Genomic DNA, 72,089 nt, shown 5'->3' with positions numbered 1-72,089 from the left:
GGACACAAAACACCAACTACAGAAAGTGAGACATTAGGACATGAACACAAAACAGCAACACCACAGAGAGAGACATCAGGACATGAACACAAAATACCAATCGCACAGAGAGAGAGACATCAGGACATGAACTCCAAAAACCAACCCCACAGAGAGAGAGATCAGAACATAAACATAAAACACTAACCCCAGAGAGAGAGAGACATCAGGACATGAACACGAAACACCAACCCCACAGAGAGAGAGATATCAGGGCATGTGCTCAAAGTACCAAACCAACACAGAGAGACATCAGGACATGAACACAAAACTCCCACCCCACAGAGAGAGAGAGAGACATCAGGACATGAACACAAAACACCAACCCCACAGAGAGAGACATTAGGGCATGAAAACAAAATATCAACCCCACAGAGAGAGACATCAGGACATCAACTCAAAACACCAACCCCACAGAGAGAGACATCAGGACATGAGCAAAAATCACCAAGCCCACAGAGAGAGAGATCAGAACATGAACACAAAACACCAACCCCACAGAGATAGACATCAGGACATGAACACAAAACACCAACCACACAGAGACATTAGGACATGAACACGAAACAGCAGCCCCGGAGAGAGAGACATCAGGACATGAACACAAAACACCAACTCCACAGAGACATCAGGACATGAACACCAAAACACCAACCCCACAGAGCGAGACATCAGGACACGAACTCAAAACACCAACCCCACAGAGACATCAGGACATGAACCCCAAAACACCAACCCCACAGAGCGAGACATCAGGACATAAACACAAAACACCAAACAAACAAAGAGAGACATCAGGACATGAACACGAAACACCAACCCCACAGAGAGAGAGATATCAGGGCATGTGCTCAAAATACCAACCCCACACAGAGAGATATCAGGACATGAACACAAAACACCAACCCCACAGAGAGATTCATCAGGCCATGAACACAAACACCAAACCCACAGAGCGAGACATCAGGACATGAACACAAAACACCAAACCCACAGGGAGAGACATCAGGACATGAACACAAAAAATCAACCTCACAGAGAGAGACATCAGGACATCAACTCAAAACACCAACCTTACAGAGAGAGACATCAGGACATGAGCAAAAAACACCAAACCCACAGAGAGAGAGATCAGAACATGAACACAAAGCACCAACCCCCCAGAGAGAGACATCAGGACATGAACCACAAATCAACAACCCCACAGAGATAGACAACAGGACATGAACACAAAACACCAACCCCACAGAGATATCAGGACATGAACACAAAACAACAACCCCACAGTGAGAGACATCAGGACATGAACTCAAAACACCAACCCCACAGAGACATCAGGACACGAACACAAAGCACCAACCCCACAGAGATATCAGAACATGAACACAAAACAACAACCCCACAGAGAGAGACATCAGGACATGAACTCAAAACACCAACCCCACAGAGACATCAGGACATGAACCCAAATGACCAACCCCACAGAGAGAGACATGAGGACTTGAACTCAAAACACCAACCCCACAGAGAGAGACATCAGTGCGTTACCCCAAAACACCAACCCTACAGAGAGAGTCATCAAGACATGAACACAGAACTCCAAGCCCACAGAGACACCAGGACATGAACCCCAAAACACCAACCCCACTGGGACAGACATCAGGACATGAACACAAAACACCAACCCCACAGAGAAATCAGGATATGAACACAAAACACCAAGCCCACAGATAGACACCAGGACATGACCCCAAAACACCAACCCCACAGAGAGAGACATCAGGACATGAACACAAAACACCAACCCCACAGTGAGAGAGACATCAGGGCATGAGCTCAAAACACCAACCAAACAGATTGAAAGAGAATAACATGAACATTAAACACCAAACCAAGAGAGAGAGACATCAGGACATGAACACAAAACTCCAACCCCACAGAGAGACAGACATCAGGGCATGTGCTCAAAACGCCAACCCCACAGAGAGAGACATCAGGACATGAACACAAAACAAAAACACCACAGAGAGATGCATCAGGCCATGAACACAAACACCAACCCCACTTTGAGAGACATAAGGACATCAATACAAAACGCCAACCCCACAGAGAGAGACATCAGGACATGAACACAAAACACCAGCAAACAGAGAGAGACATCAGGACATGAACTCAAAAAACCAACCCCACAGAGAGAGAGATCAGAACATGAACATAAAACACTAACCCCAGAGAGAGAGACATCAGGACATGAACTCAAAATACCAACCCCACACAGAGAGACATCAGGACATGAACACAAAACACCAACCCCACAGAGAGTTTCATCAGGCCATGAACACAAACACCAACCCCACAGAGCGAGACATCTGGACATGAACACAAAACAAAAACCCCACAGGAAGAGAGAGAGACATCAAGACATGAACACAAAATGCCAACCCCACAGAGAGAGACATCAGGACCTGAAAACAAAAAATCAACCCCACAGAGAGAGAGACATCAGGGCATGAGCAAAAATCACCAAGCCCACAGAGAGAGAGATCAGAACATGAACACAAAACACCAACCCCCCAGAGAGAGAGACATCAGGGCCTGTGCAAAAAACACCAACCCCTGAAAGTGAGACATCAGGACATGAACACAAAAACCAACCCCACAGGGAGAGACATCAGGACATGAACACAAAACACCAACCCCACAGAGAGAGACATCAGGACATGAACACACAACACCAACCCCACAGAGAGAGACATTAGGACATGAACCACAAAACAACAACCCCACAGAGATAGACATCAGGACATGAATACAAAACACCAACCCCAAAGAGAGAGACATCAGGACATGAACAGAAAACACCAACCCCACAGAGCGAGACATCAGGACATGAACACAAAACACCAACCCCACAGAGAGAGACATCAGGATATGAACACAAAACTCCCACCCCACAGAGAGAGAGAGAGACATCAGGACTTGAATACAAAACACCAACCCCACAGAGAGAGACATCAGGACATGAACACAAAAAATCAACCCCACAGAGAGAGACATTAGGACATCAACTCTAAGCACCAACCCCACAGAGAGAGAGACATCAGGGCATGTAAACAAAACACCAACCCCACTGAGAGAGACATCAGGACATGAGCAAAAAACACCAAGCCCACAGAGAGAGAGATCAGAACGTGAACACAAAACACCAACCCCCCACAGAGAGAGAGACATCAGGGCCTGTGCACAAAACACCAACCCCTGAAAGTGAGACATCAGGACATGAACACAAACACCAACCCCACAGGGAGAGACATCAGGACATGAACACAAAACACCAACACGACAGAGAGCGACATCAGGACATGAACACAAAACACCAACCCCAAAGAGAGAGGCATCAGGACATGAACCACAAAACAACAACCCCACAGAGATAGACATCAGAACCTGGACACAAAACACCAACCCCACAGAGAGAGAGATCAGGACATGAACACAAAACAGCAACCCCACAGAGAGAGACCTCAGGACATGAACACAAAACACCAGCAAACAGAGAGAGACATCAGGACATGAACTCAAAAAACCAACCCCACAGAGAGAGAGATCAGAACATGAACATAAAACACTAACCCCAGAGAGAGAGAGACATCAGGACATGAACGCGAAACACCAACCCCACAGAGAGAGAGATATCAGGGCATGTGCTCAAAGTACCAAACCAACACAGAGAGACATCAGGACATGAACACAAAACTCCCACCCCACAGAGAGAGAGAGAGACATCAGGACATGAACACAAAACACCCACCCCACAGAGAGAGACATTAGGACATGAAAACAAAATATCAACCCCACAGAGAGAGACATCAGGACATCAACTCAAAACACCAACCCCACAGAGAGAGACATCAGGACATGAGCAAAAATCACCAAGCCCACAGAGAGAGAGATCAGAACATGAACACAAAACACCAACCCCCCACAGAGAGAGAGACATCAGGGCATGTGCACAAAACACCAAGCCCTGAATGGGAGACAACAGGACATGAACAGAAACACCAACCCCACAGGGAGCCAAATCAGGACATGAACACAAAACACCAACCCCACAGAGAGAGACATCAGGACATGAACACAAAACACCAACCCCACAGAGAGCGACATCAGGATATGAACACAAAACACCAACCCCAAAGAGAGAGACATCAGGACATGAACACAAAACACCAACCCCACAGAGAGAGACATCAGGACATGAACCACAAAACAACAACCCCACAGAGATAGACATCAGGACCTGGACACAAAACACCAAGCCCACAGAGAGAGAGATCAGGACATGAAAACAAAACACCAACCCCACAGAGAGAGACATTAGGACATGAACCACAAAACAACAACCCCACAGAGATAGACATCAGGACATGAACACAAAACACCAACCCCAAAGAGAGAGACATCAGGACATGAACAGAAAACACCAACCCCACAGAGCGAGACATCAGGACATGAACAGAAAACACCAACCCCACAGAGCGAGACATCAGGACATGAACACAAAACACCAACCCCACAGAGAGAGACATCAGGATATGAACACAAAACTCCCACGCCACAGAGAGAGAGAGAGACATCAGGACTTGAATACAAAACACCAACCCCACAGAGAGAGACATCAGGATATGAACACAAAAAATCAACCCCACAGAGAGAGACATTAGGACATCAACTCAAAGCACCAACCCCACAGAGAGAGAGACATCAGGGCATGTAAACAAAACACCAACCCCACTGAGAGAGACATCAGGACATGAGCAAAAAACACCAAGCCCACAGAGAGAGAGATCAGAACATGAACACAAAACACCAAACCCCCACAGAGAGAGAGACATCAGGGCCTGTGCACAAAACACCAACCCCTGAAAGTGAGACATCAGGACATGAACACAAACACCAACCCCACAGGGAGAGACATCAGGACATGAAAACAAAACACCAACACGACAGAGAGCGACATCAGGACATGAACACAAAACACCAACCCCAAAGAGAGAGACATCAGGACATGAACACAAAACACCAACCCCACAGAGAGAGGCATCAGGACATGAACCACAAAACAACAACCCCACAGAGATAGACATCAGAACCTGGACACAAAACACCAACCCCACAGAGAGAGAGATCAGGACATGAACACAAAACACCTACCCCACAGAGAGAGACATCAGGACATGAACACAAAACAGCAACCCCACAGAGAGAGACATCAGGACATGAACACAAAACACCAGCAAACAGAGAGAGACATCAGGACATGAACTCAAAAAACCAACCCCACAGAGAGAGAGATCAGAACATGAACATAAAACACCAACCCCACAGAGAGAGAGACATCAGGACATGAACGCAAAACACCAACCCCACAGAGAGAGATATCAGGGCATGTGCTCAAAGTACCAAACCAACACAGAGAGACATCAGGACATGAACACAAAACTCCCACCCCACAGAGAGAGAGAGAGACATCAGGACATGAACACAAAACACCAACCCCACAGAGAGAGACATTAGGACATGAAAACAAAATATCAACCCCACAGAGAGAGACATCAGGACATCAACTCAAAACACCAACCCCACAGAGAGAGACATCAGGACATGAGCAAAAATCACCAAGCCCACAGAGAGAGAGATCAGAACATGAACACAAAACACCAACCCCCCACAGAGAGAGAGACATCAGGGCATGTGCACAAAACACCAAGCCCTGAATGGGAGACAACAGGACATGAACACAAACACCAACCCCACAGGGAGCCAAATCAGGACATGAACACAAAACACCAACCCCACAGAGAGAGACATCAGGACACGAACACAAAACACCAACCCCACAGAGAGCGACATCAGGATATGAACACAAAACACCAACCCCAAAGAGAGAGACATCAGGACATGAACACAAAACACCAACCCCACAGAGAGAGACATCAGGACATGAACCACAAAACAACAACCCCACAGAGATAGACATCAGGACCTGGACACAAAACACCAAGCCCACAGAGAGAGACATCAGGACATGAACACACAACACCAACCCCACAGAGAGAGACATTAGGACATGAACCACAAAACAACAACCCCACAGAGATAGACATCAGGACATGAATACAAAACACCAACCCCAAAGAGAGAGACATCAGGACATGAACACAAAACACCAACCCCACAGAGAGAGACATCAGGACATGAACACAAAACACCAACCCCACAGAGAGAGACATCAGGATATGAACACAAAACTCCAACCCCACAGAGAGAGAGAGAGACATCAGGACTTGAATACAAAACACCAACCCCACAGAGAGAGACATCAGGACATGAACACAAAAAATCAACCCCACAGAGAGAGACATTAGGACATCAACTCAAAGCACCAACCCCACAGAGAGAGAGACATCAGGGCATGTAAACAAAACACCAACCCCACTGAGAGAGACATCAGGACATGAGCAAAAAACACCAAGCCCACAGAGAGAGAGATCAGAACGTGAACACAAAACACCAACCCCCCACAGAGAGAGAGACATCAGGGCCTGTGCACAAAACACCAACCCCTGAAAGTGAGACATCAGGACATGAACACAAACACCAACCCCACAGGGAGAGACATCAGGACATGAACACAAAACACCAACACGACAGAGAGCGACATCAGGACATGAACACAAAACACCAACCCCAAAGAGAGAGACATCAGGACATGAACACAAGACACCAACCCCACAGAGAGAGGCATCAGGACATGAACCACAAAACAACAACCCCACAGAGATAGACATCAGAACCTGGACACAAAACACCAACCCCACAGAGAGAGAGATCAGGACATGAACACAAAACAGCAACCCCACAGAGAGAGACCTCAGGACATGAACACAAAACACCAGCAAACAGAGAGAGACATCAGGACATGAACTCAAAAAACCAACCCCACAGAGAGAGAGATCAGAACATGAACATAAAACACTAACCCCAGAGAGAGAGAGACATCAGGACATGAACGCGAAACACCAACCCCACAGAGAGAGAGATATCAGGGCATGTGCTCAAAGTACCAAACCAACACAGAGAGACATCAGGACATGAACACAAAACTCCCACCCCACAGAGAGAGAGAGAGACATCAGGACATGAACACAAAACACCCACCCCACAGAGAGAGACATTAGGACATGAAAACAAAATATCAACCCCACAGAGAGAGACATCAGGACATCAACTCAAAACACCAACCCCACAGAGAGAGACATCAGGACATGAGCAAAAATCACCAAGCCCACAGAGAGAGAGATCAGAACATGAACACAAAACACCAACCCCCCACAGAGAGAGAGACATCAGGGCATGTGCACAAAACACCAAGCCCTGAATGGGAGACAACAGGACATGAACACAAACACCAACCCCACAGGGAGCCAAATCAGGACATGAACACAAAACACCAACCCCACAGAGAGAGACATCAGGACATGAACACAAAACACCAACCCCACAGAGAGCGACATCAGGATATGAACACAAAACACCAACCCCAAAGAGAGAGACATCAGGACATGAACACAAAACACCAACCCCACAGAGAGAGACATCAGGACATGAACCACAAAACAACAACCCCACAGAGATAGACATCAGGACCTGGACACAAAACACCAAGCCCACAGAGAGAGAGATCAGGACATGAAAACAAAACACCAACCCCACAGAGAGAGACATTAGGACATGAACCACAAAACAACAACCCCACAGAGATAGACATCAGGACATGAACACAAAACACCAACCCCAAAGAGAGAGACATCAGGACATGAACAGAAAACACCAACCCCACAGAGCGAGACATCAGGACATGAACAGAAAACACCAACCCCACAGAGCGAGACATCAGGACATGAACACAAAACACCAACCCCACAGAGAGAGACATCAGGATATGAACACAAAACTCCCACGCCACAGAGAGAGAGAGAGACATCAGGACTTGAATACAAAACACCAACCCCACAGAGAGAGACATCAGGATATGAACACAAAAAATCAACCCCACAGAGAGAGACATTAGGACATCAACTCAAAGCACCAACCCCACAGAGAGAGAGACATCAGGGCATGTAAACAAAACACCAACCCCACTGAGAGAGACATCAGGACATGAGCAAAAAACACCAAGCCCACAGAGAGAGAGATCAGAACATGAACACAAAACACCAAACCCCCACAGAGAGAGAGACATCAGGGCCTGTGCACAAAACACCAACCCCTGAAAGTGAGACATCAGGACATGAACACAAACACCAACCCCACAGGGAGAGACATCAGGACATGAAAACAAAACACCAACACGACAGAGAGCGACATCAGGACATGAACACAAAACACCAACCCCAAAGAGAGAGACATCAGGACATGAACACAAAACACCAACCCCACAGAGAGAGGCATCAGGACATGAACCACAAAACAACAACCCCACAGAGATAGACATCAGAACCTGGACACAAAACACCAACCCCACAGAGAGAGAGATCAGGACATGAACACAAAACACCTACCCCACAGAGAGAGACATCAGGACATGAACACAAAACAGCAACCCCACAGAGAGAGACATCAGGACATGAACACAAAACACCAGCAAACAGAGAGAGACATCAGGACATGAACTCAAAAAACCAACCCCACAGAGAGAGAGATCAGAACATGAACATAAAACACTAACCCCAGAGAGAGAGAGACATCAGGACATGAACGCGAAACACCAACCCCACAGAGAGAGAGATATCAGGGCATGTGCTCAAAGTACCAAACCAACACAGAGAGACATCAGGACATGAACACAAAACTCCCACCCCACAGAGAGAGAGAGAGACATCAGGACATGAACACAAAACACCAACCCCACAGAGAGAGACATTAGGACATGAAAACAAAATATCAACCCCACAGAGAGAGACATCAGGACATCAACTCAAAACACCAACCCCACAGAGAGAGACATCAGGACATGAGCAAAAATCACCAAGCCCACAGAGAGAGAGATCAGAACATGAACACAAAACACCAACCCCCCACAGAGAGAGAGACATCAGGGCATGTGCACAAAACACCAAGCCCTGAATGGGAGACAACAGGACATGAACACAAACACCAACCCCACAGGGAGCCAAATCAGGACATGAACACAAAACACCAACCCCACAGAGAGAGACATCAGGACACGAACACAAAACACCAACCCCACAGAGAGCGACATCAGGATATGAACACAAAACACCAACCCCAAAGAGAGAGACATCAGGACATGAACACAAAACACCAACCCCACAGAGAGAGACATCAGGACATGAACCACAAAACAACAACCCCACATAGATAGACATCAGGACCTGGACACAAAACACCAAGCCCACAGAGAGAGAGATCAGGACATGAACACAAAACACCAACCCCACAGGGAGAGACATTAGGACATGAACCACAAAACAACAACCCCACAGAGATAGACATCAGGACATGAATACAAAACACCAACCCCAAAGAGAGAGACATCAGGACATGAACAGAAAACACCAACCCCACAGAGCGAGACATCAGGACATGAACACAAAACACCAACCCCACAGAGAGAGACATCAGGATATGAACACAAAACTCCCACCCCACAGAGAGAGAGAGAGACATCAGGACTTGAATACAAAACACCAACCCCACAGAGAGAGACATCAGGACATGAACACAAAAAATCAACCCCACAGAGAGAGACATTAGGACATCAACTCAAAGCACCAACCCCACAGAGAGAGAGACATCAGGGCATGTAAATAAAACACCAACCCCACTGAGAGAGACATCAGGACATGAGCAAAAAACACCAAGCCCACAGAGAGAGAGATCAGAACGTGAACACAAAACACCAACCCCCCACAGAGAGAGAGACATCAGGGCCTGTGCACAAAACACCAACCCCTGAAAGTGAGACATCAGGACATGAACACAAACACCAACCCCACAGGGAGAGACATCAGGACATGAACACAAAACACCAACACGACAGAGAGCGACATCAGGACATGAACACAAAACACCAACCCCAAAGAGAGAGACATCAGGACATGAACACAAGACACCAACCCCACAGAGAGAGGCATCAGGACATGAACCACAAAACAACAACCCCACAGAGATAGACATCAGAACCTGGACACAAAACACCAACCCCACAGAGAGAGAGATCAGGACATGAACACAAAACAGCAACCCCACAGAGAGAGACATCAGGACATGAACACAAAACACCAGCAAACAGAGAGAGACATCAGGACATGAACTCAAAAAACCAACCCCACAGAGAGAGAGATCAGAACATGAACATAAAACACTAACCCCAGAGAGAGAGAGACATCAGGACATGAACGCGAAACACCAACCCCACAGAGAGAGAGATATCAGGGCATGTGCTCAAAGTACCAAACCAACACAGAGAGACATCAGGACATGAACACAAAACTCCCACCCCACAGAGAGAGAGAGAGACATCAGGACATGAACACAAAACACCCACCCCACAGAGAGAGACATCAGGACATGAGCAAAAATCACCAAGCCCACAGAGAGAGAGATCAGAACATGAACACAAAACACCAACCCCCCACAGAGAGAGAGACATCAGGGCATGTGCACAAAACACCAAGCCCTGAATGGGAGACAACAGGACATGAACACAAACACCAACCCCACAGGGAGCCAAATCAGGACATGAACACAAAACACCAACCCCACAGAGAGAGACATCAGGACATGAACACAAAACACCAACCCCACAGAGAGCGACATCAAGACATGTACACAAAACACCAACCCCAAAGAGAGAGACATCAGGACATGAACACAAAACACCAACCCCACAGAGAGAGACATCAGGACATGAACCACAAAACACCAACCCCACAGAGAGAGACATCAGGACATGAACACAAAACACCAAGCCCACAGAGAGAGACATCAGGACATGAAAACAAAACACCAACCCCACAGAGAGAGACATTAGGACATCATCCCCAAAACAACAACCCCACAGAGATAGACATCAGGACATGAACACAAAACACCAACCCCAAAGAGAGAGACATCAGGACATGAACAGAAAACACCAACCCCACAGAGCGAGACATCAGGACATGAACAGAAAACACCAACCCCACAGAGCGAGACATCAGGACATGAACACAAAACACCAACCCCACAGAGAGAGACATCAGGATATGAACACAAAACTCCCACGCCACAGAGAGAGAGAGACATCAGGACTTGAATACAAAACAGCAACCCCACAGAGAGAGACATCAGGATATGAACACAAAAAATCAACCCCACAGAGAGAGACATTAGGACATCAACCCAAAGCACCAACCCCACAGAGAGAGAGACATCAGGGCATGTAAACAAAACACCAACCCCACTGAGAGAGACATCAGGACATGAGCAAAAAACACCAAGCCCACAGAGAGAGAGATCAGAACATGAACACAAAACACCAAACCCCCACAGAGAGAGAGACATCAGGGCCTGTGCACAAAACACCAACCCCTGAAAGTGAGACATCAGGACATGAACACAAACACCAACCCCACAGGGAGAGACATCAGGACATGAAAACAAAACACCAACACGACAGAGAGCGACATCAGGACATGAACACAAAACACCAACCCCAAAGAGAGAGACATCAGGACATGAACACAAAACACCAACCCCACAGAGAGAGGCATCAGGACATGAACCACAAAACAACAACCCCACAGAGATAGACATCAGAACCTGGACACAAAACACCAACCCCACAGAGAGAGAGATCAGGACATGAACACAAAACACCTACCCCACAGAGAGAGACATCAGGACATGAACACAAAACAGAAACCCCACAGAGAGAGACATCAGGACATGAACACAAAACACCAGCAAACAGAGAGAGACATCAGGACATGAACTCAAAAAACCAACCCCACAGAGAGAGAGATCAGAACATGAACATAAAACACTAACCCCAGAGAGAGAGAGACATCAGGACATGAACGCGAAACACCAACCCCACAGAGAGAGAGATATCAGGGCATGTGCTCAAAGTACCAAACCAACACAGAGAGACATCAGGACATGAACACAAAACTCCCACCCCACAGAGAGAGAGAGAGACATCAGGACATGAACACAAAACACCAACCCCACAGAGAGAGACATTAGGACATGAAAACAAAATATCAACCCCACAGAGAGAGACATCAGGACATCAACTCAAAACACCAACCCCACAGAGAGAGACATCAGGACATGAGCAAAAATCACCAAGCCCACAGAGAGAGAGATCAGAACATGAACACAAAACACCAACCCCCCACAGAGAGAGAGACATCAGGGCATGTGCACAAAACACCAAGCCCTGAATGGGAGACAACAGGACATGAACACAAACACCAACCCCACAGGGAGCCAAATCAGGACATGAACACAAAACACCAACCCCACAGAGAGAGACATCAGGACACGAACACAAAACACCAACCCCACAGAGAGCGACATCAGGATATGAACACAAAACACCAACCCCAAAGAGAGAGACATCAGGACATGAACACAAAACACCAACCCCACAGAGAGAGACATCAGGACATGAACCACAAAACAACAACCCCACAGAGATAGACATCAGGACCTGGACACAAAACACCAAGCCCACAGAGAGAGAGATCAGGACATGAACACAAAACACCAACCCCACAGGGAGAGACATTAGGACATGAACCACAAAACAACAACCCCACAGAGATAGACATCAGGACATGAATACAAAACACCAACCCCAAAGAGAGAGACATCAGGACATGAACAGAAAACACCAACCCCACAGAGCGAGACATCAGGACATGAACACAAAACACCAACCCCACAGAGAGAGACATCAGGATATGAACACAAAACTCCCACCCCACAGAGAGAGAGAGAGACATCAGGACTTGAATACAAAACACCAACCCCACAGAGAGAGACATCAGGACATGAACACAAAAAATCAACCCCACAGAGAGAGACATTAGGACATCAACTCAAAGCACCAACCCCACAGAGAGAGAGACATCAGGGCATGTAAATAAAACACCAACCCCACTGAGAGAGACATCAGGACATGAGCAAAAAACACCAAGCCCACAGAGAGAGAGATCAGAACGTGAACACAAAACACCAACCCCCCACAGAGAGAGAGACATCAGGGCCTGTGCACAAAACACCAACCCCTGAAAGTGAGACATCAGGACATGAACACAAACACCAACCCCACAGGGAGAGACATCAGGACATGAACACAAAACACCAACACGACAGAGAGCGACATCAGGACATGAACACAAAACACCAACCCCAAAGAGAGAGACATCAGGACATGAACACAAGACACCAACCCCACAGAGAGAGGCATCAGGACATGAACCACAAAACAACAACCCCACAGAGATAGACATCAGAACCTGGACACAAAACACCAACCCCACAGAGAGAGAGATCAGGACATGAACACAAAACAGCAACCCCACAGAGAGAGACCTCAGGACATGAACACAAAACACCAGCAAACAGAGAGAGACATCAGGACATGAACTCAAAAAACCAACCCCACAGAGAGAGAGATCAGAACATGAACATAAAACACTAACCCCAGAGAGAGAGAGACATCAGGACATGAACGCGAAACACCAACCCCACAGAGAGAGAGATATCAGGGCATGTGCTCAAAGTACCAAACCAACACAGAGAGACATCAGGACATGAACACAAAACTCCCACCCCACAGAGAGAGAGAGAGACATCAGGACATGAACACAAAACACCCACCCCACAGAGAGAGACATTAGGACATGAAAACAAAATATCAACCCCACAGAGAGAGACATCAGGACATCAACTCAAAACACCAACCCCACAGAGAGAGACATCAGGACATGAGCAAAAATCACCAAGCCCACAGAGAGAGAGATCAGAACATGAACACAAAACACCAACCCCCCACAGAGAGAGAGACATCAGGGCATGTGCACAAAACACCAAGCCCTGAATGGGAGACAACAGGACATGAACACAAACACCAACCCCACAGGGAGCCAAATCAGGACATGAACACAAAACACCAACCCCACAGAGAGAGACATCAGGACACGAACACAAAACACCAACCCCACAGAGAGCGACATCAGGATATGAACACAAAACACCAACCCCAAAGAGAGAGACATCAGGACATGAACACAAAACACCAACCCCACAGAGAGAGACATCAGGACATGAACCACAAAACAACAACCCCACAGAGATAGACATCAGGACCTGGACACAAAACACCAAGCCCACAGAGAGAGAGATCAGGACATGAACACAAAAAACCAACCCCACAGAGAGAGACATTAGGACATGAACCACAAAACAACAACCCCACAGAGATAGACATCAGGACATGAACACAAAACACCAACCCCAAAGAGAGAGACATCAGGACATGAACAGAAAACACCAACCCCACAGAGCGAGACATCAGGACATGAACAGAAAACACCAACCCCACAGAGCGAGACATCAGGACATGAACACAAAACACCAACCCCACAGAGAGAGACATCAGGATATGAACACAAAACTCCCACCCCACAGAGAGAGAGAGAGACATCAGGACTTGAATACAAAACACCAACCCCACAGAGAGAGACATCAGGACATGAACACAAAAAATCAACCCCACAGAGAGAGACATTAGGACATCAACTCAAAGCACCAACCCCACAGAGAGAGAGACATCAGGGCATGTAAACAAAACACCAACCCCACTTAGAGAGACATCAGGACATGAACCACAAAACAACAACCCCACAGAGATAGACATCAGGACCTGGACACAAAACACCAAGCCCACAGAGAGAGAGATCAGGACATGATCACAAAACACCAACCCCACAGAGAGAGACATTAGGACTTGAACCACAAAACAACAACCCCACAGAGATAGACATCAGGACATGAACACAAAACACCAACCCCAAAGAGAGAGACATCAGGACATGAACAGAAAACACCAACCCCACAGAGCGAGACATCAGGACATGAACAGAAAACACCAACCCCACAGAGCGAGACATCAGTACATGAACACAAAACACCAACCCCACAGAGAGAGACATCAGGATATGAACACAAAACTCCCACCCCACAGAGAGAGAGAGACATCAGGACTTGAATACAAATCTCCAACCCCACAGAGAGAGACATCAGGACATGAACACAAAAAATCAACCCCACCGAGAGAGACATTAGGACATCAACTCAAAGCACCAACCCCACAGAGAGAGAGACATCAGGGCATGTAAACAAAACACCAACCCCACTGAGAGAGACATCAGGACATGAGCAAAAAACACCAAGCCCACAGAGAGAGAGATCAGAACATGAACACAAAACACCAACCCCCCACAGAGAGAGAGACATCAGGGCCTGTGCACAAAACACCAACCCCTGAAAGTGAGACATCAGGACATGAACACAAACACCAACCCCACAGGGAGAGACATCAGGACATGAAAACAAAACACCAACACGACAGAGAGCGACATCAGGACATGAACACAAAACACCAACCCCAAAGAGAGAGACATCAGGACATGAACACAAAACACCAACCCCACAGAGAGAGGCATCAGGACATGAACCACAAAACAACAACCCCACAGAGATAGACATCAGAACCTGGACACAAAACACCAACCCCACAGAGAGAGAGATCAGGACATGAACACAAAACACCTACCCCACAGAGAGAGACATCAGGACATGAACACAAAACAGCAACCCCACAGAGAGAGACATCAGGACATGAACACAAAACACCAGCAAACAGAGAGAGACATCAGGACATGAACTCAAAAAACCAACCCCACAGAGAGAGAGATCAGAACATGAACATAAAACACTAACCCCAGAGAGAGAGAGACATCAGGACATGAACGCGAAACACCAACCCCACAGAGAGAGAGATATCAGGGCATGTGCTCAAAGTACCAAACCAACACAGAGAGACATCAGGACATGAACACAAAACTCCCACCCCACAGAGAGAGAGAGACATCAGGACATGAACACAAAACACCAACCCCACAGAGAGAGACATTAGGACATGAAAACAAAATATCAACCCCACAGAGAGAGACATCAGGACATCAACTCAAAACACCAACCCCACAGAGAGAGACATCAGGACATGAGCAAAAATCACCAAGCCCACAGAGAGAGAGATCAGAACATGAACACAAAACACCAACCCCCCACAGAGAGAGAGACATCAGGGCATGTGCACAAAACACCAAGCCCTGAATGGGAGACAACAGGACATGAACACAAACACCAACCCCACAGGGAGCCAAATCAGGACATGAACACAAAACACCAACCCCACAGAGAGAGACATCAGGACACGAACACAAAACACCAACCCCACAGAGAGCGACATCAGGATATGAACACAAAACACCAACCCCAAAGAGAGAGACATCAGGACATGAACACAAAACACCAACCCCACAGAGAGAGACATCAGGACATGAACCACAAAACAACAACCCCACAGAGATAGACATCAGGACCTGGACACAAAACACCAAGCCCACAGAGAGAGAGATCAGGACATGAACACAAAACACCAACCCCACAGGGAGAGACATTAGGACATGAACCACAAAACAACAACCCCACAGAGATAGACATCAGGACATGAATACAAAACACCAACCCCAAAGAGAGAGACATCAGGACATGAACAGAAAACACCAACCCCACAGAGCGAGACATCAGGACATGAACACAAAACACCAACCCCACAGAGAGAGACATCAGGATATGAACACAAAACTCCCACCCCACAGAGAGAGAGAGAGACATCAGGACTTGAATACAAAACACCAACCCCACAGAGAGAGACATCAGGACATGAACACAAAAAATCAACCCCACAGAGAGAGACATTAGGACATCAACTCAAAGCACCAACCCCACAGAGAGAGAGACATCAGGGCATGTAAATAAAACACCAACCCCACTGAGAGAGACATCAGGACATGAGCAAAAAACACCAAGCCCACAGAGAGAGAGATCAGAACGTGAACACAAAACACCAACCCCCCACAGAGAGAGAGACATCAGGGCCTGTGCACAAAACACCAACCCCTGAAAGTGAGACATCAGGACATGAACACAAACACCAACCCCACAGGGAGAGACATCAGGACATGAACACAAAACACCAACACGACAGAGAGCGACATCAGGACATGAACACAAAACACCAACCCCAAAGAGAGAGACATCAGGACATGAACACAAGACACCAACCCCACAGAGAGAGGCATCAGGACATGAACCACAAAACAACAACCCCACAGAGATAGACATCAGAACCTGGACACAAAACACCAACCCCACAGAGAGAGAGATCAGGACATGAACACAAAACAGCAACCCCACAGAGAGAGACCTCAGGACATGAACACAAAACACCAGCAAACAGAGAGAGACATCAGGACATGAACTCAAAAAACCAACCCCACAGAGAGAGAGATCAGAACATGAACATAAAACACTAACCCCAGAGAGAGAGAGACATCAGGACATGAACGCGAAACACCAACCCCACAGAGAGAGAGATATCAGGGCATGTGCTCAAAGTACCAAACCAACACAGAGAGACATCAGGACATGAACACAAAACTCCCACCCCACAGAGAGAGAGAGAGACATCAGGACATGAACACAAAACACCCACCCCACAGAGAGAGACATTAGGACATGAAAACAAAATATCAACCCCACAGAGAGAGACATCAGGACATCAACTCAAAACACCAACCCCACAGAGAGAGACATCAGGACATGAGCAAAAATCACCAAGCCCACAGAGAGAGAGATCAGAACATGAACACAAAACACCAACCCCCCACAGAGAGAGAGACATCAGGGCATGTGCACAAAACACCAAGCCCTGAATGGGAGACAACAGGACATGAACACAAACACCAACCCCACAGGGAGCCAAATCAGGACATGAACACAAAACACCAACCCCACAGAGAGAGACATCAGGACACGAACACAAAACACCAACCCCACAGAGAGCGACATCAGGATATGAACACAAAACACCAACCCCAAAGAGAGAGACATCAGGACATGAACACAAAACACCAACCCCACAGAGAGAGACATCAGGACATGAACCACAAAACAACAACCCCACAGAGATAGACATCAGGACCTGGACACAAAACACCAAGCCCACAGAGAGAGAGATCAGGACATGAAAACAAAACACCAACCCCACAGAGAGAGACATTAGGACATGAACCACAAAACAACAACCCCACAGAGATAGACATCAGGACATGAACACAAAACACCAACCCCAAAGAGAGAGACATCAGGACATGAACAGAAAACACCAACCCCACAGAGCGAGACATCAGGACATGAACAGAAAACACCAACCCCACAGAGCGAGACATCAGGACATGAACACAAAACACCAACCCCACAGAGAGAGACATCAGGATATGAACACAAAACTCCCACGCCACAGAGAGAGAGAGAGACATCAGGACTTGAATACAAAACACCAACCCCACAGAGAGAGACATCAGGATATGAACACAAAAAATCAACCCCACAGAGAGAGACATTAGGACATCAACTCAAAGCACCAACCCCACAGAGAGAGAGACATCAGGGCATGTAAACAAAACACCAACCCCACTGAGAGAGACATCAGGACATGAGCAAAAAACACCAAGCCCACAGAGAGAGAGATCAGAACATGAACACAAAACACCAAACCCCCACAGAGAGAGAGACATCAGGGCCTGTGCACAAAACACCAACCCCTGAAAGTGAGACATCAGGACATGAACACAAACACCAACCCCACAGGGAGAGACATCAGGACATGAAAACAAAACACCAACACGACAGAGAGCGACATCAGGACATGAACACAAAACACCAACCCCAAAGAGAGAGACATCAGGACATGAACACAAAACACCAACCCCACAGAGAGAGGCATCAGGACATGAACCACAAAACAACAACCCCACAGAGATAGACATCAGAACCTGGACACAAAACACCAACCCCACAGAGAGAGAGATCAGGACATGAACACAAAACACCTACCCCACAGAGAGAGACATCAGGACATGAACACAAAACAGCAACCCCACAGAGAGAGACATCAGGACATGAACACAAAACACCAGCAAACAGAGAGAGACATCAGGACATGAACTCAAAAAACCAACCCCACAGAGAGAGAGATCAGAACATGAACATAAAACACTAACCCCAGAGAGAGAGAGACATCAGGACATGAACGCGAAACACCAACCCCACAGAGAGAGAGATATCAGGGCATGTGCTCAAAGTACCAAACCAACACAGAGAGACATCAGGACATGAACACAAAACTCCCACCCCACAGAGAGAGAGAGAGACATCAGGACATGAACACAAAACACCAACCCCACAGAGAGAGACATTAGGACATGAAAACAAAATATCAACCCCACAGAGAGAGACATCAGGACATCAACTCAAAACACCAACCCCACAGAGAGAGACATCAGGACATGAGCAAAAATCACCAAGCCCACAGAGAGAGAGATCAGAACATGAACACAAAACACCAACCCCCCACAGAGAGAGAGACATCAGGGCATGTGCACAAAACACCAAGCCCTGAATGGGAGACAACAGGACATGAACACAAACACCAACCCCACAGGGAGCCAAATCAGGACATGAACACAAAACACCAACCCCACAGAGAGAGACATCAGGACACGAACACAAAACACCAACCCCACAGAGAGCGACATCAGGATATGAACACAAAACACCAACCCCAAAGAGAGAGACATCAGGACATGAACACAAAACACCAACCCCACAGAGAGAGACATCAGGACATGAACCACAAAACAACAACCCCACAGAGATAGACATCAGGACCTGGACACAAAACACCAAGCCCACAGAGAGAGAGATCAGGACATGAACACAAAACACCAACCCCACAGGGAGAGACATTAGGACATGAACCACAAAACAACAACCCCACAGAGATAGACATCAGGACATGAATACAAAACACCAACCCCAAAGAGAGAGACATCAGGACATGAACAGAAAACACCAACCCCACAGAGCGAGACATCAGGACATGAACACAAAACACCAACCCCACAGAGAGAGACATCAGGATATGAACACAAAACTCCCACCCCACAGAGAGAGAGAGAGACATCAGGACTTGAATACAAAACACCAACCCCACAGAGAGAGACATCAGGACATGAACACAAAAAATCAACCCCACAGAGAGAGACATTAGGACATCAACTCAAAGCACCAACCCCACAGAGAGAGAGACATCAGGGCATGTAAATAAAACACCAACCCCACTGAGAGAGACATCAGGACATGAGCAAAAAACACCAAGCCCACAGAGAGAGAGATCAGAACGTGAACACAAAACACCAACCCCCCACAGAGAGAGAGACATCAGGGCCTGTGCACAAAACACCAACCCCTGAAAGTGAGACATCAGGACATGAACACAAACACCAACCCCACAGGGAGAGACATCAGGACATGAACACAAAACACCAACACGACAGAGAGCGACATCAGGACATGAACACAAAACACCAACCCCAAAGAGAGAGACATCAGGACATGAACACAAGACACCAACCCCACAGAGAGAGGCATCAGGACATGAACCACAAAACAACAACCCCACAGAGATAGACATCAGAACCTGGACACAAAACACCAACCCCACAGAGAGAGAGATCAGGACATGAACACAAAACAGCAACCCCACAGAGAGAGACATCAGGACATGAACACAAAACACCAGCAAACAGAGAGAGACATCAGGACATGAACTCAAAAAACCAACCCCACAGAGAGAGAGATCAGAACATGAACATAAAACACTAACCCCAGAGAGAGAGAGACATCAGGACATGAACGCGAAACACCAACCCCACAGAGAGAGAGATATCAGGGCATGTGCTCAAAGTACCAAACCAACACAGAGAGACATCAGGACATGAACACAAAACTCCCACCCCACAGAGAGAGAGAGACATCAGGACATGAACACAAAACACCCACCCCACAGAGAGAGACATTAGGACATGAAAACAAAATATCAACCCCACAGAGAGAGACATCAGGACATCAACTCAAAACACCAACCCCACAGAGAGAGACATCAGGACATGAGCAAAAATCACCAAGCCCACAGAGAGAGAGATCAGAACATGAACACAAAACACCAACCCCCCACAGAGAGAGAGACATCAGGGCATGTGCACAAAACACCAAGCCCTGAATGGGAGACAACAGGACATGAACACAAACACCAACCCCACAGGGAGCCAAATCAGGACATGAACACAAAACACCAACCCCACAGAGAGAGACATCAGGACATGAACACAAAACACCAACCCCACAGAGAGCGACATCAGGATATGAACACAAAACACCAACCCCAAAGAGAGAGACATCAGGACATGAACACAAAACACCAACCCCACAGAGAGAGACATCAGGACATGAACCACAAAACAACAACCCCACAGAGATAGACATCAGGACCTGGACACAAAACACCAAGCCCACAGAGAGAGAGATCAGGACATGAAAACAAAACACCAACCCCACAGAGAGAGACATTAGGACATGAACCACAAAACAACAACCCCACAGAGATAGACATCAGGACATGAACACAAAACACCAACCCCAAAGAGAGAGACATCAGGACATGAACAGAAAACACCAACCCCACAGAGCGAGACATCAGGACATGAACAGAAAACACCAACCCCACAGAGCGAGACATCAGGACATGAACACAAAACACCAACCCCACAGAGAGAGACATCAGGATATGAACACAAAACTCCCACGCCACAGAGAGAGAGAGAGACATCAGGACTTGAATACAAAACAGCAACCCCACAGAGAGAGACATCAGGATATGAACACAAAAAATCAACCCCACAGAGAGAGACATTAGGACATCAACTCAAAGCACCAACCCCACAGAGAGAGAGACATCAGGGCATGTAAACAAAACACCAACCCCACTGAGAGAGACATCAGGACATGAGCAAAAAACACCAAGCCCACAGAGAGAGAGATCAGAACATGAACACAAAACACCAAACCCCCACAGAGAGAGAGACATCAGGGCCTGTGCACAAAACACCAACCCCTGAAAGTGAGACATCAGGACATGAACACAAACACCAACCCCACAGGGAGAGACATCAGGACATGAAAACAAAACACCAACACGACAGAGAGCGACATCAGGACATGAACACAAAACACCAACCCCAAAGAGAGAGACATCAGGACATGAACACAAAACACCAACCCCACAGAGAGAGGCATCAGGACATGAACCACAAAACAACAACCCCACAGAGATAGACATCAGAACCTGGACACAAAACACCAACCCCACAGAGAGAGAGATCAGGACATGAACACAAAACACCTACCCCACAGAGAGAGACATCAGGACATGAACACAAAACAGCAACCCCACAGAGAGAGACATCAGGACATGAACACAAAACACCAGCAAACAGAGAGAGACATCAGGACATGAACTCAAAAAACCAACCCCACAGAGAGAGAGATCAGAACATGAACATAAAACACTAACCCCAGAGAGAGAGAGACATCAGGACATGAACGCGAAACACCAACCCCACAGAGAGAGAGATATCAGGGCATGTGCTCAAAGTACCAAACCAACACAGAGAGACATCAGGACATGAACACAAAACTCCCACCCCACAGAGAGAGAGAGAGACATCAGGACATGAACACAAAACACCAACCCCACAGAGAGAGACATTAGGACATGAAAACAAAATATCAACCCCACAGAGAGAGACATCAGGACATCAACTCAAAACACCAACCCCACAGAGAGAGACATCAGGACATGAGCAAAAATCACCAAGCCCACAGAGAGAGAGATCAGAACATGAACACAAAACACCAACCCCCCACAGAGAGAGAGACATCAGGGCATGTGCACAAAACACCAAGCCCTGAATGGGAGACAACAGGACATGAACACAAACACCAACCCCACAGGGAGCCAAATCAGGACATGAACACAAAACACCAACCCCACAGAGAGAGACATCAGGACACGAACACAAAACACCAACCCCACAGAGAGCGACATCAGGATATGAACACAAAACACCAACCCCAAAGAGAGAGACATCAGGACATGAACACAAAACACCAACCCCACAGAGAGAGACATCAGGACATGAACCACAAAACAACAACCCCACAGAGATAGACATCAGGACCTGGACACAAAACACCAAGCCCACAGAGAGAGAGATCAGGACATGAACACAAAACACCAACCCCACAGGGAGAGACATTAGGACATGAACCACAAAACAACAACCCCACAGAGATAGACATCAGGACATGAATACAAAACACCAACCCCAAAGAGAGAGACATCAGGACATGAACAGAAAACACCAACCCCACAGAGCGAGACATCAGGACATGAACACAAAACACCAACCCCACAGAGAGAGACATCAGGATATGAACACAAAACTCCCACCCCACAGAGAGAGAGAGAGACATCAGGACTTGAATACAAAACACCAACCCCACAGAGAGAGACATCAGGACATGAACACAAAAAATCAACCCCACAGAGAGAGACATTAGGACATCAACTCAAAGCACCAACCCCACAGAGAGAGAGACATCAGGGCATGTAAATAAAACACCAACCCCACTGAGAGAGACATCAGGACATGAGCAAAAAACACCAAGCCCACAGAGAGAGAGATCAGAACGTGAACACAAAACACCAACCCCCCACAGAGAGAGAGACATCAGGGCCTGTGCACAAAACACCAACCCCTGAAAGTGAGACATCAGGACATGAACACAAACACCAACCCCACAGGGAGAGACATCAGGACATGAACACAAAACACCAACACGACAGAGAGCGACATCAGGACATGAACACAAAACACCAACCCCAAAGAGAGAGACATCAGGACATGAACACAAGACACCAACCCCACAGAGAGAGGCATCAGGACATGAACCACAAAACAACAACCCCACAGAGATAGACATCAGAACCTGGACACAAAACACCAACCCCACAGAGAGAGAGATCAGGACATGAACACAAAACAGCAACCCCACAGAGAGAGACATCAGGACATGAACACAAAACACCAGCAAACAGAGAGAGACATCAGGACATGAACTCAAAAAACCAACCCCACAGAGAGAGAGATCAGAACATGAACATAAAACACTAACCCCAGAGAGAGAGAGACATCAGGACATGAACGCGAAACACCAACCCCACAGAGAGAGAGATATCAGGGCATGTGCTCAAAGTACCAAACCAACACAGAGAGACATCAGGACATGAACACAAAACTCCCACCCCACAGAGAGAGAGAGAGACATCAGGACATGAACACAAAACACCCACCCCACAGAGAGAGACATTAGGACATGAAAACAAAATATCAACCCCACAGAGAGAGACATCAGGACATCAACTCAAAACACCAACCCCACAGAGAGAGACATCAGGACATGAGCAAAAATCACCAAGCCCACAGAGAGAGAGATCAGAACATGAACACAAAACACCAACCCCCCACAGAGAGAGAGACATCAGGGCATGTGCACAAAACACCAAGCCCTGAATGGGAGACAACAGGACATGAACACAAACACCAACCCCACAGGGAGCCAAATCAGGACATGAACACAAAACACCAACCCCACAGAGAGAGACATCAGGACACGAACACAAAACACCAACCCCACAGAGAGCGACATCAGGATATGAACACAAAACACCAACCCCAAAGAGAGAGACATCAGGACATGAACACAAAACACCAACCCCACAGAGAGAGACATCAGGACATGAACCACAAAACAACAACCCCACAGAGATAGACATCAGGACCTGGACACAAAACACCAAGCCCACAGAGAGAGAGATCAGGACATGAACACAAAAAACCAACCCCACAGAGAGAGACATTAGGACATGAACCACAAAACAACAACCCCACAGAGATAGACATCAGGACATGAATACAAAACACCAACCCCAAAGAGAGAGACATCAGGACATGAACAGAAAACACCAACCCCACAGAGCGAGACATCAGGACATGAACAGAAAACACCAACCCCACAGAGCGAGACATCAGGACATGAACACAAAACACCAACCCCACAGAGAGAGACATCAGGATATGAACACAAAACTCCCACCCCACAGAGAGAGAGAGAGACATCAGGACTTGAATACAAAACACCAACCCCACAGAGAGAGACATCAGGACATGAACACAAAAAATCAACCCCACAGAGAGAGACATTAGGACATCAACTCAAAGCACCAACCCCACAGAGAGAGAGACATCAGGGCATGTAAACAAAACACCAACCCCACTTAGAGAGACATCAGGACATGAACCACAAAACAACAACCCCACAGAGATAGACATCAGGACCTGGACACAAAACACCAAGCCCACAGAGAGAGAGATCAGGACATGAACACAAAACACCAACCCCACAGAGAGAGACATTAGGACATGAACCACAAAACAACAACCCCACAGAGATAGACATCAGGACATGAACACAAAACACCAACCCCAAAGAGAGAGACATCAGGACATGAACAGAAAACACCAACCCCACAGAGCGAGACATCAGGACATGAACAGAAAACACCAACCCCACAGAGCGAGACATCAGTACATGAACACAAAACACCAACCCCACAGAGAGAGACATCAGGATATGAACACAAAACTCCCACCCCACAGAGAGAGAGAGAGACATCAGGACTTGAATACAAAACACCAACCCCACAGAGAGAGACATCAGGACATGAACACAAAAAATCAACCCCACCGAGAGAGACATTAGGACATCAACTCAAAGCACCAACCCCACAGAGAGAGAGACATCAGGGCATGTAAACAAAACACCAACCCCACTGAGAGAGACATCAGGACATGAGCAAAAAACACCAAGCCCACAGAGAGAGAGATCAGAACATGAACACAAAACACCAACCCCCCACAGAGAGAGAGACATCAGGGCCTGTGCACAAAACACCAACCCCTGAAAGTGAGACATCAGGACATGAACACAAACACCAACCCCACAGGGAGAGACATCAGGACATGAAAACAAAACACCAACACGACAGAGAGCGACATCAGGACATGAACACAAAACACCAACCCCAAAGAGAGAGACATCAGGACATGAACACAAAACACCAACCCCACAGAGAGAGGCATCAGGACATGAACCACAAAACAACAACCCCACAGAGATAGACATCAGAACCTGGACACAAAACACCAACCCCACAGAGAGAGAGATCAGGACATGAACACAAAACACCTACCCCACAGAGAGAGACATCAGGACATGAACACAAAACAGCAACCCCACAGAGAGAGACATCAGGACATGAACACAAAACAGCAACCCCACAGAGAGAGACATCAGGACATGAACACAAAACACCAGCAAACAGAGAGAGACATCAGGACATGAACTCAAAAAACCAACCCCACAGAGAGAGAGATCAGAACATGAACATAAAACACTAACCCCAGAGAGAGAGAGACATCAGGACATGAACGCGAAACACCAACCCCACAGAGAGAGAGATATCAGGGCATGTGATCAAAGTACCAAACCAACACAGAGAGACATCAGGACATGAACACAAAACTCCCACCCCACAGAGAGAGAGAGAGACATCAGGACATGAACACAAAACACCAACCCCACAGAGAGAGACATTAGGACATGAAAACAAAATATCAACCCCACAGAGAGAGACATCAGGACATCAACTCAAAACACCAACCCCACAGAGAGAGACATCAGGACATGAGCAAAAATCACCAAGCCCACAGAGAGAGAGATCAGAACATGAACACAAAACACCAACCCCCCACAGAGAGAGAGACATCAGGGCATGTGCACAAAACACCAAGCCCTGAATGGGAGACAACAGGACATGAACACAAACACCAACCCCACAGGGAGCCAAATCAGGACATGAACACAAAACACCAACCCCACAGAGAGAGACATCAGGACACGAACACAAAACACCAACCCCACAGAGAGCGACATCAGGATATGAACACAAAACACCAACCCCAATGAGAGAGACATCAGGACATGAACACAAAACACCAACCCCACAGAGAGAGACATCAGGACATGAACCACAAAACAACAACCCCACAGAGATAGACATCAGGACCTGGACACAAAACACCAAGCCCACAGAGAGAGAGATCAGGACATGAACACAAAACACCAACCTCACAGGGAGAGACATTAGGACATGAACCACAAAACAACAACCCCACAGAGATAGACATCAGGACATGAATATAAAACACCAACCCCAAAGAGAGAGACATCAGGACATGAACAGAAAACACCAACCCCACAGAGCGAGACATCAGGACATGAACACAAAACACCAACCCCACAGAGAGAGACATCAGGATATGAACACAAAACTCCCACCCCACAGAGAGAGAGAGAGACATCAGGACTTGAATACAAAACACCAACCCCACAGAGAGAGACATCAGGACATGAACACAAAAAATCAACCCCACAGAGAGAGACATTAGGACATCAACTCAAAGCACCAACCCCACAGAGAGAGAGACATCAGGGCATGTAAACAAAACACCAACCCCACTGAGAGAGACATCAGGACATGAGCAAAAAACACCAAGCCCACAGAGAGAGAGATCAGAACGTGAACACAAAACACCAACCCCCCACAGAGAGAGAGACATCAGGGCCTGTGCACAAAACACCAACCCCTGAAAGTGAGACATCAGGACATGAACACAAACACCAACCCCAAAGAGAGAGACATCAGGACATGAACACAAGACACCAACCCCACAGAGAGAGGCATCAGGACATGAACCACAAAACAACAACCCCACAGAGATAGACATCAGAACCTGGACACAAAACACCAACCCCACAGAGAGAGAGATCAGGACATGAACACAAAACAGCAACCCCACAGAGAGAGACATCAGGACATGAACACAAAACACCAGCAAACAGAGAGAGACATCAGGACATGAACTCAAAAAACCAACCCCACAGAGAGAGAGATCAGAACATGAACATAAAACAGTAACCCCAGAGAGAGAGAGACATCAGGACATGAACGCGAAACACCAACCCCACAGAGAGAGAGATATCAGGGCATGTGCTCAAAGTACCAAACCAACACAGAGAGACATCAGGACATGAACACAAAACTCCCACCCCACAGAGAGAGAGAGAGACATCAGGACATGAACACAAAACACCCACCCCACAGAGAGAGACATTAGGACATGAAAACAAAATATCAACCCCACAGAGAGAGACATCAGGACATCAACTCAAAACACCAACCCCACAGAGAGAGACATCAGGACATGAGCAAAAATCACCAAGCCCACAGAGAGAGAGATCAGAACATGAACACAAAACACCAACCCCCCACAGAGAGAGAGACATCAGGGCATGTGCACAAAACACCAAGCCCTGAATGGGAGACAACAGGACATGAACACAAACACCAACCCCACAGGGAGCCAAATCAGGAAATGAACACAAAACACCAACCCCACAGAGAGAGACATCAGGACACGAACACAAAACACCAACCCCACAGAGAGCGACATCAGGATATGAACACAAAACACCAACCCCAAAGAGAGAGACATCAGGACATGAACACAAAACACCAACCCCACAGAGAGAGACATCAGGACATGAACCACAAAACAACAACCCCACAGAGTTAGACATCAGGACCTGGACACAAAACACCAAGCCCACAGAGAGAGAGATCAGGACATGAACACAAAACACCAACCCCACAGAGAGAGACATTAGGACATGAACCACAAAACAACAACCCCACAGAGATAGACATCAGGACATGAACACAAAACACCAACCCCAAAGAGAGAGACATCAGGACATGAACAGAAAACACCAACCCCACAGAGCGAGACATCAGGACATGAACAGAAAACACCAACCCCACAGAGCGAGACATCAGGACATGAACACAAAACACCAACCCCACAGAGAGAGACATCAGGATATGAACACAAAACTCCCACCCCACAGAGAGAGAGAGAGACATCAGGACTTGAATACAAAACACCAACCCCACAGAGAGAGACATCAGGACATGAACATAAAAAATCAACCCCACAGAGAGAGACATTAGGACATCAACTCAAAGCACCAACCCCACAGAGAGAGAGACATCAGGGCATGTAAACAAAACACCAACCCCACTGAGAGAGACATCAGGACATGAGCAAAAAACACCAAGCCCACAGAGAGAGAGATCAGAACATGAACACAAAACACCAACCCCCCACAGAGAGAGAGACATCAGGGCCTGTGCACAAAACACCAACCCCTGAAAGTGAGACATCAGGACATGAACACAAACACCAACCCCACAGGGAGAGACATCAGGACATGAAAACAAAACACCAACACGACAGAGAGCGACATCAGGACATGAACACAAAACACCAACCCCAAAGAGAGAGACATCAGGACATGAACACAAAACACCAACCCCACAGAGAGAGGCATCAGGACATGAACCACAAAACAACAACCCCACAGAGATAGACATCAGAACCTGGACACAAAACACCAACCCCACAGAGAGAGAGATCAGGACATGAACACAAAACACCTACCCCACAGAGAGAGACATCAGGACATGAACACAAAAAATCAACCCCACAGAGAGAGACATTAGGACATCAACTCAAAGCACCAACCCCACAGAGAGAGAGACATCAGGGCATGTAAACAAAACACCAACCCCACTGAGAGAGACGTCAGGACATGAGCAAAAAACACCAAGCCCACAGAGAGAGAGATCAGAACGTGAACACAAAACACCAACAACCCACAGAGAGAGAGACATCAGGGCCTGTGCACAAAACACCAACCCCTGAAAGTGAGACATCAGGACATGAACACAAACACCAACCCCACAGGGAGAGACATCAGGACATGAAAACAAAACACCAACACGACAGAGAGCGACATCAGGACATGAACACAAAACACCAACCCCAAAGAGAGAGACATCAGGACATGAACACAAAACACCAACCCCACAGAGAGAGGCATCAGGACATGAACCACAAAACAACAACCCCACAGAGATAGACATCAGAACCTGGACACAATACACCAACCCCACAGAGAGAGAGATCAGGACATGAACACAAAACACCTACCCCACAGAGAGAGACATCAGGACATGAACACAAAAAATCAACCCCACAGAGAGAGACATTAGGACATCAACTCAAAGCACCAACCCCACAGAGAGAGAGACATCAGGGCATGTAAACAAAACACCAACCCCACTGAGAGAGACGTCAGGACATGAGCAAAAAACACCAAGCCCACAGAGAGAGAGATCAGAACGTGAACACAAAACACCAACCCCCCACAGAGAGAGAGACATCAGGGCCTGTGCACAAAACACCAACCCCTGAAAGTGAGACATCAGGACATGAACACAAACACCAACCCCACAGGGAGAGACATCAGGACATGAACACAAAACACCAACACGACAGAGAGCGACATCAGGACATGAACACAAAACACCAACCCCAAAGAGAGAGACATCAGGACATGAACACAAGACACCAACCCCACAGAGAGAGGCATCAGGACATGAACCACAAAACAACAACCCCACAGAGATAGACATCAGAACCTGTACACAAAACACCAACCCCACAGAGAGAGAGATCAGGACATGAACACAAAACAGCAACCCCACAGAGAGAGACATCAGGACATGAACACAAAACACCAGCAAACAGAGAGAGACATCAGGACATGAACTCAAAAAACCAACCCCACAGAGAGAGAGATCAGAACATGAACATAAAACAGTAACCCCAGAGAGAGAGAGACATCAGGACATGAACGCGAAACACCAACCCCACAGAGAGAGAGATATCAGGGCATGTGCTCAAAGTACCAAACCAACACAGAGAGACATCAGGACATGAACACAAAACTCCCACCCCACAGAGAGAGAGAGACATCAGGACATGAACACAAAACACCCACCCCACAGAGAGAGACATTAGGACATGAAAACAAAATATCAACCCCACAGAGAGAGACATCAGGACATCAACTCAAAACACCAACCCCACAGAGAGAGACATCAGGACATGAGCAAAAATCACCAAGCCCACAGAGAGAGAGATCAGAACATGAACACAAAACACCAATCCCCCACAGAGAGAGAGACATCAGGGCATGTGCACAAAACACCAAGCCCTGAATGGGAGACAACAGGACATGAACACAAACACCAACCCCACAGGGAGCCAAATCAGGACATGAACACAAAACACCAACCCCACAGAGAGAGACATCAGGACACGAACACAAAACACCAACCCCACAGAGAGCGACATCAGGATATGAACACAAAACACCAACCCCAAAGAGAGAGACATCAGGACATGAACACAAAACACCAACCCCACAGAGAGAGACATCAGGACATGAACCACAAAACAACAACCCCACAGAGATAGACATCAGGACCTGGACACAAAACACCAAGCCCACAGAGAGAGAGATCAGGACATGAACACAAAACACCAACCCCACAGAGAGAGACATTAGGACATGAACCACAAAACAACAACCCCACAGAGATAGACATCAGGACATGAACACAAAACAACAACCCCAAAGAGAGAGACATCAGGACATGAACAGAAAACACCAACCCCACAGAGCGAGACATCAGGACATGAACAGAAAACACCAACCCCACAGAGCGAGACATCAGGACATGAACACAAAACACCAACCCCACAGAGAGAGACATCAGGATATGAACACAAAACTCCCACCCCACAGAGAGAGAGAGAGACATCAGGACTTGAATACAAAACACCAACCCCACAGAGATAGACATCAGGACATGAACACAAAAAATCAACCCCACAGAGAGAGACATTAGGACATCAACTCAAAGCACCAACCCCACAGAGAGAGAGACATCAGGGCATGTAAACAAAACACCAACCCCACTGAGAGAGACATCAGGACATGAGCAAAAAACACCAAGCCCACAGAGAGAGAGATCAGAACATGAACACAAAACACCAACCCCCCACAGAGAGAGAGACATCAGGGCCTGTGCACAAAACACCAACCCCTGAAAGTGAGACATCAGGACATGAACACAAACACCAACCCCACAGGGAGAGACATCAGGACATGAAAACAAAACACCAACCCCAAAGAGAGAGACATCAGGACATGAACACAAAACACCAACCCCACAGAGAGAGGCATCAGGACATGAACACAAAACACCTACCCCACAGAGAGAGACATCAGGACATGAACACAAAACACCAGCAAACAGAGAGAGACATCAGGACATGAACTCAAAAAACCAACCCCACAGAGAGAGAGATCAGAACATGAACATAAAACACTAACCCCAGAGAGAGAGAGACATCAGGACATGAACGCGAAACACCAACCCCACAGAGAGAGAGATATCAGGGCATGTGCTCAAAGTACCAAACCAACACAGAGAGACATCAGGACATGAACACAAAACTCCCACCCCACAGAGAGAGAGAGAGACATCAGGACATGAACACAAAACACCAACCCCACAGAGAGAGACATTAGGACATGAAATCAAAATATCAACCCCACAGAGAGAGACATCAGGACATCAACTCAAAACACCAACCCCACAGAGAGAGACATCAGGACATGAGCAAAAATCACCAAGCCCACAGAGAGAGAGATCAGAACATGAACACAAAACACCAACCCCCCACAGAGAGAGAGACATCAGGGCATGTGCACAAAACACCAAGCCCTGAATGGGAGACAACAGGACATGAACACAAACACCAACCCCACAGGGAGCCAAATCAGGACATGAACACAAAACACCAACCCCACAGAGAGAGACATCAGGACACGAACACAAAACACCAACCCCACAGAGAGCGACATCAGGATATGAACACAAAACACCAACCCCAAAGAGAGAGACATCAGGACATGAACATAAAACACCAACCCCACAGAGAGAGACATCAGGACATGAACCACAAAACAACAACCCCACAGAGATAGACATCAGGACCTGGACACAAAACACCAAGCCCACAGAGAGAGAGATCAGGACATGAACACAAAACACCAACCCCACAGGGAGATACATCAGGACATGAACACAAAACACCAACCCCACAGAGAGAGACATGAAGACATGAGCACAAAACACCAAACCCGCAGAGAGAGACATCGGGACATGAACACATAACACCAACCACTCAGAAAGAGATGTCAGAACATGAGCACAAAACACCAACCCCACAGAGAGGGACATCAGGACATGAACACAAAACACCAACCCCACAGAGAAGACATCAGGAAATGAACACAAAACACCAACCCCACAGAGAGAGACATCAGGACATGAACACAAAACACCAAACATACAGAGAGAGACATCAGGACATGAGCACATAACACCAACCACACAGAGAGACATCAGGACATGAACGCAAACATCAACCACACAGAGAGAGATATCAGGACATGAACACAAATCACCAACCCCACAGAGAGCGACATCAGGACATGAACACAAAATAGCAACCCCGGAGAGAGAGAGACATCAGGGCAGCTGCACAAAACACCAACCCCACAGAGAGAGACATCAGGACATGAGCAAAAAACACCAAGCCCACAGCGAGAGAGACCAGAGCATGAACACAAAACACCAACCGCCCACAGAGAGAGAGACATCAGGGCCTGTGCACAAAACACCAACCCCTGAAAGTGAGACATCAGGACATGAACACAAACAACAACCCCACAGGGAGAGGCATCAGGACATGAACACAAAACACCAACCCCACAGGGAGAGACATCAGGACATGAAAACAAAACAACAACCCCACAGAGAGCGACATCAGGATATGAACACAAAACACCAACCCCAAAGAGAGAGACATCAGGATATGAACACAAAACACCAACCCCACAGAGAGAGACATCAGGACATGAACCACAAAACAACAACCCCTCAGAGATAGACATCAGGACCTGGACACAAAACACCAACCCCACAGAGAGAGACATCAGGACATGAACACAAAACACCAACCCCACAGAGAGAGACATCGGGACATGAACACAAAACACCAACCACACAGAGAGAGACATGAGGACATGAGCACAAAACACCAACCCCTCAGAGAGAGACATCGGGACATGAACACAAAACACCAACCACACAGAGAGAGATATCAGGACATGAGCACAAAACACCAACCCCACAGAGAGAGACATCAGGACATGAACACAAAACACCAACCCCACAGAGAGAGACATCAGGACATGAACACAAATCACAAACCCCACAGAGAGAGACATGAGGAAATGAGCACAAAACACCAACCCCACAGAGCGAGACATCAGGACATGAACGCAAAACACCAACCCCACAGAGACATCAGGACATGAACACAAAACACCAACCACACAGTATATTAGGACATGAACACGAAACAGCAGCCCCGGAGAGAGAGACATCAGGACATGAACACAAAACACCAACTCCACAGAGACATCAGGACATGAACACAAAATACCAATCGCACAGAGAGAGAGACATCAGGACATGAACCCCAAAACACCAACCCCACAGAGCGAGACATCAGGACACGAACACAAAACACCAATCCCACAGTGAGAGACATCAGGACATGAACTCAAAACACCAACCCCACAGAGACATCAGGACATGAACCCCAAAAACCAACCCCACCGAGAAAGACATCAGGACATGAACACAAAACACCAAACACACAGAGAGAGACATCAGGACATGAACACGAAACACCAACCCCACATTGAGAGAGATATCAGGGCATGTGCTCAAAATACCAATCCCACACAGAGAGATATCAGGACATGAACACAAAACACCAACCCCACTGAGAGATTCATCAGGCCATGAACACAAACACCAAACCCACCTAGCGAGACATCAGGACATGAACACAAAACACCAAACCCACAGGGAGAGACATCAGGATATGAACACAAAACACCAACCCCACCGAGAGAGACATCAGGACATGAACACAAACACCAACGCCACAGAGATAGACATCAGGACATGAACACAAAACACCAACCCCACAGAGAGAGACATCAGGATATGAACTCAAAACACCAAGCCCAAAGAGAGAGACATCAGGACATGAACACAAAACACCAACCCCAAAGAGAGAGACATCAGGACATGAATACAAAACACCAACCCCACAGACAGAAATCAGGACATGTACAGAATCCACCAACCCCACAATGAGAGACATGAGGGCATGAACCCAAACACCAACCCCACAGAGACAACAGGACATGAACCCAAATGACTAACCCCACAGAGAGAGACATGAGGTCTTGAACTCAAAACACCAACCCGACAGAGAGAGACATCAGTGCATTACCCCAAAACACCAACCCCACAGAGAGAGACATCAGTGCATTACCCCAAAACACCAACCCTACAGAGAGAGTCATCAAGACATGAACACAGAACACCAAGCCCACAGAGAGACACCAGGACATGAACCCCAAAACACCAACCCCACTGGGACAGACATCAGGACATGAATAAAAAACACCAACCCCACAGAAAGAGACATCTGGCCATAAACACAAAACACCAACCCCACAGAGAAATCAGGACATGAACACAAAACACCAAGCCCACAGAGAGACACCAGGACATGAACCCCAAAACACCAACCCCATAGAGAGAGACATCCGGACATGAGAACAAAACACCAACCCCAGAAAATGAGACATTAGGACATGAACACAAAACACCAACACCACAGAGAGAGACATCAGGACATGAACACAAAACACCAACCCCACAGTGAGAGAGACATCAGGGCATGTGCTCAAAACACCAACCAAACAGATTGAGAGAGCAGAACATGAACATTAAACACCAAACACAGAGAGAGAGACATCAGGACATGAACACAAAACTCCAACCCCACAGAGAGAGACATCAGGACATGAACACAAAACAAAAACACCACAGAGAGATGCATCAGGCCATGAACACAAACACCAAGCCCACTTTGAGAGACATAAGGACATCAACACAAAACACCAACACCACAGAGAGAGACATCAGTACATGAACAGAAAACACCAACCCCACAGAGAGAGACATCAGGACATGAACACAAAACACCAGCAAACAGAGAGAGACATCAGGACATGAACTCAAAAATCCAACCCCACAGAGAGAGAGATCAGAACATGAACATAAAACACTAACCCCAGAGAGAGAGACATCAGGACATGAACACGAAACACCAACCCCACAGAGAGAGAGATATCACGGCATGTGCTCAAAATACCAACCCCACAGAAAGAGACATCAGGACATGAACACAAAACACCAACCCCACAGAGAGAGACATCAGGACATGAAAACAAAAAATCAACCCCACAGAGAGAGACATCCGGACATCAACTCAAAACACCAACCCCACAGAGAGAGAGACATCAGGACATGAGCAAAAAACACCAAGCCCACAGAGAGAGAGATCAGAACATGAACGCAAAACACCAACCCCACAGAGATATCAGGACATGAACACAAAACAAGAACCCCACAGTGAGAGACATCAAGACATGAGCACAAAACACCAACCCCACAGAGAGAGACATCAGGATATGAACACAAAACACCAACCCCAAAGAGAGAGACATCAGGACCTGGACACAAAACACCAACCCCACAGAGAGAGAGATCAGGACATGAACACAAAACAACAACCCCACAGAGCGAGAGAGAGACATCAGGACATGAACACGAAACACCAACCCCACAGAGAGAGACACCAGGACATGAACACAAAACACCAACCCCACAGAGAGAGACATCGGGACATGAACACAAAACACCAACCCCACAGAGAGAGACATGAGGACATGAGCACAAAACACCAACCCCTCAGAGAGAGACATCGGGACATGAACACAAAACACCAACCACACAGAGAGAGATATCAGGACATGAGCACAAAACACCAACCCCACAGAGAGAGACATCAGGACATGAACACAAAACACCAACCCCACAGAGAGAGACATCAGGACATGAACACAAATCACAAACCCCACAGAGAGAGACATGAGGAAATGAGCACAAAACACCAACCCCACAGAGCGAGACATCAGGACATGAACGCAAAACACCAACCCCACAGAGACATCAGGACATGAACACAAAACACCAACCACACAGTATATTAGGACATGAACACGAAACAGCAGCCCCGGAGAGAGAGACATCAGGACATGAACACAAAACACCAACTCCACAGAGACATCAGGACATGAACACAAAATACCAATCGCACAGAGAGAGAGACATCAGGACATGAACCCCAAAACACCAACCCCACAGAGCGAGACATCAGGACACGAACACAAAACACCAATCCCACAGTGAGAGACATCAGGACATGAACTCAAAACACCAACCCCACAGAGACATCAGGACATGAACCCCAAAAACCAACCCCACCGAGAAAGACATCAGGACATGAACACAAAACACCAAACACACAGAGAGAGACATCAGGACATGAACACGAAACACCAACCCCACATTGAGAGAGATATCAGGGCATGTGCTCAAAATACCAATCCCACACAGAGAGATATCAGGACATGAACACAAAACACCAACCCCACTGAGAGATTCATCAGGCCATGAACACAAACACCAAACCCACCTAGCGAGACATCAGGACATGAACACAAAACACCAAACCCACAGGGAGAGACATCAGGATATGAACACAAAACACCAACCCCACAGATAGAGAGAGAGACATCAGGACATGAACACAAACACCAACGCCACAGGGAGAGACATCAGGACATGAACACAAAACACCAACCCCACAGAGAGAGACATCAGGATATGAACTCAAAACACCAAGCCCAAAGAGAGAGACATCAGGACATGAACACAAAACACCAACCCCAAAGAGAGAGACATCAGGACATGAATACAAAACACCAACTCCACAGACAGAAATCAGGACATGTACAGAATCCACCAACCCCACAATGAGAGACATGAGGGCATGAACCCAAACACCAACCCCACAGAGACAACAGGACATGAACCCAAATGACTAACCCCACAGAGAGAGACATGAGGTCTTGAACTCAAAACACCAACCCGACAGAGAGAGACATCAGTGCATTACCCCAAAACACCAACCCCACAGAGAGAGACATCAGTGCATTACCCCAAAACACCAACCCTACAGAGAGAGTCATCAAGACATGAACACAGAACACCAAGCCCACAGAGAGACACCAGGACATGAACCCCAAAACACCAACCCCACTGGGACAGACATCAGGACATGAATAAAAAACACCAACCCCACAGAAAGAGACATCTGGCCATAAACACAAAACACCAACCCCACAGAGAAATCAGGACATGAACACAAAACACCAAGCCCACAGAGAGACACCAGGACATGAACCCCAAAACATCAACCCCATAGAGAGAGACATCCGGACATGAGAACAAAACACCAACCCCAGAAAATGAGACATTAGGACATGAACACAAAACACCAACACCACAGAGAGAGACATCAGGACATGAACACAAAACACCAACCCCACAGTGAGAGAGACATCAGGGCATGTGCTCAAAACACCAACCAAACAGATTGAGAGAGCAGAACATGAACATTAAACACCAAACACAGAGAGAGAGACATCAGGACATGAACACAAAACTCCAACCCCACAGAGAGAGACATCAGGACATGAACACAAAACAAAAACACCACAGAGAGATGCATCAGGCCATGAACACAAACACCAAGCCCACTTTGAGAGACATAAGGACATCAACACAAAACACCAACACCACAGAGAGAGACATCAGTACATGAACAGAAAACACCAACCCCACAGAGAGAGACATCAGGACATGAACACAAAACACCAGCAAACAGAGAGAGACATCAGGACATGAACTCAAAAATCCAACCCCACAGAGCGAGAGATCAGAACATGAACATAAAACACTAACCCCAGAGAGAGAGACATCAGGACATGAACACGAAACACCAACCCCACAGAGAGAGAGATATCACGGCATGTGCTCAAAATACCAACCCCACAGAAAGAGACATCAGGACATGAACACAAAACACCAACCCCACAGAGAGAGACATCAGGACATGAAAACAAAAAATCAACCCCACAGAGAGAGACATCCGGACATCAACTCAAAACACCAACCCCACAGAGAGAGAGACATCAGGACATGAGCAAAAAACACCAAGCCCACAGAGAGAGAGATCAGAACATGAACGCAAAACACCAACCCCACAGAGATATCAGGACATGAACACAAAACAAGAACCCCACAGTGAGAGACATCAAGACATGAGCACAAAACACCAACCCCACAGAGAGAGACATCAGGATATGAACACAAAACACCAACCCCAAAGAGAGAGACATCAGGACCTGGACACAAAACACCAACCCCACAGAGAGAGAGATCAGGACATGAACACAAAACAACAACCCCACAGAGCGAGAGAGAGACATCAGGACATGAACACGAAACACCAACCCCACAGAGAGAGACACCAGGACATGAACACAAAACACCAACCCCACAGAGAGAGACATCGGGACATGAACACAAAACACCAACCCCACAGAGAGAGACATGAGGACATGAGCACAAAACACCAACCCCTCAGAGAGAGACATCGGGACATGAACACAAAACACCAACCACACAGAGAGAGATATCAGGACATGAGCACAAAACACCAACCCCACAGAGAGAGACATCAGGACATGAACACAAAACACCAACCCCACAGAGAGAGACATCAGGACATGAACACAAATCACAAACCCCACAGAGAGAGACATGAGGAAATGAGCACAAAACACCAACCCCACAGAGCGAGACATCAGGACATGAACGCAAAACACCAACCCCACAGAGACATCAGGACATGAACACAAAACACCAACCACACAGTATATTAGGACATGAACACGAAACAGCAGCCCCGGAGAGAGAGACATCAGGACATGAACACAAAATACCAATCGCACAGAGAGAGAGACATCAGGACATGAACCCCAAAACACCAACCCCACAGAGCGAGACATCAGGACACGAACACAAAACACCAATCCCACAGTGAGAGACATCAGGACATGAACTCAAAACACCAACCCCACAGAGACATCAGGACATGAACCCCAAAAACCAACCCCACCGAGAAAGAAATCAGGACATGAACACAAAACACCAAACACACAGAGAGAGACATCAGGACATGAACACGAAACACCAACCCCACATTGAGAGAGATATCAGGGCATGTGCTCAAAATACCAATCCCACACAGAGAGATATCAGGACATGAACGCAAAACACCAACCCCACAGAGATATCAGGACATGAACACAAAACAAGAACCCCACAGTGAGAGACATCAAGACATGAGCACAAAACACCAACCCCACAGAGAGAGACATCAGGATATGAACACAAAACACCAACCCCAAAGAGAGAGACATCAGGACCTGGACACAAAACACCAACCCCACAGAGAGAGAGATCAGGACATGAACACAAAACAACAACCCCACAGAGCGAGAGAGAGACATCAGGACATGAACACGAAACACCAACCCCACAGAGAGAGACACCAGGACATGAACACAAAACACCAACCCCACAGAGAGAGACATCGGGACATGAACACAAAACACCAACCCCACAGAGAGAGGCATGAGGACATGAGCACAAAACACCAACCCCTCAGAGAGAGACATCGGGACATGAACACAAAACACCAACCACACAGAGAGAGATATCAGGACATGAACCCAAAACACCAACCCCACAGAGAGAGACATCAGGACATGAACACAAAACACCAACCCCACAGAGAGAGACATCAGGACATGAACACAAAACACCAACCCCACAGAGAGAGACATCAGGAAATGAGCACAAAACACCAACCCCACAGAGAGAGACATCAGGAAATGAACGCAAAACACCAACCCCACAGAGACATCAGGACATGAACACAAAACACCAACCACACAGTATATTAGGACATGAACACGAAACAGCAGCCCCGGAGAGAGAGACATCAGGACATGAACACAAAACACCAACTCCACAGAGACATCAGGACATGAACACAAAACACCAACCCCACAGAGAGAGAGACATCAGGACATGAACCCCAAAACACCAACCCCACAGAGGGAGACATCAGGACAAGAACACAAAACACCAACCCCACAGAGAGAGACATCAGGACATGAACTCAAAAACACCAACCCCACAGAGACACCAGGACATGAACCCCAAAAACCAACCCCACCGAGAAAGACATCAGGACATGAACACAAAACACCAAACACACAGAGAGAGACATCAGGACATGAACACGAAACACCAACCCCACATTGAGAGAGATATCAGGGCATGTGCTCAAAATACCAATCCCACACAGAGAGATATCAGGACATGAACACAAAACACCAACCCCACTGAGAGATTCATCAGGCCATGAACACAAACACCAAACCCACCTAGCGAGACATCAGGACATGAACACAAAACACCAAACCCACAGGGAGAGACATCAGGATATGAACACAAAACACCAACCCCACAGATAGAGAGAGAGACATCAGGACATGAACACAAACACCAACGCCACAGGGAGAGACATCAGGACATGAACACAAAACACCAACCCCACAGAGAGAGACATCAGGATATGAACTCAAAACACCAAGCCCAAAGAGAGAGACATCAGGACATGAACACAAAACACCAACCCCAAAGAGAGAGACATCAGGACATGAATACAAAACACCAACTCCACAGACAGAAATCAGGACATGTACAGAATCCACCAACCCCACAATGAGAGACATGAGGGCATGAACCCAAACACCAACCCCACAGAGACAACAGGACATGAACCCAAATGACTAACCCCACAGAGAGAGACATGAGGTCTTGAACTCAAAACACCAACCCGACAGAGAGAGACATCAGTGCATTACCCCAAAACACCAACCCCACAGAGAGAGACATCAGTGCATTACCCCAAAACACCAACCCTACAGAGAGAGTCATCAAGACATGAACACAGAACACCAAGCCCACAGAGAGACACCAGGACATGAACCCCAAAACACCAACCCCACTGGGACAGACATCAGGACATGAATAAAAAACACCAACCCCACAGAAAGAGACATCTGGCCATAAACACAAAACACCAACCCCACAGAGAAATCAGGACATGAACACAAAACACCAAGCCCACAGAGAGACACCAGGACATGAACCCCAAAACATCAACCCCATAGAGAGAGACATCCGGACATGAGAACAAAACACCAACCCCAGAAAATGAGACATTAGGACATGAACACAAAACACCAACACCACAGAGAGAGACATCAGGACATGAACACAAAACACCAACCCCACAGTGAGAGAGACATCAGGGCATGTGCTCAAAACACCAACCAAACAGATTGAGAGAGCAGAACATGAACATTAAACACCAAACACAGAGAGAGAGACATCAGGACATGAACACAAAACTCCAACCCCACAGAGAGAGACATCAGGACATGAACACAAAACAAAAACACCACAGAGAGATGCATCAGGCCATGAACACAAACACCAAGCCCACTTTGAGAGACATAAGGACATCAACACAAAACACCAACACCACAGAGAGAGACATCAGTACATGAACAGAAAACACCAACCCCACAGAGAGAGACATCAGGACATGAACACAAAACACCAGCAAACAGAGAGAGACATCAGGACATGAACTCAAAAATCCAACCCCACAGAGCGAGAGATCAGAACATGAACATAAAACACTAACCCCAGAGAGAGAGACATCAGGACATGAACACGAAACACCAACCCCACAGAGAGAGAGATATCACGGCATGTGCTCAAAATACCAACCCCACAGAAAGAGACATCAGGACATGAACACAAAACACCAACCCCACAGAGAGAGACATCAGGACATGAAAACAAAAAATCAACCCCACAGAGAGAGACATCCGGACATCAACTCAAAACACCAACCCCACAGAGAGAGAGACATCAGGACATGAGCAAAAAACACCAAGCCCACAGAGAGAGAGATCAGAACATGAACGCAAAACACCAACCCCACAGAGATATCAGGACATGAACACAAAACAAGAACCCCACAGTGAGAGACATCAAGACATGAGCACAAAACACCAACCCCACAGAGAGAGACATCAGGATATGAACACAAAACACCAACCCCAAAGAGAGAGACATCAGGACCTGGACACAAAACACCAACCCCACAGAGAGAGAGATCAGGACATGAACACAAAACAACAACCCCACAGAGCGAGAGAGAGACATCAGGACATGAACACGAAACACCAACCCCACAGAGAGAGACACCAGGACATGAACACAAAACACCAACCCCACAGAGAGAGACATCGGGACATGAACACAAAACACCAACCCCACAGAGAGAGACATGAGGACATGAGCACAAAACACCAACCCCTCAGAGAGAGACATCGGGACATGAACACAAAACACCAACCACACAGAGAGAGATATCAGGACATGAGCACAAAACACCAACCCCACAGAGAGAGACATCAGGACATGAACACAAAACACCAACCCCACAGTGAGAGAGACATCAGGGCATGTGCTCAAAACACCAACCAAACAGATTGAGAGAGCAGAACATGAACATTAAACACCAAACACAGAGAGAGAGACATCAGGACATGAACACAAAACTCCAACCCCACAGAGAGAGACATCAGGACATGAACACAAAACAAAAACACCACAGAGAGATGCATCAGGCCATGAACACAAACACCAAGCCCACTTTGAGAGACATAAGGACATCAACACAAAACACCAACACCACAGAGAGAGACATCAGTACATGAACAGAAAACACCAACCCCACAGAGAGAGACATCAGGACATGAACACAAAACACCAGCAAACAGAGAGAGACATCAGGACATGAACTCAAAAATCCAACCCCACAGAGAGAGAGATCAGAACATGAACATAAAACACTAACCCCAGAGAGAGAGACATCAGGACATGAACACGAAACACCAACCCCACAGAGAGAGAGATATCACGGCATGTGCTCAAAATACCAACCCCACAGAAAGAGACATCAGGACATGAACACAAAACACCAACCCCACAGAGAGAGACATCAGGACATGAAAACAAAAAATCAACCCCACAGAGAGAGACATCCGGACATCAACTCAAAACACCAACCCCACAGAGAGAGAGACATCAGGACATGAGCAAAAAACACCAAGCCCACAGAGAGAGAGATCAGAACATGAACGCAAAACACCAACCCCACAGAGATATCAGGACATGAACACAAAACAAGAACCCCACAGTGAGAGACATCAGGACATGAGCACAAAACACCAACCCCACAGAGAGAGACATCAGGATATGAACACAAAACACCAACCCCAAAGAGAGAGACATCAGGACCTGGACACAAAACACCAACCCCACAGAGAGAGAGATCAGGACATGAACACAAAACAACAACCCCACAGAGCGAGAGAGAGACATCAGGAAATGAACACGAAACACCAACCCCACAGAGAGAGACACCAGGACATGAACACAAAAAATCAACCCCACAGAGAGAGACATCAGGACATCAACTCAAAACACCAACCCCACAGAGAGAGACATCAGGACATGAGCAAAAAACACCAAGCCCACAGAGAGAGAGATCAGAACATGAACACAAAACACCAACCCCCCACAGAGAGAGAGACATCAGGGCCTGTGCACAAAACACCAACGCCTGATAGTGAGACATCAGGACATGAACACAAACACCAACCCCACAGAGAGAGACATCAGGACATGAACACAAACACCAACCCCACAGAGAGTGACATCAGGACATGAACACAAAAAATCAACCCCACAGAGAGAGACATCAGGACATCAACTCAAAACACTAACCCCACAGAGAGAGAGACATCAGGACATGAACACAAAACACCAAACCCACAGAGAGAGACATCAGGACATGAACACAAAACACCAACCCCACAGAGAGCGACATCAGGATATGAACACAAAACACCAACCCCACAGAGAGAGACATCAGGACATGAACCACAAATCAACAACCCCACAGAGATAGACAACAGGACATGAACACAAAACACCAACCACACAGAGAGAGACATCAGGACATGAACACAAAACACCAACCCCACAGACAGAAATCAGGACATGTACAGAAACCACCAACCCCACAATGAGAGACATCAGGGCATGAACCCAAAACACCCACCCCACAGAGAGAGAAATCAGGACATGAACTCAAAACACCAACCCCACAGAGACATCAGGACATGAACCCAAATGAGCAACCCCACAGAGAGAGACATGAGGACCTGAACTCAAAACACCAACCCCAGAGAGAGAGACATCAGTGCATTACCCGAAAACACCAAACCTACAGAGAGAGTCATCAAGACATGAACACAGAACTCCAAGCCCACAGAGAGACACCAGGACATGAACCCCAAAACACCAACCCCATAGAGAGAGACATCAGGACATGAACACAAAACACCAACCCCAGAAAGTGAAACATTAAGACATGAACACAAAACATCAGCCCCACAGAGAGAGACATCAGGACATGAAAACAAAACACCAACCCCACAGTGAGAGAAACATCAGGGCATGTACTCAAAACACCAACCAAACAGAGTGAGAGATCAAAAAATGAACATTAAACACCAAACCCAGAGAGAGAGACATCAGGACATGAACACAAAACTCCAACCCCACAGAGAGACAGACATCAGGGCATGTGCTCAAAACGCCAACCCCACAGAGAGAGACATCAGGACATGAACACAAAACAAAAACCCCACAGAGAGATGCATCAGGCCATCAACACAAACACCAAGCCCACTTTGAGAGACATCAGGACATCAACACAAAACACCAACACCACAGAGAGAGACATCAGTACATGAACAGAAAACACCAACCCCACAGAGAGAGACATCAGGACATGAACACAAAACACCAGCAAACAGAGAGAGACATCAGGACATGAACTCAAAAAACCAACCCCACAGAGAGAGAGATCAGAACATGAACACAAAACACCAACCCCCCACAGAGAGAGAGACATCAGGGCCTGTGCACAAAACACCAACCCCTGATAGTGAGACATCAGGACATGAACACAAACACCAACCCCACAGAGAGAGACATCAGGACATGAACACAAACACCAACCCCACAGAGAGTGACATCAGGACATGAACACAAAAAATCAACCCCACAGAGAGAGACATCAGGACATCAACTCAAAACACTAACCCCACAGAGAGAGAGACATCAGGACATGAACACAAAACACCAACCCCACAGAGAGAGACATCAGGACATGAACACAAAACACCAACCCCACAGAGAGCGACATCAGGATATGAACACAAAACACCAACCCCAAAGAGAGAGACATCAGGACATGAATACAAAACACCCACCCCACAGAGAGAGACATCAGGACATGAACCACAAATCAACAACCCCACAGAGATAGACAACAGGACATGAACACAAAACACCAACCCCACAGACAGAAATCAGGACATGTACAGAAACCACCAACCCCACAATGAGAGACATCAGGGCATGAACCCAAAACACCCACCCCACAGAGAGAGAAATCAGGACATGAACTCAAAACACCAACCCCACAGAGACATCAGGACATGAACCCAAATGAGCAACCCCACAGAGAGAGACATGAGGACCTGAACTCAAAACACCAACCCCAGAGAGAGAGACATCAGTGCATTACCCGAACACACCAAACCTACAGAGAGAGTCATCAAGACATGAACACAGAACTCCAAGCCCACAGAGAGACACCAGGACATGAACCCCAAAACACCAACCCCATAGAGAGAGACATCAGGACATGAACACAAAACACCAACCCCAGAAAGTGAGACATTAGGACATGAACACAAAACATCAGCCCCACAGAGAGAGACATCAGGACATGAAAACAAAACACCAACCCCACAGTGAGAGAAACATCAGGGCATGTACTCAAAACACCAAACAAACAGAGTGAGAGATCAAAAAATGAACATTAAACACCAAACCCAGAGAGAGAGACATCAGGACATGAACACAAAACTCCAACCCCACAGAGAGACAGACATCAGGGCATGTGCTCAAAACGCCAACCCCACAGAGAGAGACATCAGGACATGAACACAAAACAAAAACCCCACAGAGAGATGCATCAGGCCATCAACACAAACACCAAGCCCACTTTGAGAGACATCAGGACATCAACACAAAACACCAACACCACAGAGAGAGACATCAGGACATGAACACAAAACACCAGCAAACAGAGAGAGACATCAGGACATGAACTCAAAAAACCAACCCCACAGAGAGAGAGATCAGAACATGAACATAAAATACCAACCCCAGAGAGAGAGACATCAGGACATGAACACGAAACACCAACCCCACACTGAGAGACATCAGGACATGAACACAAAACACCAACCCCAGAAAGTGAAACATTAAGACATGAACACAAAACATCAGCCCCACAGAGAGAGACATCAGGACATGAAAACAAAACACCAACCCCACAGTGAGAGAAACATCAGGGCATGTACTCAAAACACCAACCAAACAGAGTGAGAGATCAAAAAATGAACATTAAACACCAAACCCAGAGAGAGAGACATCAGGACATGAACACAAAACTCCAACCCCACAGAGAGACAGACATCAGGGCATGTGCTCAAAACGCCAACCCCACAGAGAGAGACATCAGGACATGAACACAAAACAAAAACCCCACAGAGAGATGCATCAGGCCATCAACACAAACACCAAGCCCACTTTGAGAGACATCAGGACATCAACACAAAACACCAACACCACAGAGAGAGACATCAGTACATGAACAGAAAACACCAACCCCACAGAGAGAGACATCAGGACATGAACACAAAACACCAGCAAACAGAGAGAGACATCAGGACATGAACTCAAAAAACCAACCCCACAGAGAGAGAGATCAGAACATGAACACAAAACACCAACCCCCCACAGAGAGAGAGACATCAGGGCCTGTGCACAAAACACCAACCCCTGATAGTGAGACATCAGGACATGAACACAAACACCAACCCCACAGAGAGAGACATCAGGACATGAACACAAACACCAACCCCACAGAGAGTGACATCAGGACATGAACACAAAAAATCAACCCCACAGAGAGAGACATCAGGACATCAACTCAAAACACTAACCCCACACAGAGAGAGACATCAGGACATGAACACAAAACACCAACCCCACAGAGAGAGACATCAGGACATGAACACAAAACACCAACCCCACAGAGAGCGACATCAGGATATGAACACAAAACACCAACCCCAAAGAGAGAGACATCAGGACATGAATACAAAACACCCACCCCACAGAGAGAGACATCAGGACATGAACCACAAATCAACAACCCCACAGAGATAGACAACAGGACATGAACACAAAACACCAACCACACAGAGAGAGACATCAGGACATGAACACAAAACACCAACCCCACAGACAGAAATCAGGACATGTACAGAAACCACCAACCCCACAATGAGAGACATCAGGGCATGAACCCAAAACACCCACCCCACAGAGAGAGAAATCAGGACATGAACTCAAAACACCAACCCCACAGAGACATCAGGACATGAACCCAAATGAGCAACCCCACAGAGAGAGACATGAGGACCTGAACTCAAAACACCAACCCCAGAGAGAGAGACATCAGTGCATTACCCGAACACACCAAACCTACAGAGAGAGTCATCAAGACATGAACACAGAACTCCAAGCCCACAGAGAGACACCAGGACATGAACCCCAAAACACCAACCCCATAGAGAGAGACATCAGGACATGAACACAAAACACCAACCCCAGAAAGTGAGACATTAGGACATGAACACAAAACATCAGCCCCACAGAGAGAGACATCAGGACATGAAAACAAAACACCAACCCCACAGTGAGAGAAACATCAGGGCATGTACTCAAAACACCAACCAAACAGAGTGAGAGATCAAAAAATGAACATTAAACACCAAACCCAGAGAGAGAGACATCAGGACATGAACACAAAACTCCAACCCCACAGAGAGACAGACATCAGGGCATGTGCTCAAAACGCCAACCCCACAGAGAGAGACATCAGGACATGAACACAAAACAAAAACCCCACAGAGAGATGCATCAGGCCATCAACACAAACACCAAGCCCACTTTGAGAGACATCAGGACATCAACACAAAACACCAACACCACAGAGAGAGACATCAGGACATGAACACAAAACACCAGCAAACAGAGAGAGACATCAGGACATGAACTCAAAAAACCAACCCCACAGAGAGAGAGATCAGAACATGAACATAAAATACCAACCCCAGAGAGAGAGACATCAGGACATGAACACGAAACACCAACCCCACACTGAGAGACATCAGGACATGAACACAAAACACCAACCCCACAGAGCGAGACATCTGGACATAAACACAAAACAAAAACCCCACAGAGAGAGACATCAGGACATGAAAACAAAAAATCAACCCCACAGAGAGAGACATCCGGACATCAACTCAAAACTCCAACCCCACAGAGAGAGAGACATCAGGGCATGAGCAAAAAACACCAAGCCCACAGAGAGAGAGATCAGAACATGAACACAAAACACCAACCCCACAGAGAGAGACATCAGGACATGAACTCAAAACACCAACCCCACAGAGAGAGACATCAGGACATGAACCACAAAACAACAACCCCACAGAGATAGACATCAGGACATGAACACAGAACTCCAAGCCCACTTTGAGAGACATCAGGACATGAACCCCAAAACACCAACCCCACTGGGACAGACATCAGGACATGAATACAAAACACCAAACCCACAGAAAGAGACAACTGGCCATAAACACAAAACACCAACCCCACAGAGAGAGACATCAGGACATGAACACAAAACACCAACCCCAGAAAGTGAGACATTAGGACATGAACACAAAACATCAACCCCACAGAGAGAGACATCAGGACATGAAAACAAAACACCAACCCCATAGTGAGAGAGACATCAGGGCATGTACTCAAAACACCAACCAAACAGAGTGAGAGATCAGAACATGAACATTAAGCACCAAAGCCAGAGAGAGAGACATCAGGACATGAACACAAAACACCAAACCCACAGGGAGAGACATCAGGATGTGAACACAAAACATCAACCCCACAGGGAGAGACATCAGGACATGAACACAAAACTCCCACCCCACAGAGAGAGAGAGAGACATCAGGACCTGAACACAAAACACCAACGCCACAGAGAGAGACATCAGGACATCAACTCAAAGCACCAACCCCACAGAGAGAGAGACATCAGGACATGAGCAAAAAACACCAAGCCCACAGAGAGCGACATCAGGATATGAACACAAAACACCAACCCCAAAGAGAGAGACATCAGGACAAGAACACAAAACACCAACCCCACAGAGAGAGACATCAGGGCATAAACCACAAAACAACAACCCCACAGAGATAGACATCAGGACCTGGACACAAAACACCAACCCCACAGAGCGAGACATCAGGACATGAACACAAAACACCAACCCGACAGAGAGAGACATCAGGAGATGAACACAAAACACCAACCCCACAGAGAGAGACAACAGGACATGAACACAAAAAACCAACCCCACAGAGACATCAGGACACAAACACAAAGCACCAACCCCACAGAGATATCAGGACATGAACACAAAACACCAGCAAACAGAGAGAGACATCAGGACATGAACTCAAAAAACCAATCCCAGAGAGAGAGACATCAGGACATGAACACGAAACACCAACCCCACAGAGAGAGAGATATCAGGGCATGTGCTCAAAATACCAAACCCACACAGAGAGACATCAGGACATGAACACAAAACACCAACCCCACAGATCGAGACATCTGGACATGAACACAAACCAAAAACCCCACAGGGAGAGACATCAGGACATGAGCTCAAAACACCAACCCCACAGAGACATCAGGACATGAACCCAAATGACCAACCCCACAGAGAGAGACATGAGGACTTAAATTCAAAACACCAACCCCACAGAGAGAGACATCAGTGCATTAACCCAAAACACCAACCCTACAGAGAGAGTCATCAAGACATGAACACAGAACTCCAAGCCCACAGAGAGACACCAGGACATGAACCCCAAAACACCAACCCCACTGGGACAGAAATCAGGACATGAATACAAAACACCAACCCCACAGAAAGAGACATCTGGCCATAAACACAAAACACCAACCCCACAGAGAAATCAGGACATGAACACAAAACACCAAGCCCACAGAGAGACATCAGGACATGAACCCCAAAACACCAACCCCATAGAGAAAGACATCAGGACATGAACACAAAACACCAACCCCAGAAAGTGAGACATTAGGACATGAACACAAAACACCAACCCCACAGAGAGAGACATCAGGACATAAGCACAAAACACCAACCCCACAGAGAGAGACATCAGGACATGAACACAAAACACCAACCCCACAGACAGGCATCAGGACATGTACAGAATCCCCCAATCCCACAATGAGAGACATCAGGGCATGAACCCAAAACACCCAGCCCTCAGAGAGAGACATCAGGGCCTGTGCACAAAACACCAACCCCACAGAGAGACAGACATCAGGGCATGTGCTCAAAACACCAACCCCACAGAGAGAGACATCAGGACATGAACACAAAACAAAAACCCCACAGAGAGATGCATCAGGCCATGAACACAAACACCAAGCCCACTTTGAGAGACATCAGGACATCAAATCAAAACACCAACACCACAGAGAGAGACATCAGTACATGAACAGAAGACACCAGCCCCACAGAGAGAGACATCAGGACATGAACACAAAACACCAGCAAACAGAGAGAGACATCAGGACATGAACTCAAAAAACCAAACCCACAGAGAGAGAGATCAGAACATGAACATGAAACACTAACCCCAGAGAGAGAGACATCAGGACATGGACACGAAACACCAACCCCACAGAGAGCGACATCAGGATATGAACACAAAACACCAACCCCAAAGAGAGAAACATCAGGACATGAACATAAAACACCAACCCCACAGAGAGAGACATCAGGACATGAACATAAAACACCAACCCCACAGAGATAGACATCAGGACCTGGACACAAAACACCAACCCCACAGAGAGAGAGAGATGAGGACATGAACACAAAACAACAACCCCACAGAGAGAGACATCAGGACATGAACACAAAAAATCAACCCCACAAAGAGAGACATCAGGACATCAACTCAAAACACCAACCCCACGGAGAGAGACATCAGGACATGAGCAAAAAACACCAAGCCCACAGAGAGAGAGATCAGAACATGAACACAAAACACCAACCCCCCACAGAGAGAGAGACATCAGGGCCTGTGCACAAAACACCAACCCCTGATAGTGAGACATCAGGACATGAACACAAACACCAACGCCACAGGGAGAGACATCAGGACATGAACACAAAACACCAACCCCACAGACAGATATCAGGACATGTACAGAATCCCCCAATCCCACAATGAGACACATCAGGGCATGAACCCAAAACACCAACCCCACAGACAAATCAGGACACGAACACAAAGCACCAACCCCACAGAGATATCAGGACATGAACACAAAACACCAACCCCACAGAGACATCAGGACATGAACCCAAATGACCAACCCCACAGAGAGAGACATCAGCACCTGAACTCAAAACACTAACCCCACAGAGGCATCAGGACACGAACACAAAGCACCAACCCCACAGAGATATCAGGACATGAACACAAAACAACAACCCCACAGTGAGAGACATCAGGACATGAACTCAAAACACCAACCCCACAGAGACATCAAGACATGAACACAAAACACCAACCCCACAGAGAGAGACATCAGGATATGAACACAAAACACCAACTCCACAGACAGACATCAGGACATGAACACAAATCACCAACCCCACAGATAGAGACATCAGGACATGAACACAAAACACCAACCCCACAGAGAGCGAAATCAGGATATGAACACAAAACACCAACCCCACAGGGAGAGACATCAGGACATGAACACAAAACTCCCACCCCACAGAGAGAGAGAGAGAGACATCAGGACCTGAACACAAAACACCAACGCCACAGAGAGAGACATCAGGACATCAACTCAAAGCACCAACCCCACAGAGAGAGAGACATCAGGACATGAGCAAAAAACACCAAGCCCACAGAGAGCGACATCAGGATATGAACACAAAACACCAACCCCAAAGAGAGAGACATCAGGACAAGAACACAAAACACCAACCCCACAGAGAGAGTCATCAAGACATGAACACAGAACTCCAAGCCCACAGAGAGACACCAGGACATGAACCCCAAAACACCAACCCCACTGGGACAGAAATCAGGACATGAATACAAAACACCAACCCCACAGAAAGAGACATCTGGCCATAAACACAAAACACCAACCCCACAGAGAAATCAGGACATGAACACAAAACACCAAGCCCACAGAGAGACATCAGGACATGAACCCCAAAACACCAACCCCATAGAGAAAGACATCAGGACATGAACACAAAACACCAACCCCAGAAAGTGAGACATTAGGACATGAACACAAAACACCAACCCCACAGAGAGAGACATCAGGACATGAGCACAAAACACCAACCCCACAGAGAGAGACATCAGGACATGAACACAAAACACCAACCCCACAGACAGGCATCAGGACATGTACAGAATCCCCCAATCCCACAATGAGAGACATCAGGGCATGAACCCAAAACACCCAGCCCTCAGAGAGAGACATCAGGGCCTGTGCACAAAACACCAACCCCACAGAGAGACAGACATCAGGGCATGTGCTCAAAACACCAACCCCACAGAGAGAGACATCAGGACATGAACACAAAACAAAAACCCCACAGAGAGATGCATCAGGCCATGAACACAAACACCAAGCCCACTTTGAGAGACATCAGGACATCAAATCAAAACACCAACGCCACAGAGACAGACATCAGTACATGAACAGAAGACACCAGCCCCACAGAGAGAGACATCAGGACATGAACACAAAACACCAGCAAACAGAGAGAGACATCAGGACATGAACTCAAAAAACCAAACCCACAGAGAGAGAGATCAGAACATGAACATGAAACACTAACCCCAGAGAGAGAGACATCAGGACATGGACACGAAACACCAACCCCACAGAGAGCGACATCAGGATATGAACACAAAACACCAACCCCAAAGAGAGAAACATCAGGACATGAACATAAAACACCAACCCCACAGAGAGAGACATCAGGACATGAACATAAAACACCAACCCCACAGAGATAGACATCAGGACCTGGACACAAAACACCAACCCCACAGAGAGAGAGAGATGAGGACATGAACACAAAACAACAACCCCACAGAGAGAGACATCAGGACATGAACACAAAAAATCAACCCCACAAAGAGAGACATCAGGACATCAACTCAAAACACCAACCCCACGGAGAGAGACATCAGGACATGAGCAAAAAACACCAAGCCCACAGAGAGAGAGATCAGAACATGAACACAAAACACCAACCCCCCACAGAGAGAGAGACATCAGGGCCTGTGCACAAAACACCAACCCCTGATAGTGAGACATCAGGACATGAACACAAACACCAACGCCACAGGGAGAGACATCAGGACATGAACACAAAACACCAACCCCACAGACAGATATCAGGACATGTACAGAATCCCCCAATCCCACAATGAGACACATCAGGGCATGAACCCAAAACACCAACCCCACAGACAAATCAGGACACGAACACAAAGCACCAACCCCACAGAGATATCAGGACATGAACACAAAACACCAACCCCACAGAGACATCAGGACATGAACCCAAATGACCAACCCCACAGAGAGAGACATCAGCACCTGAACTCAAAACACTAACCCCACAGAGGCATCAGGACACGAACACAAAGCACCAACCCCACAGAGATATCAGGACATGAACACAAAACAACAACCCCACAGTGAGAGACATCAGGACATGAACTCAAAACACCAACCCCACAGAGACATCAAGACATGAACACAAAACACCAACCCCACAGAGAGAGACATCAGGATATGAACACAAAACACCAACTCCACAGACAGACATCAGGACATGAACACAAATCACCAACCCCACAGATAGAGACATCAGGACATGAACACAAAACACCAACCCCACAGAGAGCGAAATCAGGATATGAACACAAAACACCAACCCCAAAGAGAGAGACATCAGGACATGAACACAAAACACCAACCCCACATGAGAGACATCAGGACATGAACACAAAACAACAGCCCCAGAGAGAGAGACATCAGGACATGAACACAAAACACCAACCCCACAGAGAGAGACATCAGGACATGAACCACAAAACAACAACTTCACCGAGATACACAACAGGACCTGGACACAAAACACCAACCCCACAGAGAGAGACATCAGGACATGAAAAGAAATCACCAACCCCGCTGAGAGAGACATCAGGACATGAACACAAACCTCAACCCCACAAAGAGAGACATCAGGACATGAACACAAAACACCAACCCCACAGAGACATCAGGACATGAACACAAACCTCAACCCCTCAAAAAGAGACATCAGGACATGAACACAAACACCAACCCCACAGAGCGAGAGATCAGGACATGGACACAAAACACCAACCCCACAGAGAGAGACATTAGGACATGAACACAAAACCCCAACCCCAGAGAGAGAAACATCAGGACATGAACACAAAACACCAACCCCACAGTGAGAGACAGCAGGCCATGAACACAAAACACCAACCCCACAGAGAATGACATTAAGACATGAACACAAAGTACCAAGGCCCCAGAGAGAGACACATTAGGTCATTAACAGAAAACACCAACCCCACAGAGAGACACCAGGACATGAACCCCAAAACACCAACACCACAGAGAGAGTGACATCAAGACGTGAACCGCAAAACACCAACCCCACATAGAGAGACATCAGCCCATGAACATAAAACACCAGCCGCACAGAGAGAGACATCAGGACATGAATACAAAATACCAACCCCACAGAGAGCGACATCAGGACATGAACACAAAATACCAACCCCACAGAGAGAGATATCAGTTCATTAACACAAAACACCATCCCCACAGAGAGAGACATCAGTTCTTTAACACAAAACACCAACCCCACAGAGCCATCAGGTCATTAACACAAAACACCAACCCCACAGAGACATCAGGTCATTAACACAAAACACCAACCCCACAGAGACATCAGGACATGAACACAAAACACGATCCCCACAGAGAGAGGCATCAGGTCATTAACACAAAACACCAACCCCACAGAGAGACACCAGGACATGAACCCCAAACACCAACCCCACAGAGATCGAGACATCAAGATATGAACTTCAAAACACCAACCCCACAGAGAGAGATAACAGGACATGAACACAAAACATCAACCCCACATAGAGAGACATCAGGACATGAACACAAAACACCAAAAACATACCGAGAGAGACATTAAGACATGAACACAAAACACCAACCCCACAGAGCTAGGCAGCTGGCCATGAGCTCAAACCCCAATCCCACAGAGAGAGTCATCAGGACACGAACACTAAACATTAACCCCGTAGAGAGATACATCAGACCATGAACACAAAACACCAAGCCCACAGAGAGAGAGAGACATCAGGACATGAACACAAAACACCAACCCCACAATGAGAGACATCAGGGCATGAACCCAAAACACCAACCCCACAGAGAGAGACATCAGGAAATGAACACAAAACACCAACCCCACAGAGACATCAGGACATGAACACAAAACACCAACCCCACAGAGAGAGACATCAGGACATGAACTCAAAACACCAACCCCACAGAGAGAGACATCAGTTCATTAACACAAAACACCAACCCTACAGAGAGAGCCATCTGGACATGAACACAAAACACCAACCCCACAGAGAGATACCAGGACATGAACCCCAAAACACCAACCCCACTGAGAGAGACATCAGGACGTGAACACAAAACACCAACCCCACAGAGAGAGACATCAGGACATGAGCACAAAACACCAACCCCACAGAGAGAGACATCAGGACATGAAAATAAAAACCAACCCCACAGAGAGAGACATCAGGATTTGAGCACAAAAAACCAACCCCACAGAGAGTGACATCAGGACATGAACGTAAAACAACAACCCCACAGAGAGAGACATGAGGACATGAGCACAAAACACCAATCCCACAGAGAGAGACATCAGGACATGAACACAAAACACTAACCACACAGAGAGAGACATCAGAACATGAACTCAAAACACCAACCCCACAGAGAGAGACATCAGGACATGAAGACAAAACACCAACCACACAGAGAGAGACATCAGGACATGAACATAAAAACCAACCCCACAGAGAGAGACATCAGGACATGAGCACAAAAAACCAACCCCACAGAGAGAGACATCAGGACATGAACGTAAAACACCAACCCCACAGAGAGAGACATGAGGACATGAGCACCAAACACCAATCCCACAGAGAGAGACATCAGGACATGAACACAAAACACCAACCACACAGAGAGAGACATCAGAACATGAACACAAAACACCAACCCCACAGAGAATGACATTAAGACATGAACACAAAACACCAACCCCCCAGAGAGAGACACATCAGGTCATTAACAGAAAACACCAACCCCACAGAGAGACATCAGGACATGAACCCCAAAACACCAACCCCACAGAGAGACTGACATCAAGACATGAACACAGAACACCAACCCCACAGAGAGAGACATCGGTTCTTTAACACAAAACACCAACCCCACAGAGACATCAGGTCATTAACACAAAACACCAACCCCACAGAGACATCAGGTCATTAACACAAAACACCAACCCCACATAGAGAGACATCAGGCAATGAACACAAAACACCAACCCCACAGAGAGAGACATCAGTACTTGAAGACAAAATACCAACCCCACAGAGAGAGACATCAGTTCATTAACACAAAACACCATTCCCCAAAGAGAGAGACAACAGTTCTTTAACACAAAACACCAACCCCACAGAGACATCAGGTCATTAATACAAAACACCAACCCCACAGAGAGACACCAGGACATGGACCCCAAAACACCAACCACACAGAGAGAGAGACATCAAGGCATGAACTTCAAAACACCAACCCCACAGAGAGAGACATCAGGCCATGAACACAAAACACCAACCCCAGAGAGAGAGACATCAGGACATGAACACAAAACACCAACCCCACAGAGAGAGACATCAGGACATGAACTCAAAACACCAACCCCACAGAGACATCAGGACATGAACACAAAACACCAACCCCACAGAGAGAGACATCAGGACATGAACACAAAACACCAAAACCACAGACAGACATCAGGGCATGAACCCAAAACACCAACCCCACAGAGAGAGAGACATCAGGGCATGTGCTCAAAACACCAACCCCACAGAGAGAGACATCAGGACATCAACACAAAACACCAACCCCACAGAGAGAGACATCAGGTCATTAACACAAAACACCAACCCCATATAGAGAGACATCAGGCAATGAACACAAAATACCAACCCCACAGATAGAGACATCAGTTCATTAACACAAAACACCATCCCCACAGAGAGAGACAACAGTTCTTTAACACAAAACACCAACCCCACAGAGACATCAGGTCATTAATACAAAACACCAACCCCACAGAGAGACACCAGGACATGGACCCCAAAACACCAACCACACAGAGAGAGAGACATCAAGGCATGAACTTCAAAACACCAACCCCGCAGAGAGAGACATCAGGCCATGAACACAAAACACCAACCCCAGAGAGAGAGACATCAGGACATGAACACAAAACACCAACCCCACATAGAGAGACATCAGGCAATGAACACAAAACACCAACCCCACAGAGAGAGACATCAGGTCATTAACACAAAACACCAACCCCACAGAGACATCAGGTCATTAACACAAAACACCAACCCCATTTAGAGAGACATCAGGCAATGAACACAAAATACCAACCCCACAGAGAGAGACATCAGTTCATTAACACAAAACACCATCCCCACAGAGAGAGACAACAGTTCTTTAACACAAAACACCAACCCCACAGAGACATCAGGTCATTAATACAAAACACCAACCCCACAGAGAGACACCAGGACATGGACCCCAAAACACCAACCCCACAGAGATAGAGACATCAGTTCAATAACACAGATCACCAACCCCACAGAGAGACACATCAGTTCATTAACACAAAACACCATCCCCACAGAGAGAGACATCAGTTCTTTAACACAAAACACCAACCTCACAGAGACATCAGGACATGAACACAAAACACCAACCCCAGAGAGAGAGACATCAGGACATGAACACAAAACACCAACCCCACAAAGAGAGACATCAGGACATGAACACAAAACACCAACCCCACAGAGCTAGGCAGCTGGCCATGACAACAAAGCCCAATCCCACAGAGAGAGTCATCAGGACATGAACACTAAAAACCAACCCCACAGAGAGATACATCAGGCCATGAACACAAAACACCAACCACACAGAGAGAGACATCAGGACATGAACACAAAACACCAACCACACAGAGAGAGAGAGAGACATCAGGACATGAACACAAAACACCAACCCCACAGAGAGAGACATCAGAACATGAACACAAAACACCAACCCCACAGACAGACATCAGGACATGAACCCAAAACACCAACCCCACATAGAGAGACATCAGGCAATGAACACAAAACACCAGCCCCACAGAGAGAGACATCAGGTCATTAACACAAAACACCAACCCCACAGAGACATCAGGTCATTAACACAAAACACCAACCCCATATAGAGAGACATCAGGCAATGAACACAAAATACCAACCCCACAGAGAGAGACATCAGTTCATTAACACAAAACACCATCCCCACAGAGAGAGACAACAGTTCTTTAACACAAAACACCAACCCCACAGAGACATCAGGTCATTAATACAAAACACCAACCCCACAGAGAGACACCAGGACATGGACCCCAAAACACCAACCCCACAGAGATAGAGACATCAGTTCAATAACACAGATCACCAACCCCACAGAGAGACACATCAGTTCATTAACACAAAACACCATCCCCACAGAGAGAGACATCAGTTCTTTAACACAAAACACCAACCTCACAGAGACATCAGGACATGAACACAAAACACCAACCCCAGAGAGAGAGACATCAGGACATGAACACAAAACACCAACCCCACAAAGAGAGACATCAGGACATGAACACAAAACACCAACCCCACAGAGCTAGGCAGCTGGCCATGACAACTAACCCCAATCCCACAGAGAGAGTCATCAGGACATGAACACTAAAAACCAACCCCACAGAGAGATACATCAGGCCATGAACACAAAACACCAACCACACAGAGAGAGACATCAGGACATGAACACAAAACACCAACCCCACAGAGACATCAGGACATGAACACAAAACACCAACCCCAAAGAGAGAGACATCAGGACATGAACACAAAACACCAACCCCACATGAGAGACATCAGGACATGAACACAAAACAACAGCCCCAGAGAGAGAGACATCAGGACATGAACACAAAACACCAACCCCACAGAGAGAGACATCAGGACATGAACCACAAAACAACAACTTCACCGAGATACACAACAGGACCTGGACACAAAACACCAACCCCACAGAGAGAGACATCAGGACATGAAAAGAAATCACCAACCCCGCTGAGAGAGACATCAGGACATGAACACAAAACACCAACCCCACAGAGAGAGACATCAGGACATGAACACAAAACACCAACCCCACAGAGACATCAGGACATGAACACAAAACACCAGCCCACATAAAGAGACATCAGGACATGAACTCAAAACACCAACCCCACAGTGAGATACATCAGGACATGAACACAAAACACCAACCTCACAGAGACATCAGGACATGAACACAACACACCAACCCCAGAGAGAGAAACATCAGGACATGAACACAAAACACCAACCCCACAGTGAGAGACAGCAGGCCATGAACACAAAACACCAACCCCACAGAGAATGACATTAAGACATGAACACAAAGTACCAAGGCCCCAGAGAGAGACACATTAGGTCATTAACAGAAAACACCAACCCCACAGAGAGACACCAGGACATGAACCCCAAAACACCAACACCACAGAGAGAGTGACATCAAGACGTGAACCGCAAAACACCAACCCCACATAGAGAGACATCAGCCCATGAACATAAAACACCAGCCGCACAGAGAGAGACATCAGGACATGAATACAAAATACCAACCCCACAGAGAGCGACATCAGGACATGAACACAAAATACCAACCCCACAGAGAGAGATATCAGTTCATTAACACAAAACACCATCCCCACAGAGAGAGACATCAGTTCTTTAACACAAAACACCAACCCCACAGAGCCATCAGGTCATTAACACAAAACACCAACCCCACAGAGATCAGGTCATTAACACAAAACACCAACCCCACAGAGACATCAGGACATGAACACAAAACACGATCCCCACAGAGAGAGGCATCAGGTCATTAACACAAAACACCAACCCCACAGAGAGACACCAGGACATGAACCCCAAACACCAACCCCACAGAGATCGAGACATCAAGATATGAACTTCAAAACACCAACCCCACAGAGAGAGACATCAGGACATGAACACAAAACACCAAAAACATACCGAGAGAGACATTAAGACATGAACACAAAACACCAACCCCACAGAGCTAGGCAGCTGGCCATGAGCTCAAACCCCAATCCCACAGAGAGAGTCATCAGGACACGAACACTAAACATTAACCCCGTAGAGAGATACATCAGACCATGAACACAAAACACCAAGCCCACAGAGAGAGAGAGACATCAGGACATGAACACAAAACACCAACCCCACAATGAGAGACATCAGGGCATGAACCCAAAACACCAACCCCACAGAGAGAGACATCAGGAAATGAACACAAAACACCAACCCCACAGAGACATCAGGACATGAACACAAAACACCAACCCCACAGAGAGACATCAGGACATGAACACAAAACACCAACCCCACAGAGAGAGACATCAGGACATGAACACAAAACACCAACCCCACAGAGAGAGACATCAGTCCATGAACACAAAACACCAACCCTACAGAGAGAGACATCTGGACATGAACACAAAACACCAACCCCAGAGCGAGACACGAGGACATGAACCCCAAAACACCAACCCCACAGAAAGAGACATCAGGACGTGAACACAAAACACCAACCCCACAGAGAGAGACATCAGGACATGAGCACAAAACACCAACCCCACAGAGAGAGACATCAGGACATGAAAATAAAAACCAACCCCACAGAGAGAGACATCAGGACATGAGCACAAAAAACCAACCCCACAGAGAGTGACATCAGGACATGAACGTAAAACAACAACCCCACAGAGAGAGACATGAGGACATGAGCACAAAACACCAATCCCACAGAGAGAGACATCAGGACATGAACACAAAACACTAACCACACAGAGAGAGACATCAGAACATGAACTCAAAACACCAACCCCACAGAGAGAGACATCAGGACATGAAGACAAAACACCAACCACACAGAGAGAGACATCAGGACATGAACATAAAAACCAACCCCACAGAGAGAGACATCAGGACATGAGCACAAAAAACCAACCCCACAGAGAGAGACATCAGGACATGAACGTAAAACACCAACCCCACAGAGAGAGACATGAGGACATGAGCACCAAACACCAATCCCACAGAGAGAGACATCAGGACATGAACACAAAACACCAACCACACACAGAGAGAGACATCAGAACATGAACACAAAACACCAACCCCACAGAGAATGACATTAAGACATGAACACAGATCACCAACCCCACAGAGAGACACATCAGTTCATTAACACAAAACACCATCCCCACAGAGAGAGACATCAGTTCTTTAACACAAAACACCAACCTCACAGAGACATCAGGACATGAACACAAAACACCAACCCCAGAGAGAGAGACATCAGGACATGAACACAAAACACCAACCCCACAAAGAGAGACATCAGGACATGAACACAAAACACCAACCCCACAGAGCTAGGCAGCTGGCCATGACAACAAACCCCAATCCCACAGAGAGAGTCATCAGGACATGAACACTAAAAACCAACCCCACAGAGAGATACATCAGGCCATGAACACAAAACACCAACCACACAGAGAGAGACATCAGGACATGAACACAAAACACCAACCACACAGAGAGAGAGAGACATCAGGACATGAACACGAAACACCAACCCCACAGAGAGAGACATCAGGATATGAACACAAAACACCAACCCCACAGAGTGAGACATCAGGACATGGACCCCAAAACACCAACCACACAGAGAGAGAGACCTCAGGACATGAACCCCAAAACACCAACCCCACAGAGAGACATCAGGTCTTGAACACAAAACACCAACCCCAGAGAGAGAGACATCAGGACATGAACACAAAACACCAACCCCACAGAGAGAGACATCAGGACATGAACTCAAAACACCAACCCCACAGAGACATCAGGACATGAACACAAAACACCAACCCCACACAGAGAGACATCAGGACATGAACACAAAACACCAACCCCACAGAGAGAGACATCAGGACATGAACACAAAACACCAAAACCACAGACAGACATCAGGGCATGAACCCAAAACACCAACCCCACAGAGAGAGAGACATCAGGGCATGTGCTCAAAACACCAACCCCACAGAGAGAGACATCAGGACATCAACACAAAACACCAACCCCACAGAGAGAGACATCAGGTCATTAACACAAAACACCAACCCCATATAGAGAGACATCAGGCAATGACAACAAACCCCAATCCCACAGAGAGAGTCATCAGGACATGAACACTAAAAACCAACCCCACAGAGAGATACATCAGGCCATGAACACAAAACACCAACCACACAGAGAGAGACATCAGGACATGAACACAAAACACCAACCACACAGAGAGAGAGAGAGACATCAGGACATGAACACAAAACACCAACCCCACAGAGAGAGACATCAGGACATGAACACAAAACACCAACCCCACAGACAGACATCAGGACATGAACCCAAAACACCAACCCCACATAGAGAGACATCAGGCAATGAACACAAAACACCAGCCCCACAGAGAGAGACATCAGGTCATTAACACAAAACACCAACCCCACAGAGACATCAGGTCATTAACACAAAACACCAACCGCATATAGAGAGACATCAGGCAATGAACACAAAATACCAACCCCACAGAGAGAGACATCAGTTCATTAACACAAAACACCATCCCCACAGAGAGAGACAACAGTTCTTTAACACAAAACACCAAGCCCACAGAGACATCAGGTCATTAATACAAAACACCAACCCCACAGAGAGACACCAGGACATGGACCCCAAAACACCAACCCCACAGAGATAGAGACATCAGTTCAATAACACAGATCACCAACCCCACAGAGAGACACATCAGTTCATTAACACAAAACACCATCCCCACAGAGAGAGACATCAGTTCTTTAACACAAAACACCAACCTCACAGAGACATCAGGACATGAACACAAAACACCAACCCCAGAGAGAGAGACATCAGGACATGAACACAAAACACCAACCCCACAAAGAGAGACATCAGGACATGAACACAAAACACCAACCCCACAGAGCTAGGCAGCTGGCCATGACAACAAAGCCCAATCCCACAGAGAGAGTCATCAGGACATGAACACTAAAAACCAACCCCACAGAGAGATACATCAGGCCATGAACACAAAACACCAACCACACAGAGAGAGACATCAGGACATGAACACAAAACACCAACCACACAGAGAGAGTGAGAGACATCAGGACATGAACACAAAACACCAACCCCACAGAGAGAGACATCAGGACATGAACACAAAACACCAACCCCACAGACAGACATCAGGACATGAACCCAAAACACCAACCCCACATAGAGAGACATCAGGCAATGAACACAAAACACCACCCCCACAGAGAGAGACATCAGGTCATTAACACAAAACACCAATCCCACAGAGACATCAGGTCATTAACACAAAACACCAACCCCATATCGAGAGACATCAGGCAATGAACACAAAATACCAACCCCACAGAGAGAGACATCAGTTCATTAACACAAAACACCATCCCCACAGAGAGAGACAACAGTTCTTTAACACAAAACACCAAGCCCACAGAGACATCAGGTCATTAATACAAAACACCAACCCCACAGAGAGACACCAGGACATGGACCCCAAAACACCAACCCCACAGAGATAGAGACATCAGTTCAATAACACAGATCACCAACCCGAAAGAGAGACACATCAGTTCATTAACACAAAACACCATCCCCACAGAGAGAGACATCAGTTCTTTAACACAAAACACCAACCTCACAGAGACATCAGGACATGAACACAAAACACCAACCCCAGAGAGAGAGACATCAGGACATGAACACAAAACACCAACCCCACAAAGAGAGACATCAGGACATGAACACAAAACACCAACCCCACAGAGCTAGGCAGCTGGCCATGACAACAAAGCCCAATCCCACAGAGAGAGTCATCAGGACATGAACACTAAAAACCAACCCCACAGAGAGATACATCAGGCAATGAACACAAAACACCAACCACACAGAGAGAGACATCAGGACATGAACACAAAACACCAACCACACAGAGAGAGAGAGACATCAGGACATGAGCACAAAAAACCAACCCCACAGAGAGAGACATCAGGACATGAACGTAAAACACCAACCCCACAGAGAGAGACATGAGGACATGAGCACAAAACACCAATCCCACAGAGAGAGACATCAGGCCATGAACACTAAACACCAACCCCACAGAGAGAGACATCAGGACATGAACTCAAAACACCAACCCCACAGAGACATCAGGACATGAACACAAAACACCAACCCCACAGAGAGAGACATCAGGACATTATCTCAAAACACCAACCCCACAGAGACATCAGGACATGAACACAAAACACCAACCCCACACAGAGAGACATCAGGACATGAACCCAAAACACCAAAACCACAGATAGACATCAGGGCATGAACCCAAAACACCAACCCCACAGAGAGCGACATCAGGCCATGAACACAAAACACCAACCCCACAGAGAGAGACATCAGGACATGAACTCAAAACACCAACCCCACAGAGACATCAGGACATGAACAGAAAACACCAACCACATACAGAAAGAGAAATTAAGACATGAGCACAAACCCCAACCCCACTGAGAGATACATCAGGCCATGAACACAAAACACCAACCCCACAGAGATCGAGACATCAAGATATGAACTTCAAAACACCAACCCCACAGAGAGAGATAACAGGACATGAACACAAAACATCAACCCCACATAGAGAGACATCAGGACATGAACACAAAACACCAAAAACATACCGAGAGAGACATTAAGACATGAACACAAAACACCAACCCCACAGAGCTAGGCAGCTGGCCATGAGCTCAAACCCCAATCCCACAGAGAGAGTCATCAGGACACGAACACTAAACATTAACCCTGTAGAGAGATACATCAGACCATGAACACAAAACACCAAGCCCACAGAGAGAGACATCAGGACATGAACACAAAACACCAACCACACAGAGAGAGAGAGACATCAGGACATGAACACAAAACACCAACCCCACAGACAGACATCAGGAGATCAACACAAATCACCAACCCCACAATGAGAGACATCAGGGTATGAACCCAAAACACCAACCCCACAGAGAGAGACATCAGGAAATGAACACAAATCACCAACCCCACAATGAGAGACATCAGGGCATGAACCCAAAACACCAACCCCACAGAGAGAGACATCAGGAAATGAACACAAAACACCAACCCCACAGAGACATCAGGACGTGAACACAAAACACCAACCCCACAGAGAGAGACATCAGGACATGAACTCAAAACACCAACCCCACAGAGAGAGACATCAGTTCATTAACACAAAACACCAACCCTACAGAGAGAGCCATCTGGACATGAACACAAAACACCAACCCCACAGAGAGATACCAGGACATGAACCCCAAAACACCAACCCCACTGAGAGAGACATCAGGACGCGAACACAAAACACCAACCCCACAGAGAGAGACATCAGGACATGAGCACAAAACACCAACCCCACAGAGAGAGACATCAGGACATGAACATAAAAACCAACCCCACAGAGAGAGACATCAGGACATGAGCACAAAAAACCAACCCCACAGAGAGAGACATGAGGACATGAGCACAAAACACCAATCCCACAGAGAGAGACATCAGGACATGAACACAAAACACCAACCACACAGAGAGAGACATCAGAACATGAACACAAAACACCAACCCCACAGAGAATGACATTAAGACATGAACACAAAACACCAACCCCCCAGAGAGAGACACATCAGGTCATTAACAGAAAACACCAACCCCACAGAGAGACATCAGGACATGAACCCCAAAACACCAACCCCACAGAGAGACTGACATCAAGACATGAACACAGAACACCAACCCCACAGAGAGAGACATCGGTTCTTTAACACAAAACACCAACCCCACAGAGACATCAGGTCATTAACACAAAACACCAACCCCACAGAGACATCAGGTCATTAACACACAACACCAACCCCACAGAGACATCAGGTCATTAACACAAAACACCAACCCCACATAGAGAGACATCAGGCAATGAACACAAAAAACCAACCCCACAGAGAGAGACATCAGGACTTGAAGACAAAATACCAACCCCACAGAGAGAGACATCAGTTCATTAACACAAAACACCATCCCCACAGAGAGAGACAACAGTTCTTTAACACAAAACACCAACCCCACAGAGACATCAGGACATGAACACAAAACACCAACCTCACAGACACATCAGGACATGAACACAAAACATCAACCCCATAGAGACATCGGTAAATGAACACAAAACACCAACCCCACAGAGAGAGACATCAGGACATGAACTCAAAACACCAAACCCACAGGGACATCAGAACATGAACAAAAAACACCAACACCACAAAGAGATACATTAGGACATGAACTCACAACACCAACCCCACAGAGAGAGACATCAGTTCGTGAACACAAAACAGCAACCCTACAGAGAGAGACATCTGGACATGAGCACAAAACACCAATCCCACAGAGAGAGACATCAGGACATGAACACAAAACACCAAGCACACAGACAGAGACATCTGATCATGAACACAAAACACCAACCCCACAGAGAGTGACATCAGGACATGAACACAAAACACCAAACCCACAGAGCCATCAGGTCATTAACACAAAACACCAACCCCACAGAGACATCAGGTCATTAACACAAAACACCAACCCCACAGAGACATCAGGACATGAACACAAAACACGATCCCCACTGAGAGAGGCATCAGGTCATTAACACAAAACACCAACCCCACAGAGAGACACCAGGACATGAACCCCAAACACCAACCCCACAGAGATCGAGACATCAAGATATGAACTTCAAAACACCAACCCCACAGAGAGAGATAACAGGACATGAACACAAAACATCAACCCCACATAGAGAGACATCAGGACATGAACACAAAACACCAAAAACATACTGTGAGAGACATTAAGACATGAACACAAAACACCAACCCCACAGAGCTAGGCAGCTGGCCATGAGCTCAAACCCCAATCCCACAGAGAGAGTCATCAGGACACGAACACTAAACATTAACCCCGTAGAGAGATACATCAGACCATGAACACAAAACATCAAGCCCACAGAGAGAGACATCAGGACATGAACACAAAACACCAACCCCACAGACAGACATCAGGAGATCAACACAAATCACCAACCCCACAATGAGAGACATCAGGGTATGAACCCAAAACACCAACCCCACAGAGAGAGACATCAGGAAATGAACACAAATCACCAACCCCACAATGAGAGACATCAGGGCATGAACCCAAAACACCAACCCCACAGAGAGAGACATCAGGAAATGAACACAAAACACCAACACCACAGAGACATCAGGACATGAACACAAAACACCAACCCCACAGAGAGAGACATCAGGACATGAACTCAAAACACCAACCCCACAGAGAGAGACATCAGTTCATTAACACAAAAGACCAACCCTACAGAGAGAGCCATCTGGACATGAACACAAAACACCAACCCCACAGAGAGATACCAGGACATGAACCCCAAAACACCAACACCACTGAGAGAGACATAAGGACGTGAACACAAAACACCAACCCCACAGAGAGAGACATCAGGACATGAGCACAAAACACCAACCCCACAGAGAGAGACATCAGGACATGAACATAAAAACCAACCCCACAGAGAGAGACATCAGGACATGAGCACAAAAAACCACCCCACAGAGAGAGACATCAGGACATGAACGTAAAACACCAACCCCACAGAGAGAGACATGAAGACATGAGCACAAAACACCAATCCCACAGAGAGAGACATCAGGACATGAACACAAAACACCAACCACACAGAGAGAGACATCAGAACATGAACTCAAAACACCAACCCCACAGAGAGAGACATCAGGACATGAACACAAAACACCAACCACACAGAGAGACATCAGAACATGAACACAAAACACCAACCCCACAGAGAATGACATTAAGACATGAACACAAAACACCAACCCCCCAGAGAGAGACACATCAGGTCATTAACAGAAAACACCAACCCCACAGAGAGACATCAGGACATGAACTCAAAACACCAAACCCACAGGGACATCAGAACATGAACAAAAAACACCAACACCACAAAGAGATACATTAGGACATGAACTCACAACACCAACCCCACAGAGAGAGACATCAGTTCGTGAACACAAAACAGCAACCCTACAGAGAGAGACATCTGGACATGAGCACAAAACACCAATCCCACAGAGAGAGACATCAGGACATGAACACAAAACACCAAGCACACAGACAGAGACATCTGATCATGAACACAAAACACCAACCCCACAGAGAGTGACATCAGGACATGAACACAAAACACCAAACCCACAGAGCCATCAGGTCATTAACACAAAACACCAACCCCACAGAGACATCAGGTCATTAACACAAAACACCAACCCCACAGAGACATCAGGACATGAACACAAAACACGATCCCCACTGAGAGAGGCATCAGGTCATTAACACAAAACACCAACCCCACAGAGAGACACCAGGACATGAACCCCAAACACCAACCCCACAGAGATCGAGACATCAAGATATGAACTTCAAAACACCAACCCCACAGAGAGAGATAACAGGACATGAACACAAAACATCAACCCCACATAGAGAGACATCAGGACATGAACACAAAACACCAAAAACATACCGTGAGAGACATTAAGACATGAACACAAAACACCAACCCCACAGAGCTAGGCAGCTGGCCATGAGCTCAAACCCCAATCCCACAGAGAGAGTCATCAGGACACGAACACTAAACATTAACCCCGTAGAGAGATACATCAGACCATGAACACAAAACATCAAGCCCACAGAGAGAGACATCAGGACATGAACACAAAACACCAACCCCACAGACAGACATCAGGAGATCAACACAAATCACCAACCCCACAATGAGAGACATCAGGGTATGAACCCAAAACACCAACCCCACAGAGAGAGACATCAGGAAATGAACACAAATCACCAACCCCACAATGAGAGACATCAGGGCATGAACCCAAAACACCAACCCCACAGAGAGAGACATCAGGAAATGAACACAAAACACCAACACCACAGAGACATCAGG

Source organism: Carcharodon carcharias, chromosome 19 (assembly GCF_017639515.1).
Source record: "Carcharodon carcharias isolate sCarCar2 chromosome 19, sCarCar2.pri, whole genome shotgun sequence".
Lineage (NCBI taxonomy): Eukaryota > Metazoa > Chordata > Chondrichthyes > Lamniformes > Lamnidae > Carcharodon > Carcharodon carcharias.
Note: the sequence above shows the minus strand (reverse complement) of the source record.